This window comes from Mytilus trossulus, chromosome 1 (assembly GCF_036588685.1).
Source record: "Mytilus trossulus isolate FHL-02 chromosome 1, PNRI_Mtr1.1.1.hap1, whole genome shotgun sequence".
NCBI classification, from domain to species: domain Eukaryota; kingdom Metazoa; phylum Mollusca; class Bivalvia; order Mytilida; family Mytilidae; genus Mytilus; species Mytilus trossulus.
Genome location: NC_086373.1, coordinates 46,849,677 through 46,921,765, shown reverse-complemented (window position 1 = coordinate 46,921,765; position 72,089 = coordinate 46,849,677). Strand labels below are relative to the sequence as shown.

Below are 72,089 nucleotides of genomic sequence, written 5' to 3'. Positions count from 1 at the left end.
TTTAAACTTTAGGTGCACATGTACAGCTTAACAATAAACATGAACTTTTAAATTTATATGGGTTCCAATTGTTAGCCATTTAACACCGACTTAAAATTACTCATATCTTTGTAGTATTATATAAATTATTGTGTAAGAAATGAAACATTTCCGCATTTTCAGTAACTTTATATACCTGTGTCAATTTAAATTATTGGAACAATGAACTGTCCCATTGAACATGTTGAAAGAATACAATTCTCAACAACAGGTACCTTTTTTAGAATGATATGATAACAGTTCTTTGTACATTTTGTATTATTATATAAATTATTACATTGCTAAGAATTGAATCTTTTCCGATTTTGAGTAGTTTTACCAGGTGTCAATTTCAATTTTTCGAACAATGAACAGTCCCATTGAAGGATATGATTAGGTATTGTTCTCAGTGAAGTTTATTTACTGGGACCTTTAAATTTCTTCTAATGAGTGATGGATTTCTTGTAGAAGAAATTTAAAGGTCCCAATGAATAACTTTATATTCAATATGATTATCTTTTTTTTAGAAAAAAAACCTGATATACATGTAGAAGACTTGCATTGATCACAGGACTGCCAAAAATAACCAGTGAACATATTTTACAAAAAACATTTTACATGTCAAATATTGACCAATTGTTTTTATCACTGGTATCATGGGTGACATGAATTGAATGAACATGTACTTTTAGATTTAAACAATTATCATCTTAATATCCATGACATAAGATTGATTGATTGATTAACAACTTGATTGATTAACAACTTGATTGATTGGTGTTTATTTTCAATTTCAGCACTAGCATACATGTATGTAAGACTGTGGCTTCGTACCAGTAAACATAATAAGGCTTGCGCAACTGAACACACATGAAAATTACCACAAAATACATAAGAATAATATAGAAATAAAAAAATACTCCCAATTTATGTTATACCACAAGCAATTTTTGCATCATGATCAGGTATAATGTTTTGACCCGTCTGTCCGACAGTCCTGTTCTTGTCATCGCAACTCCTCTGAATCCAAACAACAGAATTTCATGAAACTTTGTAGATGGCTCAATATCTTTAATTGTTTTTCCTTAGGCGATAATGGTAACGTTTTTTCCTGTAGCTCAGTCCATATCGTAAACTTGGATATGTATGATAGCTCGTTTCGAAGCTGTGACATTTTCACATATGTGGTTAAATTTTCGGGGTACGAAGTGAGATTACTTTTTCCGTAAATTAGCAAACCCCGAACATCCTTTTGTGATGCGGCTCCTTGTGGTAAAATATCCCCTTTTTAACACAATAAGTTCTTTGAAAATTTAATACTTTGAACACATTCAATAGCTCCATAGTTTTTACACATTTATTCTATGTTCCTCTACTTTCCTAATCACCACAAATAATTAAGTTCAGTCATTTGTTAAAAATAGAAACATGTCCAATATCACTACACAGAGATTTTTTCTTTACACGTGACTTTTGAGTTCCTCATTTCAAGGCGCATTAGGGATGTTGTCCCAGATATTAAGGACATACTCAACATAGTCAATATGTAGACATCCATATTGACAGGAAATTATGATTCAATTTTTTTTTGTAAGTGTTATTAGATATAAGAAGATGTGGTATGAGTGCCAATTAGACAACTTTCTTATCCAAGTTATGGCCCTTTGCACTTACATTGTCCTTAATATATTACTTCAACTGTTTGTCATCACAATTTCTTCTTAATTACACAACAGAATTTCATGAAACTTGGTAGATAATAAAGGACATACTATGTACATGATGTAGGTGTGCATATTGACAGGATTTTTTTATTCATTTTTTTTTCTATGAGTTATGCACCTTTCAACTTATTGTCCTCAATAAACTAGCCAGTTAGTTCTGTTCTTGTCATTTGTACTCCTTTGAAACCACACAACTTATATACTTTCTTGAAATAGTGTAGACAGTAAGTAGATAACGAGGACATACTATGTAGATGTTCATTTCACCACTAAATCAAAAATAGACTTTTTTTTAAATAGGAGTTATGTCCCATTTAGCTTTGAATTTTGGCCTAAATATATTATTGCTACACTTTGTCATTGCAACTCCTCAGAAACCATGTAACAGAATTTCATGAAACTTTGTAGATAATGTGAAGACATGCTATTGTAGGGGTGTGAATCAGCAAGAAATATTGAATCCTTTTTTTTTTCTAGAAACAATATGCGCCAATTGCAATTAGACCATCAAATTTTGGCCTTAATATACTACTGCAACTTTAAATAATAATATTATTTACAGTTGCAGTAGTATATTTAGGCCAAAATTTATAAGGATACTTACAGATTAAAAAATGTATTTTAACGATTTTCTCACTTTTTTTGAGCCGGTACGGGGAAAGTGAGAAAAGCAATCGAGGTGAGATGACCAATGATAATCTGTTTATGGCTATTTTACCTATGACAATGTTGTTAATTTCATAGACAACAGGCACATGCTCCCTTAGTTTCTAGGGTAAATTTTTCTTTCATATCAATCACCTCCACTGATAAAGGAAATTGTCAGTCAGCAAGATCAAAGGAACATTTCGTAAAATAGCGATGATATATATTTTAAATGTTTAAGTGCATACATTTTTTACATGTATCACCCATCAATATTATCTGTTGACTTTTGTAGGTGTTATAAGTCTATGCACTTAGGAATCTATTGAGGTTTTGTTTTTCAAGGACAGAGTGCGCTCTGACACAAAGGATCTTTAATTTAGTATGAAGATTAAAGACTCTTAGCTGACAATTAATATAGAAATTATATTTTACACCACACTTCATTTCATATTTTTCAGGATGAGTTTGAAGCTTTGAAAACAAAGGAATCTAAATTACTTGTTGTTGATTTTTATGCCATTTGGTGTGGTCCATGTAAAATGATTGCTCCTAAATTACAGGTAATTATATATAAGTAACAAGAAAATAAGGTAAACAGTCAAAACAATAATATTATTGTCAAATGTTTAAACAAAATATATGTGCTTCCTTCAACTACATGTAGTAATTCTAAAAAATTTGGTCATTGACATAATGCCTATTTAATTTTACATTCAGTCAGCTGATTTTGATTTTAATACGACAGCAAAAACATTTGTGGTTGTATAATGTTATTATGGTGGCTGCAGCTTCAGCATCGCCTGAAAAACATTTGGTTTCCAGACAATAACTATAGTATAAGTAAATAAAAATCTATGAAATTTAAACACAAGATTGATAACCACAAAAGAAAGATTTGGATTGATTTTGAGGGTTATAGTCCAAACAGTTTAGGAATTAGGAGCCCTTGTAAGCATTTTTCCCGTTTCCAGACAATAACGTTAACTTGTGGAATGGTGTATGGATCTCTCTGAAATTATACCACAAAGGGATGGTTAGGATTGGCTTTGGGGTTTTATGGCTCAAACCCTTTAGGAATTGGGGGGAAAACAAGGGTTTCCTGGTTTATGGACAATTACTTCAGTAAAATGTTATGTTTGAATTACCTCCCTTACACTGCTTTTAAATTATGTACATTTATAAAGAAATGTTGTATTGTCTTGAGGTGATAAGCTGTCAATTTATTTTTAGAAGTTACTTTTAAAAATACTGATTAACATCATTAAGGTACACATATTAATTTTAGCCATTATTATTTATGTCATTTTCTATGATGTATATAAAGGGGCAATTATAGTTTCAAACTCCATTGGAAATTTGGAATTGAGATTATGACCATATCTTGAGGTAAATTTTTTTATTTTATTTTTGGAAAAGGGGGGGGGGGGGAAGGAATTATGGGGGACAATTTTTTCTCCTCAAGATTTCAGAAAATAAAAAGAAAATTTTTTCAAAAATTATTATTTTTTTTGCCAAAAGGGGGAGGGTCTATTTGCAACAGCATAGTGTATTGCACAAAAGCTAAAAATAGAATATAAATTCAGGTCATATAAACCATTCTAAGTTCTTTGACTACAGTTATTCTGTGTCAGAAACCTATTACGCGTCAAATATTTAATTACTATCCTTATTCAGACCTGTATCAAGGGCATTATAGTGTCCATTTTTGCCCGAACTGTTCAGTGTTAGACCTCTGCGGTCGTATCCAGCTGCGCTCAGCAAAGCAATTTATTGTAAGTTGCATTGTAATATCACCCATACATATTGAATTATACAAAATGTAGCAGCTTACAGAGGATTGTTCATGTATAGTTTAATTTGATGCATTACTCATTAACTGCTCACAACTGTCAATTGATAAATAGATACAAGAAGATGTGGTATGTGTGCCAACAAGACAACTCTCCATCCAAGTCACAATTTGAAAAAAGTAAACCATTATATATACATGTAGGTCAAAGTACAGTCTTCAATACAGAGCATTAGCTCATATCAAACAGCAAGCTCTACATGGACACAAAAATGTAAAACTAGTGTAAAACCATTCAAACGGGGAATGATCTTATCTGCTGTCTTCATTTTATATATATATTCTATTTTGAATCAAACTGAACCTCTTTTTGGAATACAGTCAATACATGTAAAATTAATGTCTTGTACATTTTACTTTTTAATGCAACTCCTCAATCATTTGTCAATAGTATTGCAGGACAGGCGTTACCCTTTTGTGAGTTTGCTCACAGTTCTAGTTATGTATTTTTATTTCAGGAAATGGCAAAAGAGTTTTCTGATGTAATGTTTCTAAAAGTTGATGTAGATGAAGAGGAAGTAAGTTCAGTTACTTATGTACATGATGGATGAGGGTTTTTTTAACTTTTGATAGTATTAATGTCCATTCCAGGCTGAGCATGAAAAAATTTATGCTGAACATACCTTATATTTTTCTAAAAAAAATAATTCAAACCCTTGGTTAGCATGTAAGATATTAAAATTCTTTTTATTTATTTCTAACTATATTCTTACAATTCAACTTGTATCTCACTTGTATTTCTACAACAATAAGCATTTATTCAGTGCTTAATGTTTTCATCTTTAAAAAGAAAGCTACATTTAGTTCATTTATGTTAATAAGGTATTAATTTAGGTGAAAGGAAAAAAAGACAGATATTAAAAAAGTCAAGAACAGGTTTTCAAAATTTATGTACTGTAAATTCGGAAATTATTGTTCATTTATTATTGGGATTTTGTCATTTTAGACTTGAATGTGAATTTAATTTTTACGATAGAGACAAATACTGTTTGATTCATATAAAATATTTCAAATTGCGAGTTTATATTTATTGTGTTTACTCTGTCGCATTTTTTGCAATAATAAAAAAATTGCAATAATTTCTGAATTTACCGTATTGCAATTTACTTATATAAAGTACAGTATTTTATTTTAAACACATATTTGTTAAAAGTGATTCAATAATTTTATGAGATGAAATTAAGGTGGTACCCAACACTTCCACTAAAATTAATTTGGCTCGTTTAATTTTCATAAAATTTTGTCAAAGTATTTACTTTGACACATAAACAAAAATATAAAAATTTAAAAAACTTTGAACCAACCGTTTTGTCAGAAAAATTACACTGGTTATATAGCAATTTGACAAACACCAATTTTGATCATTGAGAAGCTTAATATTTCTTTTACAACACAATGTAATTAAAACAGGTACACGACAACTCGTACTTTCGGCAAGTCGTACTCAACCAACTTGTACCCTATTTTTACCAACTCGTAACCATGTTTTATTTGTTATTATTTATCTAGTTTATATGCATAGTTTCAGCCAGGTGTGAAACAATGATCAATTAATCACCGGCACGCGAACTGCAATAAATAATTTGTTTATTTGTTTCTTCTTACTGCTTCCAAAACTGAAAGAGAAGCCGAATTGACTGCCATACTTTTATAAAAAAAAAAAAAAGAACAAAAAACAAAGTGTTAACACATCAACAAACAACGTGTTTATCGCAATATTCAGTAAAAAATCTCTTCAAATATTCTAAGGATCGAGCACACTTTGACACTTGAGGATTCTTCTTAGATATAAATCAGTGGATAAATCAGTAGGTAAATAATAAAATAAAATATGAAGCATTATGATGTTAAAAATATTTTCTACTAACCCGAAAAAACTAAGACATGTTCAACGCAATGTTCACTAAAAAATATCCTTTTCATATTCTATGGATCTACGCCAGGGTGCACTGGGATACTTCAGGGAGTTAAAATATCCATATCTACGGATATAAACGTAGAAAACTTATATTATAATGTTAAAAACATATTGGGTACGACTTAGTAGAAGTACGAGTTGGTAGAAGTACGAGTTGGTAGAAGTACAAGTTGCCGAAAGTACGAGTTGACATGTATCCAATTAAAACGTTTAGCTGACTTTACAGAGTTATCTCCCTGTAGTGTTAGGTACCACCTTAAAACAGAAGGTAAAATTGTATATTACAGATCATGATATTAATAATTTCCTGACTTTCCTGTGTCAGCAAAAATCAGGAGAATAAGGACATGTTAGGAAAAATGTAGCTAACACAACAAACATAATGTAGCAATTTTTTTTATAATGATTGAGACGTGGTAGTTTTCATGACAGACTTCCTTTAATATAATTTGTATTCAGCCTAATTACTGGTATATACTTTTTCAGGATCTAGCACAAAGCTGTGGGATAAGTGCAATGCCGACTTTTCAGCTATACAAAGGAGGTCAAAAGGTAAGTTAAAACCATATGCCATATGCAAGCTGAATATTAATGCTGGTTTGGGTTCAGGTAATGTATCCTTTAGACTTGCTACAATTCCCTTTCTATTATTTCTCTCTTATTAATTTATATGTTTACTGATAAGTGCCAGCCTACTGATTGCCCTTGGAGAAAGGCCTTCCTGCAGATGTCAGTATAATTGTAATATCCTTGTTATAGCAGTAAAATTATTAAAGGGGCAAAATTGAAAAAAAAAAGAAGAGAAAAAACATAATTAGGAAGGGACATGTAGCAAGTCTAGGTATCCTTGACTTTCAATCTATGGGTTTACTGACACCATTCTGATTACCAGTAGAATAAAACATGTTTTGATTCATGTTTGACATGTCAAATGCAGGGCTCCCAAGCATGACATGTTAGTAAGAGAAACAGGGATTTTTTTGTTGTTTCTTACACAAGTCAATATAACTAACAACAAAAAAAAGAGAACATTTTTTTTTTTCTAAAAATGTCTCCTATATGTCAGAGTCAATTGCGTAACATGAGTTGTTTGAAGTCAATTTTTTTTTTTATTAAAGGGAGAAATCTCATTGAAAATGCAATTTACTGTAAAATACCTTAAATAGCTTAATGAGTCATAAGTAAAATTAGACAGTAGTTATGTCTAATTGTTAGTTATCATACCTGCTAATATTTCAAAAGCCAATGGGGGTTTTATGTGCATGATGTGCAAGACAGATCTCATAGTTCTACAAAACCTTTAAAGGGCCTTCAAATTTATTCAAATAGTGGGGTGTTTTTTTTGCTACTGCATACTTTTACAATCCTATACCCATGGTTAAAATGTGGACAAATGGGGAAATCCCCTGTAAATAATAGTGGCAGTAAGCAGGTATGCTGTGAACAAGGTGGTAATTCCTGTTATCTTTTATTTTTATTGATCAAAAGCCTTAAACCCTACATTCATTTTCTTTTCCACTTATTGTCTGAAATTTCAGCCCAAATTTCACCCCCTAAGTCAGGTTGGCTCACTTTTATTAAATCCATTTATATGCATTTGACTTAGTTCTGATCTCTAACATGGAGTATTGACAATCCCATGCTAATTAACTTGATGAAAATCAGATCAATTTATTTCTGCTTGTTGTCATGGTTGTTCAATGCAATATTAGACCTCAAAATAAAATACTAGTGCATAACGTTTCTTTCTTAGATAAATGGGGTAGGTAGGTAGATGTTATTATTTGCTAATTTTTTTAACCTTAATTTTGTTGTTATATATACACTACCAAAAATGGCTAATAATATCTTTAGGGTATGTAGCTGAAGGGAAGAAAAAAACAAACACAAGTTATTTTATCATTGCTTCTTTAGAAATGAGGAAATGTTTGAAATTGTACAGTAGAAAGCCACAATGATCGTTGCACAAAATTCATAATTTTTAAAAAAAAAAAATCATTTTTTGGCAAACCATAAATTATTTTCATAGTATTTATATTTCAGTTGTATGTTTGTATCTCATCATTAGTTACAATCAATACATGTTCTGAAAGGAATCTATATTAACAAATCAATAGAATGCTGAAGTGTTAAGTTTGAATGCTAACATTAATAATGGGATGATTTTATGATCACAAGTGATTACAGATTTAAAATGCAAAAAAAAAACCCAACTAATACATAAAATGTTGAGAGTTTCGTATGCTTAAATTGTAAAATGGTTTTTAAAGAAAAGTTTGATCACATGAATTACAGTGAAATATGCAAATTTGAATGAATTACAACAATGCATCTCTTACTCTATTTTATTCATTTTATATAATAACATGATAATTAAAATAATGAATTACTTTTGATACATTCTTTGTATTTTCAGGTAGGGGAGATCACTGGAGCTAATGCAGACAAATTAAAAGAGTTGATTGCAGAAAAGAAATAGAACTATCTTACATAAGTCACAGTGAACAATGAGGAGCTTGCCTTCAAATCATGGAAATAATTAGTCAAAACCATGTGTCTAACAACATTTTTTATTTTCAATAATTAAAAAAATTGTTTTTTGGTATACATTTCTTACAAACTCTTTGACTCAATAAATGTTTGTGTAACTTTTTAATGCTTGTTCCAGTTATTCTATCCCTATTGTAGAAAGATGGAATGAACACCTTTGTTTCCAAAACAGTAATTTTTAACAGATTTGTCTTTTAGTTTTTCTATAAGAGTAAATTCAGTGATTCAGAATTTAAGATATAATTAGTTATCAAAGGTACCAGGATTATACTTTAATATGCCAGATGTGTGTTTCGTCTTCATTTATAATAGACTCATCAGTGACGCTAAGATGAAAGTAGTTATAAAGCCAAACAAGTACAAAGTTGAAGATCATGCAGGACCCAAGATATAAGAGTGAAGAACAGCATGGTTTTATTTTAGCAGATTAAGTACTTATTGATTGATTGATTGATTGATTGGTGTGTAATGCCACTGTCAACACTATTATGCCACGACTTGGTGGTCAGTTTTTATTGCTGAAGGAACCTGGAGTGCCCAGAGGGAATCACTGACTTTGTTAGGAATAGTTATTTGAGAATGCACATATGAGCTAGTCAGCTGGATGCATTCTTTGGTAGTTCATATGAGTAATTCAACGTATTTAACCTTCGATATGAAACCATTAAGTCTTAACTCTTACATATGAATATCTGAATCTCTGCATTTCTAGACTTATCGAAAGAAAAAACATGGTCCTATCATACCATACTACAATTATAGTTTGCTTTTTAGCTGACTTGGCCCAAAGGGGCTTTTCACATCACTTGGCGTCCGTCATGTCATTAACTTTTACAAAAATCTTCTCTTAAACTACTGGGCCAAATTCATCCAAAGGTGGCCACAATCATCATTTGAGTATCTAGTTTAAAAAAATGTCTGGTGACCCGGCCAACCAATCAAGATGGTCGCCATGGCTAAAAATAGAAGTTTGGGTTTAAATGTATATTTTGAAATTGGATAAAATGTTCTAAGATCTATCTGCCTTGAAATTTTCAGATGAATCATGCGACCTGTTGTTTGGTTGCTGCCCCTGAATCAGTAACTTTAAGGAAACGTTTGCAATCGAATATTGGTATCACGTCAGCGTCGTTGAAAGAAGGATGTTTTTTTGGATAATATCTTTAGTATAAGCAAATAGAAATAAACAATTTTAACACAATGTTTATTCCCAAAAAAAGAAGCTTGGGATTGATTTTGGGAGTAATGGTCCCTAAGGTTTAGGAAAAAGGGGCCCAAAACAAGCATTTGATGATGAAATCATAATCTTTCAGTCAGTTTAATTGAAGTCTGGATCTGGAATGTCAGTTAACTGCTAGTAGTCTGACTGTTGTTATTTATGTATTATTGTCATTTTGTTTATTTTCTTTGGTTACATCTTCTGACAACAGACTCGGACTTCTCTTGAACTGAATTTTAATGTACGTATTGTTATGTGTTTACTTTTCTAAATTGGCTAGAGGTATAGGGGGAGGTTGAGATCTCACAAACATGTTTAACCCTGCCGCATTTTTGCACCTGTCCCAAGTCAGGAGCCTCTGGCCTTTGTTAGTCTTGTATCATTTTAATTTTGGTTTCTTGTGTACAATTTGGAAATTAGTATGGGGTTCATTATCACTGAACTAGTGTATATTTTTTTAGGGGCCAGCTCAAGGACGCCTCCAGGTGCGGGAATTTCTCACTACATTGAAGACCTGTTGGTCACCTTCTGCTGGTTTTTTTTCTATTGTCAGGTTGTTGTCTCTTTGACACATTCCCCATTTCCATTCTCAATTTTATTTATCTAGTTTCAGGACAATAAATTGAATATGTTGTATATAAGTATTTCAATTGCTCAGAAATTGTACCACCATGTTTAATTTTATAAGTAGAATGTTGGGATTTTTATAAGGGTTTTGGGCAAACAGTCTAGGAACAAAGTGCCATAAGGGGCCAAAAAACAAGCATTTTTGTAGTTCCAAGACAATAACTTGTGTAAAAGTGTATGAATCCTTCTTAAATTATACCAGAAGATTCCATACTTTTTAGGGATGGTTAGGATTGACTTTGAGAGGTTATGGCTCAAACCATTAATGAATAAGGGAAAAACAAGGGGTTTTTTTCTGGTTAAAGGACAGTTCAGACAATTTGAAAGCAATGTAAGGGAAATAATCCAAAAGTTATATTTGAACTACTTCACTCTGCTATTAAATATAAATGTATTTGAAATTTGTCAATATATATAACTTCAGTATTAATAAACTCAATTGAAAATTTGCCAATAACTTCAATATAATAAACTTCATTGGAAATTTGCCAATCATTTTAGTATAATTGGAAATCCCAATAACTTAAGTCTAAGTAAATATAAATCTTTGAAATTTAAACTCAAAGTTTCAAACCACAAAAAGAAAGGTTTGGATTGATTTTGGGGGTTATGGTCCCTTTGGTTTAGGAATAAGGGGTTTAAAATAAGCATTTTTCTGGTGTCTTGACAATAAGTATAGAATTACCTGAAATTGTATCACAAGTTTTCACACCAAAAAAGGATGGTTAGGAGTTGTGGAGTTATGACTCAATCTGTTGAGGAATTAGGGGCAAAAAAGGTGGAATTTGGTTATTATCTGGAATATTAATATAGAAAGAGTTGAACTGTAAACAGCAATAATGTTCAGCAAAGTAAGATCTACAAATAAGTCAACATAAAAAAAATGGTCAGTTGACCCTTTAAAGAGTAACTGCCCTTTATAGTCATTTTTAACAATTTTTCGTAAATTTTGGTAATCTTTTACAAAAATCTTCTCTGAAACTACTGGACAAATTTAACCAAATTGTCCCACTCATTATACGGGTATCTAGTTTAAAAATGTGTCCAATAGCTCCAACATGGCTAACCAGATGCTCCACAGGGCGCAGCTTTATACGACCGCAGAGATTGAACCCTGAACGGTTGGGGCAAGTATGGATACAACATTCAAGCTGAATCCAGCTCTAAATTTGGATTGTGATTAAATAGTTGACACAGCATAGGTTTCTGACACAGAATGAATGTGTTCTAATGAACTTAAAAATTTTGTTTTCTCTTAGAGCAATTCACTATGCTGTTAAATATTAATCCTCTCAAAAAAATGTTTGAAAAAATTTTCTTTTCATTTATGAAATTTCAAATGAGAAAAATTGACCCCCCCCCCCCACCCCCCCCCCCCCCCCCCACCTAATTTTTTTTCACCCACCCCTTTCCCTTATTCCAATACTGATCTTAATTAAAATTTCTAATGGAGTTTGTAACAATAACTACTCATTTAAATACTTCATAGATTATTAAGATGTAAAAAAACTGCTCGTTATCACTGAATGGTAAAGATTGTTTTAATTTATCAGTTGGTAGTAAAAAGTGAATATACATTGTATATTGTATATAACAAAGATTTAAGTTGATTCTGGACAAAGAAAGATAACTCCAATTAAAATATTTCTTGCTATTGCACTATATTGTGCAATTAGATATTTCTTGCTTACTATTGTGGACAAAGAAAGATAACTCTAATTAAAAAAAAATTTGCTATTGCACAATATTGTGCAATTAGATATTTCTTGCTATTGCCCAATACTGTGCAATTGAAAAGACTTGCTATTGCACAATACTGTGCAATTGAAGATTTCTTGCTATTGCGCAATACCATGCAATGGTAAATTTCTTGCTATTGCACAATACTTACTTATTTTAGATCCTGATTTGGACCAACTTGAAAACTTGGCCCATAATCAAAAATCTAAGCTAGTACATGTTTGGATTCAGAATATCAAAGAACCCCAAGAATTCATTTATTGTTAAAATCAAACTAAGTTTAATGTTGGACCCTTTGGACTTTAATGTAGACCAATTTGAAAAGGACCAAAAATTAAGAATCTACATACACAGTTAGATTTTGCATATCAAAGAACCCCATTTATTCAATTTTTGATGAAATTAAACAAAGTTGGATTTTGGACCCGGATTTGGACCAACTTGAAAACGGGGCCAATAATAAAAAATCTAAGTACATTTTTAGATTCAGCATACTAAAGTACACCAAGGATTCAATTTTTGTCAAAATCAAACTAAGTTTAATTTTGGACCCTTTGGACCTTAATGTAGACCAATTTGAAAATGGGACCAAAAATTAAGAAAACACAGATAGATTCGGCATATCAAAGAACCCCAATTATTCAATTCTTGATGAAATCAAACAAAGTTTAATTTTGGACCCTTTAGGCCCCTTATTCCTAAACTGTTAGAGGACCAAAACTCCCAAAATCAATACCAACCTTCCTTTTAATGGTCATAAACCTTGTGTTTAAATTTCATAGATTTCTATTTATTATACTAAAGTTATGGTGCGAAAACCAAGAAAAATGCTTATTTGGGCCCCTTTTTGGCCCCTAATTCCTAAACTGTTAGAACCAAAACTCCCAAAATCAATCCCAACCTTCCTTTTGTGGTCATAAACCTTGTGTCAAAATTTCATAGATTTCTCTTAACTTTTACTAAAGTTACTGTGCGAAAAACAAGAAAATGCTTATTTGGGCCCTTTTGGGCCCCTAATTCCTAAAATATTGGGATAAAACTCCCAAAATCAATCCCAACCTTCCTTTTGTGGTCATAAACCTTGTGTTAAAATTTCATAGATTTATGTTCACTTTTACATAAGTTAGAGTGCGAAAACTAAAAGTATTCGGACGACGACGCCGACGCCAACGACAACGGAGCCAACGTGATAGCAATATACGACAAAAATTTTCAAATTTTGCGGTCGTATAAAAATAGAAGTTAGGGTAAAATGCAGTTTTTATACGGCCGCAAACAAATTTTTTGGATCCTATATGTTATTATGTAATCATCTGTGTTGTTGTCATCCAAATACACATTTTGTTTCTTCGTAACTTAAGTTTAAGTGAATGGATCTCTATGAATTTTTTAAAGAAGGTCCAATACCACAAAAGGAAGGTTGTGATTGATTTTTGTGATAATGGTCCAAACGGTTCAGGAATTAAGGGCCCAAAACAAGCATTTTTCTAGTTTCAGGATAATAACTTGAGTATAAGTATTTTAATTGCTCTGAAATTGTACCATAATGTTTAAAGGTTGGATTCATTTTAGAGGTAATGGGGCCAACAGTTTAGGAATTAAGGGCAAAAATGGGCCCAAACAAGCATTTTCTTTAGCTAGATTCCAGATAAAACTTGTTTGTAATTGTATGGATCTCTCTGACATTGTACCACAAAGGGGAGGTTTGGATTGAGTTTGGAGTGCCTGAATCATGTGTAATAAGGGGCCAAAAACACATTTTCCTAGTTTCCAGATAATACCTTGTGATTAAGTGTATGAATCTCTCTGAAATTATTCTACATAGGAAAGGCTTGTAATGAATGTTTGTGTAATTGCTCAAAGTATGGTTTCAAAAAGCTGGGGGGGGGGGAGATTTTCCCCCAATTTTTTTTAGTGGATTCATATTTTTTTTCAAAATTTTCGAAAATTTCGAACTTTTGAAAAGTTTCAAGAAGAAATCTTCAATTGCACAGTATTACACAATAGATTTGTAAGATCTGGGACCACATTAATTTTGTGTCAAAAACCTATATTATTTAAAAAATTTGATCACAATCCAAATTTAAACAGTATGAAACTTGAATATTGTGTCCAAATTTGTCCATACTGTTCAGGGTTTGACCTCTGGGGTCCTATCAGGCTGCACTTAGCGAAGCATTTTTATTGGCTTATAAAATTGTTCATTGGGACATCATGATCTACCTGATCTAAAATTTTCAGACCAATCAGTCAATCCATTGTTGGGTTGCTGCCCCTGAATTGTTAATTTTGTTTTTATCTGGAATATTATTATAGATAGAGATAAACTGTAAAAAAGCAATAATTTTCAGCAAAATAAGACCTACAAATAAGTCAACATGAGCAAAATGGTCAATTGACCCTTCCCTGCCCTTTATTGTAAATTTAACAATTTTTATAAATTTGGTAAATTTTTACAAAATATTTTCCACTCTTAATACTGGTCCAAGTTCACTTAAGATAGCACAATTGTTAGCAGCAAGAATGTTAAGTAAAGCAAGATCTACAAACACATCCCCATCATCAAAACACAATTTTGTCCTGAATCCATCTGTGTCCATCGTTAATAATATGCACTTAGACCAAAGTTAGCAACACAAGCTCTTTAGAGCCTCTAGTTAGTATGCCCCCTGTACTGAAAGTTTGGGGGCTAATTGTTTAACCCCTTTCATTTTTCTGTCTGTCCTTTCTTCCCATTAAGGTTTTAAAGTAGTTCCTGATAACTCCTCCAACAGTTTGAATGCTTTGGAAATTTTCACTTTGCAGGCTTTTTGAAGGTGTGCCTATTGTGTGACCTGTATAAACCAGATGCTCCGCAGGGCGTAGCTTTATACGACCGCAGAGGTTGAACCCTGAACGGTAGGGGCAAGTATGGACACAACATTCAAGCTGGATTCCGCTCTAAATTTGGATTGTGATTAAATAGTTGACACAGCATAGGTTTCTGACACAGAATGAATGTATTCAAATGAACTTAAAATTTTTGTTTTCTCTTAGAGCAATTCACTATGCTGTTGAATATTAATCCTCTCTAAAAAATGTTTGAAGAAATTTTCTTTTTATTTATGAAATTTCAAATGAGAAAAATTGAACCCAATTTTTTAATCACATCCCCCTTTCCCTTATTCCAAAACTAATTTCAATTAAAATATTCTAATGGAGTTTGCAACAATTACTACTCATTTAAATACATCATAAAATATTAAGATATAAAAAAAACTGCTTGTTATCACTGAATGGTAAAGATTATTTAAATTTATCAGTTGGTAGTAAAAAGTGAATATACATTGTATATTGTATATAACAAAGATTTAAGTTAATTCTGGACAAAGAAAGATAACTCCAATTAAAAAAAATTCTTGCAGATATTTTTTGCTTACTATACTGGACAAAGAAAGATAACTCTTAATTAAAAAAAATTGGCTATTTCACAATATTGTGAAATTAGATATTTCTTGCCATTGCACAATACTGTGCAATTGAAAAGACTTGCTATTGCATAATACTTAATATAATAATTTTAGATCCTGATTTGGACCAACTTGAAAACTGGGCCCATAATCAAAAATCTAAGTACATGTTTAGATTCAGCATATCAAAGAGTCCCAAGTATTTAATTTTTTGTTAAAATCAAACTTAGTTTAATTTTGGACCCTTTGCACTTTAATTTAGACCAATTTTAAAACTGGACCAAAAATTAAGAATCTACATACACAGTTAGATTTGGCATATCAAAGAACCCCAATTATTCAATTTTTGATGAAATCAAACAATGTTTAATTTTGGACCTCGATTTGGGCCAACTTGAAAACTGGGCCATAATCAAAAATCTAAGTACATTTTTAGATTCAGCATATCAAAGAACCCCAAGGTTTCAATTTTTGTTAAAATCAAACTAAGTTTAATTTTGGACATTTTGGACCTTAATGTAGACCAATTTGAAAACGGGACCAAAAATTAAGAATCTACATACACATCTAGATTCGGCATATTAAAGAACCCCAATTATTCAATTTTGATGAAATCAAACAAAGTTTAATTTTGGACCCTTTGGGCCCCTTTTTCCTTAACTGTTGGGACCAAAACTCCAAAAATTAATACCAACCTTCCTTTTATAGTCATAAACCTTGTGTTTAAATTTCATAGATTTCTATTTACTTATACTAACGTTATGGTGCAAAAACCAAGAAAAATGCTTATTTGGGTCCCTTTTTGGCCCCTTTTTCCTAAACTGTTGGGACCTAAACTCCCAAAATCAATACCAACCTTCCGTTTGTGGTCATAAACATTGTGTTTAAATTTCATTGATTTCTATTTACTTAAACTAAAGTTATTGTGCGAAAACCAAGAATAATGCTTATTTGGGCCCTTTTTTGACCCCTAATTCCTAAACTGTTGAAACCAACACTCCCAAAATCAATCCCAACCTTTCTTTTGTGGTCATAAACCTTGTGTCAAAATTTCATAGATTTCTATTAACTTAAACTAAAGTTATAGTGCGAAAACCAAAAAAATGCTAATTTGGGCCCTTTTTGGCCCCTAATTCCTAAAATGTTGGGACCAAAACTCCCAAAATCAATACCAGCCTTCCTTTTATGGTCATAAACGTTGTGTTAAAATTTCATAGATTTCTATTCACTTTTACTAAAGTTAGAGTGCGAAAACTAAAAGTATTCGGACGACGACGACGACGACGACGACGACGAAAACGTGATAGCAATATGCGACGAAAATTTTTTCAAAATTTGCGGTCGTATAAAAATTGTCAACACATTTTGTCCATTTAAATTGTACAATTGGTATATTATTTTGGGAGCTCATCAACAGGTGGTCATTTAACTACCAAGTAAAAAAATCTTCACTAAAATGAAAAGGTAAAATTTAAATGATAGCTAGCTTGCTTCTCATGTATCATGACCAATGTCCTGAATAGTCTATTCTATTTAGATATGAGACATTTTAAGCCATTTCTTTTTGTGTCTCTAAACAGTTTAGTTGGACATGAGAAAAGCAAGCTATCAGCCATTTATTAGCTCTGTCAAAAACAACTTTGGTTCCAATTCTATGTTAGGTTTTAGATTTTCTAACAAAGATCAATTATATTTGGTATGCAGTTGTATATGAATTCACTCATCTAATTTCTTGCCCAGCATCTTGTTCATTACTTTGGGTTTAAATTCACTTTCAGTACTAACGTGCTATTTCATGGTGGTCTGTTGTTATTCGTTGAGAAAGCCTGAATGCCTTGAGAGAATCAACTTCATCAGAATAGAAACTGAAAGTCCTAAGAATGGAGTCTAGCACACAATCTCAGTGATTTTCTATTCAAACTGTCATTTCAAGTCTAATAGCAGTGTATTAATATAATCTGGATACTAGGTGTGGTGATTTTTGTGTTTATTGCTCCCTTTTCCTTAATAGATTTCAATAAAACTTTCACCATGCCATTGTACCCCTAGTAGCAGGGAGGTAAGCTATCCCTTGTATTTCTGTACATCCCAAATTTTGGTTTCTACTCTATAACTTTAGTTTGCCTTGCCAAAATATTATGAATCTTACAATGCTTATTACCATCAGATCATTTTGGGATTTAGGTGTCGTCATTTATGTTCTTGAGTTGTGTCTCTTTATAAATGAAAAATCGTTGAAATAGTGCTTTTTCCACACTCAAATATTACTAAGCCTTAAACAACTGCTGTGAAACTTGTACACAATCCTCATTACCACCAACAATAGATCAAGTTCCAATTTGAGTGGTGTCAGGTTTCAACATTTTCAAGTTAGGTCCCTTTATAACTTCTAAGTTTACTTGGACTAGTTCAAATGTGATGAAACTTTAACACAATGCAGATTAATTTGGAGGTGTCTCTTTCACTGTTCTAGTGTTATGTCTGTTCTAATCAAGGAACCTGATTTACAGTGATTGCTGTCTGTTTAAGGCTCTTATTTGTTGTATATTATAAAGCAGGTCTTTATCTTATTCAGTAGAACTGTTTTATTTTTACAAACATGAACTAGCGTTGAAGGCTGTATGGTGACATAAAAGTGTTAGCATCTTTATCCTATGGTCTGTATTGATAGTTGTTTCATCAGCAATAATACCACATCTAATTAGAATATTACTGTGAACTGATTATAGGTGTTTGTCCTTTGGGCACAACAAAATAGTCTCTTCAAATTTGAAATCAAATAATGATGCTATACAGATGAAAGCAAATTAAGTAAGGCAGATAGGTAAATTGCAATAAAAACACAATAATCAATTTATTTAAACAGAAATTATTTTTAAACAACAACAAAAATTCAAATAGATATTTATTATCAAAAAGCAATAATTATAAACACTAAGTTCCTGACATTGGAACAATCACACAATATTTATTTCATCATTAATTCATATCAATATTTAATAACCATAATTAATTAGATTTAACTTTAATATAAATCAAGACCATTCTACCATTTTTGCATTTCCATTATGATAAACCTAGAGCCATTGCAAAAATCCTACCCTCAATCAAAAAATATCTTATACCTTTTGCCATAACCCTGTAATCTTTACAATTTTCCTTAGTATACTAGCCCCATACCTTCAATTAATAAGTGGACCAACACTTTCTACAAATTAATTCCCTCGAGGTGGGGGAGGGGTGTGCACTTCAATTACTAATTGATAGGGTGTGCCACTGGGGTTCTGTTACTCTACCCTTTCATATGATTTAGATATTAAAAATGTTTACCTTTTAATATAATGCATAGGCAAAACATGTAACCTTTTCCAATATTGGTTGGGTTTAGTGTGTGGTGTGTTGGAGAAGTGGAATACCAAAGTGTCAAAAGAGGGGAAATTTGTGTATAAAAACACAGCCATAACATCAAAAAAGGTTACAGTACTTTTCATATAAAATGTTTGTAATGAAAACTCTATTGAAATTTTCATTTCAAGCTGAACCAGATACTCCGCAGGGCGTAGCTTTATACGACCGCAGAGGTTGAACCCTGAACGGTTGGGGCAAGTATGGACACAACATTCAAGCTGGATTCAGCTCTAAATTTGGATTGTGATTAAATAGTTGACACAGCATAGGTTTCTGACATAGAATGAATGTGTTCTAATGAACTTAAAATTTTTGTTTTCTCTTAGAGCATTTTTTTCACTATGCTGTTGAATATTAATCCTCTCAAAAAAATGTTTGAAGAAATTTTCTTTTTATTTATGAAATTTCAAATGAAAAAAATTTAACCCAATTTTTTAATCACATCCCCCTTTCCCTTATTCCAAAACTAATCTCAATTAAAATATTCTAATTGAGTTTGCAACAATAACTACTCATTTAAATACATCATAAAATATTAAGATGTAAAAAAACTGCTTGTTATCACTGAATGGTAAAGATTATTTAAATTTATCAGTTGGTAGTAAAAAGTGAATATACATTGTATATTGTATATAACAAAGATTTAAGTTGATTCTGGACAAAGAAAGATAACTCCAATTAAAAAAAAATCTTGCAATAAGATATTTCTTGCTTACTATTCTGGACAAAGAAAGATAACTCTAATTAAAAAAAAAATTTTGCTATTTCACAATATTGTGAAATTAGATATTTCTTGCCATTGCACAATACTGTGCAATTGAAAAGACTTGCTATTGTACAATACATAATATAATAATTTTAGATTCTGATTTGGACCAACTTGAAAACTGGGCCCATAATCAAAAATCTAAGTACATGTTTAGATTCAGCATATCAAAGAGGCCCAAGAATTTAATTTTTGTTAAAATCAAACTTAGTTTCATTTTGGACCCTTTGGACCTTCATGTAGGCCAATTTGAAAACGGGACCAAAAATGAAGAATCTACATACACAGTTAGATTTGGCATATCAAAGAACCCCATTTATTCAATTTTTGATGAAATCAAATAAAGTTTAATTTTGGACCCAGATTTGGACCAACTTGAAAACTGGGCCAATAATCAAGAATCTAAGTACATTTTTAGATTCAACATATCAAAAATTCATTTTTTGTCAAAATCAAACTAAGTTTAATTTTGGACCCTTTGGACCTTAATGTAGACCAATTTGAAAACATGACCAAAAGTTAAGAATCTACATACACAGTTAGATTCAGCATATCAAAGAACCCCAATTATTCAATTTTGATGAAATCAAACAAAGTTTAATTTTGGACCCTTTGGGCCCCTTTTTCCTAAACTGTTGGGACCAAAACTCCCAAAATCAATACCAACCTTCCTTTAATGGTCATAAACCTTGTGTTTAAATTTCATAGATTTCTATTTACTTATACTAACGTTATGGTGCGAAAACCAAGAAAAATGCTTATTTGGGTCCCTTTTTGGCCCCTAATTCCTAAACTGTTGGGACCTAAACTCCCAAAATCAATACCAATCTTCCTTTTGTGGTCATAAGCATTGTGTTTAAATTTCATTGATTTCTATTTACTTAAACTAAAGTTATTGTGCGAAAACCAAGAATAATGCTTATTTGGGCCCTTTTTTGGCCCCTTATTCCTAAACTGTTGAAACCAAAACTCCCAAAATCAATCCCAACCTTTCTTTTGTGGTCACAAACCTTGTGTCAAAATTTCATAGATTTCTATTAACTTTAACTAAAGTTATAGTGCAAAAACCAAGAAAATGCTTATTTGGGCCCTTTTTGGCCCCTAATTCCTAAAATGTGGGGACCAAAACTCCCAAAATCAATACCAACCTTCCTTTTATGGTCATAAACCTTGTGTTAAAATTTCATAGATTTCTATTCACTTTTACTAAAGTTAGAGTGCGAAAACTAAAAGTATTGGGACGACAACGACGCCAACGTGATAGCAATATACGACGAAATTTTTTTCAAAATTTGCGGTCGTATAAAAATTCTTACAATTAGATATTTCTTGCTAACTATTCTGGACAAAGAAAGATAACTCTAATTAAAAACAAAATTGCTATTTCACAATATTTTGCAATAAGATATTTCTTGCCATTGCGCAATACTGTGCAATTGAAAAGACTTGCTATTGCACAAAACTTAATATAATTTTAGATCCTGTTTTGGACCAACTTGAAAACTGGACCCATAATCAAAAATCTAAGTACATGTTTGGATTCAGCATATCAAAGAACCCCAAGATTTCAATTTTTGTTAAAATCAAACTAAGTTTAATTTTGGACCCTTTGGACTTTAATGTAGACCAATTTGAAAATAAGACCAACCAGATGCTCCGCAGGGCGTAGCTTTATACGACCGCAGAGGTTGAACCCTGAACGGTTGGGGCAAGTATTGACACAACATTCAAGCTGGATTCCGCTCTAAATTTGGATTGTGATTAAATAGTTGACACAGCATAGGTTTCTGACACAGAATGAATGTATTCAAATGAACTTAAAATTTTTGTTTTCTCTAAGAGCAATTCACTATGCTGTTGAATATTAATCCTCTCAAAAAAATGTTTGAAGAAATTTTCTTTTTATTTATGAAATTTCAAATGAGAAAAATTGAACCCAATTTTTTAATCACATCCCCCTTTCCCTTATTCCAAAACTAACTTCAATTAAAATATTCTAATGGAGTTTGCAACAATTACTACTCATTTAAATACATCATAAAATATTAAGATGTAAAAAAACTGCTTGTTATCACTGAATGGTAAAGATTATTTAAATTTATCAGTTGGTAGTAAAAAGTGAATATACATTGTATATTGTATATAACAAAGATTTAAGTTGATTCTGGACAAAGAAAGATAACTCCAATTAAAAAAAATTCTTGCAGATATTTCTTGCTTACTATACTGGACAAAGAAAGATAACTCTTAATTAAAAAAAAATTAGCAATTTCACAATATTGTGAAATTAGATATTTCTTGCCATTGCACAATACTGTGCGCAATTGAAAAGACTTGCTATTGCACAATACTTAATATAATAATTTTAGATCCTGATTTGGACCAACTTGAAAACTGGGCCCATAATCAAAAATCTAAGTACATGTTTAGATTCAGCATATCAAAGAGGCCCAAGAATTTAATTTTTGTTAAAATCAAACTTAGTTTAATTTTGGACCCTTTGCACTTTAATTTAGACCAATTTTAAAACTGGACCAAAAATTAAGAATCTACATTCACAGTTAGATTTGGCATATCAAAGAACCCCAATTATTCAATTTTTGATGAAATCAAACTATGTTTAATTTTGGACCTCGATTTGGGCCAACTTGAAAACTGGGCCAATAATCAAAAATCTAAGTACATTTTTAGATTCAGCATATCAAAGAACCCCAAGGTTTCAATTTTTGTTAAAATCAAACTAAGTTTAATTTTGGACCCTTTGGACCTTAATGTAGACCAATTTGAAAACGGGACCAAAAATTAAGAACCTACATACACAGTTAGATTCGGCATATTAAAGAACCCCAATTATTCAATTTTGATGAAATCAAACAAAGTTTAATTTTGGACCCTTTGGGCCCATTTTTCCTTAACTGTTGGGACCAAAACTCCCAAAATCAATACCAACCTTCCTTATGTGGCCATAAACATTGTGTTTAAATTTCATTGATTTCTATTTACTTTAACTAAAGTTATTGTGCGAAAACTAAGAATAATGCTTATTTGGGCCCTTTTTTGGCCCCTAATTCCTAAACTGTTGAAACCAAAACTCCCAAAATCAATCCCAACCTTTCTTTTGTGGTCATCAACCTTGTGTCAAAATTTCATAGATTTCTATTAACTTAAACTAAAGTTATAGTGCGAAAACCAAGAAATTGCTTATTTGGGCCCTTTTTGGCCCCTAATTCCTAAAATGTTGGGACCAAAACTCCCAAAATCAATACCAGGCTTCCTTTTATGGTCATAAACCTTGTGTTAAAATTTCATAGATTTCTATTCACTTTTACTAAAGTTAGAGTGCGAAAACTAAAAGTATTCGGACGACGACGACGACGACGACGACGACGACGACGCCAACGTGATAGCAATATACGACGAAATTTTTTTCAAAATTTGCGGTCGTATAAAAATGAGGAATCTACATACACAGTTAGATTTGGCATATCAAAGAACCCCATTTATTCAATTTTTGATGAAATCAAACAAAGTTTAATTTTGGACCCCGATTTGGACCAACTTGAAAACTGGGCCGATAATCAAGAATCTAAGTACATTTTTAGATTCAGCATATCAAAGAACCCAACCGATTAATTTTTTGTCAAAATCAAACGAAGTTTAATTTTGGACCCTTCGGACCTTAATGTAGACCAATTTGAAAACGGGACCAAAAGTTAAAAAACCTACATACACAGTTAGATTCGGCATATCAAAGAACCCCAATTATTCAATTTTGATGAAATCAAACAAAGTTTAATTTTGGACCCTTTGGGCCCCTTATTCCTAAACTGTTAGTAGCAAAACTCCCAAAATCATTACCAACCTTCCTTTTATGGTCATAAACCTTGTGTTTAAATTTCATAGATTTCTATTTACTTATACTAAAGTTATGGTGCGAAAACCAAGAAAAATGCTTATTTGGGTCCCTTTTTGGCCCCTAATTCCTAAACTGTTGGGACCTTAACTCCCAAAATCAATACCAACCTTCCTTTTGTGGTCATAAACATTGTGTTTAAATTTCATTATTTTCTATTTACTTAAACTAAAGTTATTGTGCGAAAACCAAGAATAATGCTTATTTGGGCCCTTTTTTGGCCCCTTATTCCTACACTGTTGAAACCAAAACTCCCAAAATCAATCCCAACCTTTCTTTTGTGGTCATAAACCTTGTGTCAAAATTTCATAGATTTCTATAAACTTAAACATAAGTTATAGTGCGAAAACCAAGAAAATGCTTATTTGGGCCCTTTTTGGCCCCTAATTCCTAAAATGTTTGGACCAAAACTCCCAAAATCAATACCAACCTTCCTTTTGTGGTCATAAACCTTGTGATAAAATTTTATAGATTTATATTCACTTTTACTAAAGTTAGAGTGCGAAAACTAAAAGTATTCGGACGACGACGACGACGACGACGCCAACGTGATAGCAATATACGACGAAAATTTTTTCAAAATTTGTGGTCGTATAAAAAGTTGACCTATCCTAGTGGCACGTCCTATCACCTCGTATATATTGAACACTCCAAACTAAGGAAATATAAATACAAACAATCATTGATTAGTCAGCTGGACTCCTTGCACGAAGAGAATCCAAAACTGTATTGGAACTTAATTAATGAACTACAGGAAAAAAATGAAACTAAAAAAAAATGTGGAGTACAACCATCAACTTTGATATCACATTTCCAAAAGTTGTCACAACTGAAAGGTGAATTTCAAAGTAGATATACAGAGCTATGTGAAAAACTGAAACAGTTAGAAAACTCAAAATGTTTCAACGAGTTGGACTCCGTTATCACTGAGTCCGAAATATCCAAAGCCATTTCACACTTAAAATGCAATAAATCATCAGGCTTGGATAACATTAGTAATAATATGATAAAGAATGGACAGACTTTCCTTTTAAAAAGTTTTCAACAGATGTTTAATACTTGTCTGTCTTCAGGTATATACCCAACATCTTGGGCTGAAGGTTATATTACACCAATTTTAAAAAGCAACGATACAAGTGACCCTAACAATTATAGAGGAATAACAATAACAAGTGCAATTGGAAAGCTTTTTAATAGAATATTAAGTCTAAGACTGGACAAATTTCTTCAGGAACATAATATTATACATGATAGTCAAATTGGATTCACAAGGAAAGCCAGAACTGCAGATCATATGTTTATTTTAAACTGTCTTATTAACAAATACTGTAATTCAAAAGAAGGTAGACTGTTTGCCTGTTTTGTTGATTTTCAGAAGGCTTTTGATACTGTTATACATACAGGGATCAAGATTAAATTACTAGATATTGGGGCTGGGTCTTATTTTTATAACATTAGGCCTTTTTTTTTTAATTAGTTGGTTTATGGACAACTAGTGTCAAAGGTTAGGGTCGGAGGAGGTAAAAAAAATAAAAATAAAATAGCAATCTTAGATTTTTTTTTTCATGTATAACTGTTCTGAAAAATTTGAGTCGGAGGAAAAAAAAAAAAAAAAATGCTGTTCATTCATGACATTACAGGGGTTGAGGAGGAGAAATAGTTTAGCTCTTATCTTGATATGCTTTGCATTTGATGGATGGATGGTCAATTGTTGTTTAATGTCTAGTGGCTAATCAGATGCATAATTTTGTTTGTACCTTGACAATGGCAACATTTTCATCAGCCATATTGTCGAATATGGCATCGCCGATTGTTTGCTTAGGTTTGCATTTGATAAAAGTGCTCTCAGTACGTTGACCATCAAAGTTAATATTCAACTGAAAGTAGATGAAGCCGTCAGACTCCATGGTCCTCCCTCGTTGGGTTTTTGAATTCGTCTGCGTCATTTCGAAGCTTTTCAAAATACGCCGTTCACTACAAACGCTTTATTGACACAGACAAAACGTTTTGGAACGCCTCAGATTTTTTTATTCACAGCACTCGAAAAATCGGGTCGGCGGAATAAAAAACAACACGAAATCAAAATTTTAATTTTATTTCACTTTTAAACAAAATCGGGTCGGCGGATCCGTAAACCAACTAATTAAAAAAAAAAGGCCTTATTAAAAGTATGTATGAAATTAGCAAATCATGTGTCAAAATTCAAAATCAAGTAAGTGATTTTTTCCCATTAGATATTGGAGTCAAACAAGGTGACAACCTCAGTCCGAATTTATTCAAGATATTCATAAATGATTTGCCCAGATATTTGTCAGATACTAGAGACCCAGTTAATGTCAATGACAAAGATCTACATTGTTTAATGTATGCTGATGATATTGTTTTATTATCTACATCAGCTGAAGGACTACGAGAAAAGCTGGGAATGCTTGATAAATTTTGCAAAGATTGGTGTCTCAATGTGAATACTAATAAGACAAAGGTGCTGATTTTCAACAAGGCAGGCAGACATGTAAAACAGATATTCACATTTCAGAATATAAATCTGGAATGTGTTTCAAAATACAAATACCTAGGTTTATATTTAAGCTCATCTGGTTCATTCAGTTATGCTCAAAATGAACTATACAAAAAATCCCTGAAAGCTCATTTCAAATTAAGGAAAGATCTTTTATCACTTAATCCTGATGTAAAAACAAGTATTCATGTTTTTGACCACACTGTAAAACCTATTTTATTATATGGTAGCGAAATATGGGGGATGTTTAATTCTCTTTCCTCTAAATGTAAGAAGGAAGATATATCTTTTGAAAAATTATATTCAGGTTTACCCTGTGAGAAACTTCATATAAAATTTTGTAAATTTATACTTGGGGTACACAAGAAAACAACAAATGCTGCAGTGTTATCTGAACTTGGAAGATTTCCAATATATTTTAATATTATAAAAGGAATGTTATTGTACTGGTATAGATTAGAGAATTTAGGTGATAATTTTCCTCTATTAAAAGAGGCATATACACAATCAAAGACACTACATCACATGAATATAACATCATGGTATGGTTCAATAAATGTTGTTTTTAAAATACTTGGTATTGACTATACAAATGCCATAAATGCTCCATTTTGTGAATCCTTATACAAATTTAAGAAATATATACAAACCAAGCTATCAATATTGTTTATTAGCTGTTGGAAAAAACAAATAGATAAATTTTCAGACAGTAAACTGAAAACCTACCTTTTATATAAAACAAATTTTGGTTTTGAAAAATATCTAACATTGATCAAGAATTTTGAATTTAGAAGAAGTTTTACTAAATTACGTGTATCTTCTCATAGATTACAAATAGAATTAGGTAGATATCAGGGTATTCCCCGAATTAACAGAATATGTAATAAATGTTCTTCCAATACTGTCGAAGATGAGGCTCATTTTCTATTTGATTGTAACAAATTTGAGGATGATAGAAATTGTATGTTAGCTAGTATTGCACAATATAATTCTTGTTTTAATCATATGAACAGTCAAAGCAAAATTATCTGGTTATTTAGTGTAGAAAATGTTGAGTTACTTAAAATAATATGTAATTTTATATACAAACATCTTCCTTAGTGAAGATTAGTTAAAGGAGATCTATGTGTGTATATACATTTGATTGGACATAGAAAATTATATTCATCTGAATATCACAAACATACTAGCCGATTAAAAAAAATAAAATTGTTAAGATATATTATTTATTCAAATGTTCTCTTATATCCTTGAGGCATCGTCCCCTGGTATCAACTGCATTCAAGTTACCTATGATGCTTCCTTGTTTGCTTTTGATACAGGTAGGAAAGAGACATTTACACACATTTTACATGCCTATGGCCCATAAGGTATCGCCCCCTGGTGTCAGCTGCCTTTAGGAAACCATAATGCTTTCCTATTTGCTGCTGACACAGGATGAGTCATGGACATGTTTAATTTCTACTTTCTTTTTGGCTAATTATTATATATTTAATTGATCCAACTTTTTGTGTACTATACATATGTGGATATCTATTTTTCCTTTTTTTTCTTTTTGGGCTACTTGTTTGTTATCTATATCAACCACACTTGCAATAAAATGCATTAGTATTAAAAAAAAACATACTATAGATTCTTTATCTACGTATTCTTTAAGAACTTAAATAGTTCTTGTTTAACTTTTTTTTTTTTTATCTCATTGTTTGTATTGTATTATGAAAAAAATTATTGATGTTGTAATGTTTATGCCCTTTGGGGCCCATAATTGGAAAATAAAATATCTTATCTTATCTTATCTTATCTTATAGCAAGTGTTCCTCCTACCGCACAGTTAATTCCATAAGCCTGACCGTAAAACTTATCACACCACAACCGCCCCACCACAACCATATTGGTTCTCTAATACAGAGATTGTAAAATGATAAAATCACTTATCTCTAAACCATCAATACATATATCTGCAGTGTTAAAAAAAGTATATATATAATTTATTTTCTTCCTATCTACGACAAAAATAATCATTCAGAATGCAACAAGAATAATATCAATGGACAAGCTTAAAATATTCGTACTTCAACTAACCTATTTTACATACACAATTACAAACATACATGTACATTCAGGAAATATAGTAAGTTTTATAACATATTACAACTTGTATTGCAACACTAATTATGAATGACATAGCAAATGGTGATAATGTATGAATGTGATGAATCGATGAAGCAACATCATTGGAAGTTGCTACATTTTTACAGGAATGGTACTCATATTAAAACTTAAGATTTCTTTCAAGAAAAAAATTAAGATGTTAAAGAAAAATGGCAAATGGAAGTTATATAATCAAAATGTTATAAAATTTCTTCACAAATATCTGCATAGATAGAAAAATAAAATAACCTAGCCCCCCCATAAAAATCAAATGGTAGCTCCCTTATGTAAAAAAATAAATATTATAAAATTAGCAAATTTGAAAAAATCTTGCCTTTTGAATAATAGTAGATTAAATTAGCTTTTCCCTCATATCTATGCAGCAAGCCGAAATGGAAAACTGAAATTTATATTGATTGATTGTTGGTTGCTTTACGCTGCATTAGCACAAAAAGGCTATATCATGGCGAAATTTAGAAGGTAATTGTATATTATTTTATGATGTGAATTATTTACGTTTCTTAATAAACTTTTAGTGATCTTGTAAAAATCATTTCTACTAAAATTATCTTTCAGGCTCATAAAATTTTGCTGAGTCATTTCCTTTTTTTTAAGAACCTTATTCAACCATATCATAAAAACACTTAAAACTACCTTGCATGTACAATGGATTTTTATGTTTAAATTCCATGTCCTTGATAATTATAGAGAATATAAACATGATAAAGACATTAATACATTCTAGAAAGTGATCAATACAAATATTATAATTCAAGAGTTATTATAACTTATTATTATATCTAGAGTTGTACAGTTAGCTCGTAAATATAGTTTGATTATAAATGTAGAAAATGAAATTAATATGAGTAATGTATGGGACTCTATACAAACTTTTGAAAAAGATATTGGCACCATGAAGTATGGAATGATAAAAATAATGTCAATGGTAACAAATTAAGATTTTATAGATTGTTTAAAACTTGTATTGGTACGGAGCCTTATGTAAAGGTAGTTAATAATAGATGCCACCGACGTATTTTGTCACTATTCAGAGCTGGTTCGTTACAACTTAAAGTTGAAACAGGTCGATATGCTAGACCACCAGAACCTCTACAAGACCGTTTATGTATTTTTTGTGATAGTAGCCAAATTGAAGATGAAAAACACTTTCTTTTTAATTGTTGTTTTTACTCTGATATCAGACATGAATTATATGCCAAAGCCTGTCTTTTAAATGTTGATTTTGAGAATTTATGTGATGTTGAAAAACTTCTTTATCTTATGTGTAATGAGAATATGGTTCCTCTTTTAGCTAGTTCCCTTTATCATATGTCTTATCGACGAAAACATGTCATCTAGAAATTATATATGTTTTGTTATTTTTTATTTATTTTTTTAATTTACGAAATACATTTTAAATGTATCAAAGCTGTCCTTTTATGTATGTATTAGATGTTTGTTTTAATGATAGTGTCTCATAAGTCGTTTTCGACTGGCATCCTTTTACATAAATGTTGGGTTCTTATGATTTTATGTGTATATATATATATTAATATTGTAATGGATGGTGACACTTTAATAAAATAAATCTTATCTTATCTTATCTTATCTTTAGTATACCATATTCATTGTAGTGTTTCGCCAAACAACCTATAAGTAAATTGTAATAATTAATTATATATAAATATTTAATTGAATATATAAAATTAACAATAGAAAACAAATTAGGCTTATTAATTGTGGAATGACGATTTACTTACCTGCTTTTTTTAAGCTTAAATCATGGTTAGCTGGACTGCAGTTTATTTTGATTTTAATGTAGTTAACCTTTCTAAGGGACATAACTCAAAAATAATAATATAAGCAACTTATTTTTCTGATGTAAATCTTCAAGATAAATTTCATTGAAAGTCGATCTTCTTGAGAGAAAAATAGAAAATAGAAAAACAGAAGATATGGTAATGACAATAAAATACATAAGATATTTAAAAACAAACGTCATCCTATTTTTGGATCTATAATCAACTGAAATCCTAACAGGTAACCAGAATACTTTCTGATGACAAAACTTTTTACACTGACCCCTGGGGAAAGTTGAAAAATCTAAAGATATGAATAATCATAGACATGGACATATCTGTCATGGCCTATAATATATAAAGGTTGAGAAACATGTGTAGCAACATATGATGGCTTGTTGATAGTAGGACAAGTATCCCATTGCTGGATAAACTGTGCAGTGACTGATAGATATAAGAGACGATTTCCTCCACCATCTGTAACAAAGACCAAACCCTTCTTGTCAAAACAGGCAGAAGTTGGATTCCAACCAGGACTGTCTTCCTTGTAAGTCCCTAAAAATGATAAAATTCTAATTTAAATGGAAAGTACAGTAAAAAAAAAAAAAATTTCATACAAATTGAGGGACAAAGTAATTAATATACAGTCGACTCCACCTTATTGGATATCTGTCAAACGAAAATATCAGCTATTGTAATATTATTTTAAATCACCAAACCATTCTCTATATACATGATATATCGAAGCAAAATTTCTAACATCCAATTCTGAAAGGAATATTTATGGAAAATGTGTGAAAATTTAGTACATTTTGTACGATGGAATATTTTGAAATAATTAAAAAAAATAAACGTATTCACACTTTTGGTTTTTAGCTGAATCTTGCCTCCGAATGACCTTAGATCTACTCCGAATCACCTTTTGACGTCAAGCAACAATTACTTTTAAATTGTGACGTCAAATATTTTTAAATTATGATGTCAAAGTTTACGGGAACCTGTGTAATTTTACGTAATGGCGGACAAATTTGCATACAAGTGTAATTACGTCTATTCTTGACAGGAAATGAACCTGGAAGTAACACCATTACCAAGTCGAAGAAATTGCAGTACAGAAATGTTTCATTTTTAGTTGTTTTAAATAAAGCTGATCTTTTAGTGTCAAATAAAATGTTGTGGGTTTTTTTTTTTTATAAATTGGGTTAAATTGTTAAAAGAGTCCTTGTAGTCTATAGGAGAAGATCTAAATTTAAAATAACAGACACTGACAGAAAATAAAAGATAGTCAATGGATGCACAGTAATAGCTCTTTGATCCAAGTATTAAGCTGAAAAAACTTCTGGTATAAAGCATGGCAAATATCTTTAATTTATATGTTTAAAATTTATAGGTTAAAAGAGGGTGGTAAAGGGTTATTTTTGCGCAAACGGGTTTTGCCATTTTTATTTCACTTGTAGTTGTGAAAAAGGTTCGTTATTCACTGTGTTTCATGAAATTGGTAAATAGATCAACGTGCAAGATTTTTTTTTATAATATTCATCGTGAAATGGCAATTTTTTTTCTCCATGATGGCAATTTTATTTCGTGTTCTTCCATGCAGATACCCCCCTTTACGCCCCTCTTAAAACTTACCCATCAGGTTTCCTTCAATATCCAAAACACTCACAGACTTTGAAATTCCATCAACAATCACAAGCTTCTTGCCTTGATGATCACATCTCAAATCAACTATCTGCTGAATCTGACTGCAGCCTATTCCAATATCTAAAGTCTTTACAAAATTTCCCCTGTTTTCATCTACCCTACATGCATACTGCCGTATTTTTACTCCGGTTGATACAAGAATAGTATTTTTGGGAGACCAAGTTACCAAACAATTAAAAGGGGTGTTGTTGAAAATTAGTGGATTCATTTCTGTTCCATCCTCTTTTTTGGCACAAATTTGATTTTTTACACTATAAATCAATAAGTTTGCAGTAAAAATTGCTTGGTTGACATTTTTCAGATCAAAACATTTGATAAATTCTCCTTTTGTTGTAAATAACTTGACTTTAGAATTTTTGACATCAGAAACAATAACACTGGTACTTTGGAGACAATACACACTTCTAAGCTTTGGTTCATGGATATCAGAACTAAGCTTTGTATCCAGTCGCCATTTTGGCTGCAAAGAAATAACTTTACTTGGTTTTACAATGGCAGCTGCAACAGCACTGGTTGATGATACTGATTTATCTTCTGATGAACCAGAACTACTTCTGCTTTCTTTCTGTTGTTTGGGACTTTTTTGCATCATTGAAGAAGGCTTCTGTGACTGGATACAACCTTGTCCTGGAGTATACAAATTAGGCACGGACCCATACACTTGTGGCACATTCAATGGAATTGGAACTGTGGTAGGATACCTATAGGTAGGCTGGGAGATTGGCATGTTCTGAGCAGGATTATTCATGAGCCCATACATATTTGAAGGGTTGCCAAAATTGATAGGCATTTCAGGATTCATTTTGAGACCTTTTAAGGGTTCATTGACAATTCCTTTATTCTTTGGGAAAGAAGTTGGAACCTTATTCTGTAAAACATCCACTTTCTGTCTTTCTCCTTGAGCTTTCTTGCCTCCCCTTTTTCCTCTGCTCTTCTTTTTCTTACCCACTGATGGATTTTGGTTATCTGATGTCATTGAGGATGTATCAACCCACAAAGAGTCTGATGATTCACTGTCACTTTTTGAATCATGATCTTCTTTTCCAACACTGTTTCCTGAAAGTAGCGACCATACTGTTGCATCCACAAAATTCTTTTTTTTCAAAGTACTATCTTTAGGTTGTATTTTAGATGAAGCTGGACTTGAAATCTCTTCGACATTTAAAGGCTGAGAAGTTAATCTCCTAATCTTTCTCATTTCAACTAACTCATCATAGGAACTTTCAATTGGTATAGATTCAGCGGGTTCAAATTTTTGCTTTGGTCCAGTTACTTTGAACAATGACAGGTCTATATTTTGGTCCTGTCCACATGAAATTTTCAAAGAACTGACTACATCAGCCACTGGCAGAGAATACCAACTAACTGGATAAGGTTTGATATCTTTGTTGATCATCTGTACCAGTCGGTTGTGTAACATTGGTTCTATCTGCAAAAGTTCCTCATCACTGGCTTGACTTGTTAGTATATGTAATGCAGGATGTAGACTTGTCATGTTTTTTTCTATATTTTCACTACATGAAATTCTGTTTTTACTTTGTGTTTTTAGCCTAGTAAATTCAGCCTTAGTATTTGAAATGACGGATTTTCTTTCTTTCTCAACAGCATCCACTAATTTCTGAAAAAATGAATTGATCTTTTCAATTTCAGTATTCTCAGCAACTGCTACCCTATCATTCTGACTTTCGTATTCCTCATGTTCATCTTTCCTCAAACTTTCAAGCCGCCCATGAAACCCATAAATTAAGCTTTCCATTTCTTTCTTCTTTGGATCTACTGCAACTGATGGCAAAATACATGAATGCCCTTGATGATGCAGCAAAATACATTCACGGCATACAAGACATTTGCAATCTGAACAAAAGTATTTCAGCAGTTCATCTTCATGTAAAGAACACATTGGTTTTGACTTGTTTCTTATGGCATCATCCAAGGCTTTGTCTTTCATTTCTTCTAATGGAACTACCTTGTGGTTTAAAGTAAAGCGAGTAAAAGAATGACTCTGCCAGCAGCTTTTGCACAACATGTCACTGCAATCTTTACAGAAGGCAGTGGCTTCTTCAACAACATTTCTAAGTTTACAAATTTCACACTGTTTTGTTTGATTTAACTTCTCCCTGATCTTAATCATGTTTGAAAAGACTGTATTGGAAATTAATTCCTCTAAGCCCTTTGCAGGAATTTCAAAGATTTCCTTGCATGTTGGACAATGGGTTGTTTTTGGAGCTAAAACTGAAGTAGTTTTGTTTTTATCTTTTTTATTGTTTTTAATATCCAACAACTTCTTCTGCTCAGAGTTATCTACCTTTTCGGTCAAGGATTGATCACATGACAAGACCTCTTTAATATCATCTGTATTCCCATTCACCCCGTCTGCAGCAGACACTTCAACTGCATCTTTATTAGTTTCATTTTCTTCTTCTGGAAAACACATTTTATCTAAGCAGTTCAAACAAAATGTGTGCAAACATGGCAGTAATTTTGGATCCTGAAGATATTGCTGACAAAGTCCACAAACTAAACTTTCTTTAATCATTTCATCATTTGGTTCTTTGATCTCATGACATTGAAATTTTGAATAAGTTTCATTACCTTGGTACTCTTTGGCATTACCAGTTGAGTCTAAATTACTCTTAGTATCATAAAATAATTCATTTTCATTTTTTACTTCTTCCAAATTAGTGATATTCTTTTGGATTTGTGTTTCCAATGTTTGAGCATCATCCCCAGTAATTTTGTTAGTTGGGAGACCAGTAAAATCTGTTTCTCCTTTACTCATATTTGGAATATCCTTGCAGTTGTCAGCTTCTGGGTCTGACATTTTTGTTCTTCTGCTGATTCAGATCCTACTTTTAATAAAGTCAATGTTTTGTGGGCTCAATCTTCTATAGTTGTCTACAGTGCAAAATTCCTGAAAGTATCAATAAAATTAATTTTAATAAGTTTATAAATTGCTTCAATATTGTTCAATGAATACTTGTATTTATATTGAATATTAACTAACTATGATTCCAACATGTCCAAGTACAAAATGTACTCTTGAAAACTTCAGTTTTGATTGATTAACCATGAGGCAGCAGAGAATGTACCAATCATCTATGTAAAATGTTGACTTAATTTTTTTGTCAGATTAAAAAAACTAGAGGCTCTAAAGAGCCTGTGTTGCTCACCTTGGTATATGTGAATTAAACAAAGGAAGCAGACAGTTCATGACAAAATTGTGTTTAGGTGATTGTGATGTGTTTGTACATCTTACTTTACTGAACATTCTTGCTGCTTACAATTATCTCTATCTATAATGAACTTGTCCGTGAAGATTCAGTGGAAAATGTTAGTAAAAATTTACAAATTGTTAAAAATTGATTTATAGGACAATAACTTCTTAGGGGGTCAATTGACCATTTTGGTCATTTTGACTTATTTTTGAGTCTTAAATTGCTGTACATTATTGCTGTTTACAATTTATCTCTATCTATAATAATATTCAAGATAATAACCCAAAACAGCAAAATTTCCTTAAAATTACCAATTTAGGGGCAGCAACCTAACAACAAGTTGTCCAATTCATCTAAAAATTTCAGGGCAGAAGGTCTTGACCTGATAAAAAATTTAACCCCCTTGTCAGATTTGCTCTAAATGCTTTGGTTTTTGAGTTATAAGCCAAAAACTGCATTTTACCCCTATGTTCTATTTTTAGCCGTAGTGGCCATCTTGGTTGGTTTGCCAGGTCACATAACACAATTTTTAAACTAAATAGCCTAATAATGATTCTGGCTATATTTGGTAATATTTGGCCAAGTAGTTTCAGAGGAGAAGATTTTTGTAAAAGTTAACAAAGATTTACGAAAAATGGTTAAAAATTTACTATAAAGGGCAATAACTCCTAAAGGGGTCAACTGACCATTTTGGTCATGTTGACTTATTTGTAAATCTTACTTTGCTGAACATTATTGCTGTTTACAGTTTATCTCCATCTATAATAATATTCAAGATAATAACCAAAAACAGTAAAATTTCTTTAAAATTACCAATTTAGGGGCAGCAACCCAACAATGGGTTGTCTGATTCATCTGAAAATTTCAGGGCAGATAGATCTTGACCTGATAAACAATTGTATCCCTGTCAGATTTGCTCTAAATGCTTTGGTTTTTGAGTTATAAGCCAAAAACTGCATTTTACCCCTATGTTCTATTTTTAGCCATGGCGGCCATCTTGGTTGGTTGGCCGGGTCAAAAAACACAAATTTTAAACTAGATACATCAATGATGATTGTGGCCAAGTTTGGTTTAATTTGGCCCAGTAGTTTCAGAGGAGAAGATTTTTGTAAATGTTAACGTCGGACGACAGACGACGGACGCCGGACGCCAAGTGAGGAGAAAAGCTCACTTGGCCCTTCGGGCCCATTGAGCTAAAAAGTTGAACAATTTGAAAAATGGGATAAAATCTCCTCAAACTTCAGCCACAAAAACATTTGGATGAAGTTCCCAAAACCAAGTCTAAGACAATTGATCTTGTGGTGTCCGCCAAAATTAATGATCTTTGTTTTCGTTAATTTTTTTGTTCATTTATTAGGTCATTAGTTTTCTAGTTTGAATTGTTTTACATTTTTCATTTCAAGGCCTTTTATAGCTGACTATGTGATATGGGCTTTGCTCATTGTTGAATGCCATACAGGGACTTATAGTTGTTAATTTCTGTGTTATTTGGTCTCTTGTGAAGAGTTATCTCATTGGCAATTATACCACATCTTATATCTTATATCTTTTAAAATTAGATGTTTTGGGGCAACACAAATGGGCCCTGCATGCAGCTTCTTCACAAAATGATTTAACTAAATTGAAACAGAAACTGGATTTGTAAGTCATTATTTAAATGTAATTATTTATTAATGATGTCATTATAAATACCTAAATTTGAAAAATGATAATAAGACTGAAATGGGTGTATGATATTTTCCTTCTTTGTACTTAAATTGGTTGCAGTATTGAAACTGTGGTTGAATTGAGGATTCGGAAAATAAAATCAACCAGTAATCACAAACTTCAATTAACTAAACACTTGAGGCAAAAAATAAAGTGCTGTAAATTAAGAAATTATTGTGAGGTTTTTATTAATTTGAATAATGCGACTGAGTGAGTATTGTAATAATAAGAACTCACATTCTGATATCTGATACATATATCTGTATGCAGATTTTCCTAACATCGAAATATTTAATCTAGCATTTTTGTCCATTCTTAAAAAATCGTAATTATTAATTGCACACAATAATTTCTGAATTTACAGTACCTATTCAAGAGTACTTGCAGTTATTGAAAGCCACTAATCTTTCAACAGGTATTTTTGATGTTTGGATTATTTCCCTTTGTTATTGGTTGGGGAAAAAATGGCAGCAAAGTGATTATTTCATCACAAGAGTTGTGAGTTTCTTATTTTGAGCAGATGTCATATTCACCATTGTGAACATTTAAAAGATGTATCTGAGTTCAGTTAATTTTTTACTTTACTATGAGAATAAATTGACTAAGGGTCAGTGCTAAAAACAAGTGTTTTCGGGTAACCCTGTACAACATATAATTATATTTTTGCATAACAGTGCAATCAATTAAAGATGGAAGATATTTTAATTGCATAATGATCATCAATCCTTCATGCCTAAAATAGCTGTTTCTTATTTTTATTCTAGAGGTGTGCAGATATATATAAATACATGTACATTAGCTTTATCATGTTTATATATATAACAGTGACTACAACGAGGTAACTAAGCACTTGAACGGTTAATGACCAATAATTTGAATCTACTCTTAATTTCTGGAAAAATGCCTTCATCTGCAATTTTACAGCATTTACAGGTTTGTGAAGCACATTTTACAAAATACATTGCGTCAAATATGCAGTAAAAAAAAAGAAAGTAGTAGAACTCTGTAGTAAAATATCCAATATTTAATAGGTAGTCCGTAGATATCCTCTATCTATCTATCTATCTTCATATTTCAACACTCAGTCAAAACTTTGACTTTTACGTGCCGTTGCATTCGTGGCTGATTTAATAATAAAAAAAATTTGTGGATTGGTATCCTATGTATATTTCTTGGTAAAACTTATGTCCCAATTGATACGATATTCCCGTGCTTGCATTTCCTATCATGATTTTCTTGGTAGAGGGTTACTGCTCACAAGGAAGCTATTGAACCAAGAGTTCCAAATGGTGAAGTTGAAATCATCCCTTCGTAAATTTTACGGACGCCATCACGAGTTGGTTGACCGTTATGGAATAACTGTTTCACAAATGATATCGGATATGTTCCTTACGTCGTAACAACAATCCCCTTCCCTTTCATGAATTTGACCTACCGAATTAGACTATTTACCGGATTTGTAATCACATAAGCAACACGACGGTTGCCGCATGTGGAGCAGGATCTGCTTACCCTTCCGGAGCACCTGAGATCACCCCTAGTTTTTGGTGGGGTTCATGTTGTTTATTCTTTAGTTTTCTATGTTGTGTCATGTGTACTATTGTTTTTCTGTTTGTCTTTTTCATTTTTAGCCATGGCGTTGTCAGTTTGTTTTAGATATATGAGTTAGACTGTCCCTTTGGTATCTTTTGTCCCTCTTTTATGCAGTTTTTAAGAATATTTGTGAAAGAACAGATATAGAAATCTGCTCTTGGAAGCCGTCGACTGTTATACAACATTTGTACAAAGGATTGCTGATGTAGGAAGTAGGTTCCATTGTACTATTGTATGTGGATAAAATGAGAATTTGTAAGCATCTTTATTTGTTTGAATTGGTTTAAAGTGGTTTATATGCTTACGTCTTGTTCTACTGTCTGATTTAACGAGAAGATCTGTGACCAAGGAAAAAGCAGCTGCATTTAATATTTAGGACTTTAATCATGTTAATATCAAATTCTCAATTTTGATATTGTAGACATTAATTCTCTGTGTTTTATTATTCAACATATTTTATAATTTTGTTTCTATTTACATTTCGTATCCAGGACTTAAAATCAATTAGCTTTGATATGCATTTAATTCTCAGTTTGAACATTGAGTGACATGGTATACTCTGTTAGTGTTAGCTAATTAGTGACATTTTACCTTATTCATAATGTACGTTCTTAATTGTCATAATCAGATTATCATTTAATATTTATTCTTCAAGTTCTAAAAATAGTTTAATCTTTTTGTCAGTGAACAATATTACTCAAATTAATTGTTATTTGTTATGTCTATACTTGTAAATTCAATTGTGTATAAATACTTGTTTATAATTTTTATAAGCAAGATTTGAACTCAGGACTTTACACTGAATACAGTCCATCTGTAATAAAAGTATTCGTATTCCATGCTGAATTATTCGTTTATTCATCGCTAGTTCTAGAGTCTCAGTAGTTAGTTTTCACCAGAGTTTCAGTGTCATAGTTCATATTGTTATTCAGAGCAATCTTTCGTTGTGTGATCAGGTGCATCACACAGTTTCAGTAACAAGAGGCCATTCAGTCAGGCTCTTGTTACACACCGGACAAGTCACCCTCGTTTCCCCGGTGACAGATCTTTAGGGTAGATTGCTATGTGTTGATGTATGATCTTATAGAATACCACTAGTCTTGTTTGTATACATCTCAATTCTAATGTAGGCCACTGTAAGTGATCAAGCATATTTGAGACCGAGCTGGTATTGTGATATCTTTTACATGTAAAGGGAGCATCTCTTCATTGGACCATCTCAATTTGGTTGATTTGATTTTTGTTGTGAGGGTCCCAGATGCAAGAGCTGTACTCATGGTACTCAAGCTTAGGTCTAACTAATGAAAATATGTTCTCATATATATATAAGCACTTCTCAAGCGGATTGTAAGAATTTAAGAAAAGATGAAATGCTTCTAACTATGCCTTCATGATGCCCTTAGTACATGTAGTAACCCCTAACCTGCCAGTGCCATACATAAATTTGTATGTCTCATTTTACTGGTATACATATCATAACAGAACAGCCGTGTGATATTTTAAAGCATGTATAAGAAATCAGCAGTTTATGCTTTAAATAAACAAAACAATCGTGTATCCAAGACAAAATATCTTCCTTGACTTGAGGCTTGAGCAACATATTTAACAGTTTAACTTCGTCTTCAAGCCGTTTACATTTAATGGCGTACACTTTGTTTCTCCCTCCTTTCTTGATTAAATTGACTCTTGACATCCTTACCTACATACATGGGTGCAATTAAGTTTTAGCTTTGCATAACACAGTATTATTCGCACGATGCTTTTGCGAAAGTGAAAGTTGGTATTCGGATAGAGTAAATATTCTCGTTTACGGACACAATTTGAACTTCCGGATTTACGATAAGATAGATAGGAAAAATTACTCGTTTTAAAATTTTATAAATGTAATTTCAACTGTTTGAAGGAACTGAATTAGATTGAAATTAATTTCTTCTAGTTGTCTGCCCATAGACCGTTATTTGTATTCCCGCGCTTCATGTGATATATAACCATTCAGCACGACAGCTGTCAGGGGCCGACTCGATTAGACGTGTTTCACAGTTATTTTTTTTTTATCTTGCTTATAAATGTGAATTTATTTGATGTCATATTTAATGCTTTGATTTCAGTATTATTTATAAACTACTGAATATATTTTGCCGACATGATATTACAGCCCGTAACAGAGTAGTGATCGAATTCGCGTTTCTTTACCGTCAGACTAACGGTTACGTTATCGACAAACTTATTTCAGAAGTGACATAATTTAATTTTCTTCATCGACAAAATATTTCATGTCCAACGTGTAAGTTTTCATTGTTTAAGTCGAAGTTTTTTTAACACAGTAAAGCATTTTTTTTATAATCAACCTCTGTCATTGGCATTTTCATGTTAACGGTAAAGGATCAGGCATTTTCATTTTAAGTTCGGTAAAGGATCAGGTAGCAAGAAAAATTCATGCATCGTTCAATTCTTAATATCGACTCCTAGGAGTCGTTAATGAATTTATTGGAGTCACATCCACTGTTTCTACTGTAAACATAAACTCGTCGGTTAGTGCAATGAAGACACTTTTAAACATTGAGATTGTTGATTTATTCTTTACACCTTCGTGGTATTAAAATTATTTCAGTGTTTATTTAAAGTTAAATTTATTTTCAAATCTCTTCTGTTTAAAATTATCGAAACTTCCGTTTAATATTTCTGTGGTAAACTATATATTCTATAGTAAGGACCATTTTATAATAAATACCCTTTTGTACAAGAATACTTCCTTTATAGAAGTATAGATCTGCTGGTTATAGATTTTTTTTTATAACTTTCATTATTGTGACGACGCGCTATGAAATTCAGATTAATTTATAAACAAAGTTGTATATAAATTTTTGGTCATAAACACAAATCTTTTAAACAGTTCGACGAGTGCATCAATGTTACAGTAGTCTGTTGACTGTAAGTTACTAAGCTTGGCCCGATTCATCTGTCATTTATGGAAACTAATTCAACACTTTCTGAGACATTCATTTTTATTTCACCATCAGACATGGAGCTACATTTGTAACTAAAGGAAAACTCTCAAATTAAAGAAATTTGACATGATATACTGAAACTTTCTTATAATCAATTAAACGACTGCTTTTCTTAGATTTTCATGGTCAAACTTTTTCATTGTTAACGGACATTTTTGAGATTTTTTATTGTAAAACAATGGTGTTTTTTAAAGAAATCAACATTCAAAATTTAGAACTTCATGAACATGTACAGGAAGCTGAATTATTGCACATTTATGTACTACTTAAAATTGTACTTCGATCTGTTGCGTCCTTAAATGTTCTGACCGTCCTAAGATTTAATGTACGGAAATGGTTCGGTAAATTAAATTCAAATCCGAATTGAATGTTTATGACACACAAAAAGAGAAACCAGAATCTCTTGATGACCAAACGTATGTACACGTTGGGGCGATTTAGAGCTTTTCAGAAGGAGTGAGATTCCACCCTTGTTGAAAGCCTTGTGGAGACCTCTAGATTTTTAAATTCCCTCCGTTTTTCTCATGGATGGAGTGTGGTCTCTCTGTAAATTTCCCCATATCTTTTCATTTTCCTATTTACCGAAGGTTCCATGTGAAAATTTCCATTGGATCATATCTGTTAAACTGTATGTACAAAACAGGCTCAAGAAAAGGCGAAATTTCTTTTTCAAACCCGAATTAGAAATTCATTTTTTTCTAATAGAGCACTATACATTATCGTCAATGAGTTCAGGCATGTGAAAAATTATATAATCATACACAAGAAAGAAACCCTGAACGGAACTAAACACATTTATTAAAAAAACAGTTGTTGGCATGACACGGGTTATGTTCTTCTCATATATGTTATGATGGTATGATATTAAACCCCTAACGGGAAGGATTGTGCCTGATGTACATATGATGAAATCATAATCTTTCAGTCAGTTTAATTGAAGTCTGGAGCTGGCATGTCAGTTAACTGATAGTAGTCTGTTGTTACTTATGTATTATTGTCATTTTGTTTATTTTCTTTGGTTACATCTTCTGACATCAGACTCGGACTTCTCTTGAACTGAATTTTAATGTATGTATTGTTATTCGTTTACTTTTCTTCATTGGCTAGAGGTATAGGGGGAGGGTTGAGATCTCACAAACATGTTTAACCCGCCGCATTTTTGCGCCTGTCCCAAGTCAGGAGCCTCTGGCCTTTGTTAGTCTTGTATTATTTTAATTTTAGTTTCTTGTGTACAATTTGGAGTTTAGTATGGCGTTCATTATCACTGAACTAGTATATATTTGTTTAGGGGCCAGCTGAAGGACGCCTCCGGGTGCGGGAATTTCTCGCTACATTGAAGACCTGTTGGTGACCTTCTGCTGTTGTTTTTTTCTATGGTCGGGTTGTTGTCTCTTTGACACATTCCCCATTTCCATTCTCAATTTTATTTCAGCAATAATTTTTACCTATTTAATATTAAGTAAATATTAACATGTACATGTATTTGATAAAGTACAGATATAACAAAGAAACTGCCCGGTATCCGACGTAAGAGTACACTTTTTACTGCATGCGTAGTCGGGTGCGTTCACTACGAGGACACTTGTACCCAACTACGCGTGAAGTATGAGTACAGAATCGTCCCATACAGGACATTTTCTATGTTATCCCAGTATATTATCCGACAGTTCAGAATAGAATCTGGTCAAATTTTGAAGTTGAACATGTGGGAATTTTTGATTTTTGCCACGGACCATTTAATTTTCATGGAGGAAGAGGCCTGGTAGTTTTTAGAAAACAATATTCTGACCCTGATTTTGACTTATCAAGACGTCCTTCCATAAATCTTTTTTTTCCGGTTCTGACTTTGAAGAAATGACTACTTTTCGCCCGATCGAAATGGTGCATGGACATATTTTGTTTCATATTATTAAAATTATTTTCAATATTATCGGTATTAAACTTGATTTTCGACACATGAAAGTTTTTCAGCATTGTCATTTAACGTTAAAGTACCAATAGTTCGGTCACTACTCAATTAAGTTTGTCGATAACGTAGCTAATTTTGACGGTAAAGAAACATCAATTCGATCACTTCTCTGTTACGGGCTGTATGTATCATAATGAGCAATTAAAATCATCACATGGCACTGTCGTGTGGGTATTTATTTTGAACTTTAGTTTCGTTTTTATTAGTCTTATGTGTATAGAGTTGGGTAGTCTATGGGCGTTAGTAATTGTAGAAGAAACTATCAAAAGACAAGTTTCTAAAACAGAAAACAGTCTGGTCTTGCGTCAGAGTTGAGGTAACTTGGTCATTTACTCAGTCTCTTGTGGGATTATTGTGCCTTGAAGGAAATTTTGCTCTTACAAGTTACTTAAAAAAAGGAATATACAAAGATCTACAAACTTGAAGGTTCAGTACACCTTAACAAATGTGAGGAAACTATTGTGGAAGTAATGACAAAAAAATAGCTACGGCTAAATTTGAAATTGCTATGAATTGATAATATTTCAGAATCATTGGTATCACTAAGTTAATTTTAACAATTTGAGTGGTAAATCTCAGAGCACTATCTTCATTCTTTTTTATTTATTTATTTACATGTTTAATTCAATACAGATCGAAATACCATGAAAATGGCAAAAGTTCTAATTTGAACAATGTGGATGTTAAGATCTAATTTAATAACGAATTGTACCTTTTGGTCAAGATCGAAAGGTCACTGGTGTTTAATATAGATTTGGATCAGGGTTCAATTGAAGTTTTGTTTAATTTAATTATTAAAATGTGTAAAGTCGACCCATTTCCCAGGTAAAACGTTATCATAATTTGAATACTATAATTACTATAGATGCATGTTGTAATCAGAAAATAAAACTGACGAACATTAAACAAGTCAGTATGTATTTTATATGGGTTACAAAAACAACTTGAATGATATAGAAATTTTCGTTAAACTTAAACTGAAAGTGTTATTGAGGAAAATGAGTGATTTATATATATCAGCAAATTATCTGTAAAAAGCACATATATCATGATATAATTAGTTACACCCAAATAACCAGATAACAGGGTACAATCAGTTTAAAAATTAGAAATAAAATTACACTCCATCCAAGGCCGTAACTACCATTGAGGCAAGTGAGGTAAAATTTTGACACTGATTTTTTTTTATGGTAATTAAATAAGAAATATAATAGTCATTTGCTGTTCTGTCTCAACTTTATTTTCTATAACTTGTCATCATTCCTTTTAATCTATTTTTCCTGAATATAGCTCAGCATCTGAATTGGTGATGTTTCTCGATTACATTAACATAGTAACGATAATCATCATGGATCTCTGGTTAAAAACAAGCTTTTGCAGAAAAGGAAAAGCTATACAAGATTATGGAGTGTTTGTCCAAGTGAGAACTTCTCTATGTTCATTGCTAATGGAGCTCTATGGTCGGGTTGTTGTCCTTTTGACCCATTTCCCATTTCAATTCTCAATTTTATATTTTACAGAGTTTGTCTTTAGGTGCCGTGTGGAGACAGTAGCGTGCCTCCAATTGCTTTATGTTTATATATATACTCTTATGATATACTAGCTTATGGAGTGTCTGTCCGAGCGAGAACTTCTCTATGTTCGTTACTAATGGAGCTCTATGGTTGGGTTGTTGTCTGTCTCTTTGACACATTCCCCATTTCCATTCTCAATTTTATGGCATAATTCATTAATTTCTAGTAAAACAAATGTTATTTGTGATCACAACAGTGGTTAAGAGTCTGAGTATTGAATATAACTTCATTGGAACTAATCCAAAAACTATAAATAGACAATTTCTCGCTACATTGAAGACCTGTTGGTGACCTTCTGCTGTTGTATTTTTCTATGGTCGGGTTGTTGTCTCTTTGACACATTCCCCATTTCCATTCTCAATTTTATGACATATCAGTACTGGGAATCGCAAGGAGCATAGTCTCCATTTCACCAACTTTACTCGTTCTCTTTACGTATAAACAGAATATTAATAATATGAAACATGCATGAATTCGTTTTTATCCCTGTTTCTTTAACCTTAAAAATTAAAAGAACATCCCGTATTCCAATTTGACATTATTGAGATACGGTACGACCTTTTAAACAGGATTTTGTCTTTTCTATTTCGGGACTATGGAATTTCGTGTTTTAATATTCGGGATTTCGGGATCGGACACCCCAAAACCCTAACTTTATCGATTCTGAAACTAAAATAGCCTACCACTGACTATTAAAATAATTTGAAAACACAGACCTACATATAAACAGCGAAAACTCCAATCCAATTTCCCTGTACCCACATCATACAAGTAAACTGACTTGGATGGATAGTTGTCTCATTGGCACTCATACGACATCTTCCTATATCTAACTTTAGATAGAATCATACACTTGTTGTATCTTATCTCATTATATCCAGTTTGTTTACCCTCTGTATAGGCGGATCCAGGGGGGGGGGGGATATTTGGATGTTTATCTGACATATAAATTTAAATAAAGTTGAAAAACATTTGTAAGTAAATGTCTTTAAATAAGAAAAGTTTATATAAAAATTGTCCAAATTTAGAACATTGTCAAACTCTCTGGAAATGCTTAGATTGCAGTTTTTTGCACCATTCATTCCATACCCTCCCAAAAAAAAATTCGCCTCCCTTCGCTCGGCTTAATTACTGTGCCTCACTAAAATAGTATGTCTAGTTACGGCCTTACCATCCCATTCCGGTTTGTAACTATATAAAGGTTCCGGTTTCTTTCCTATCATAAATATTGTAATATAAAACTGGTGTCATTTCCAGCTTACAATGCTTCGGACTATTTTCGGAATTTTGATGATTGTACAACTCTTCTGTACATACGAATGAACATATTTCTGTAATATAGCAATATATAACAGTTTTATCTTATTGAGCATGCAGTTTTGCTGTCTGCATGTCATAATTGGTTGTCTGTCCCTTATTACTTTTATGAAGTTGGGGTTTTCTTTCTTTTGACACGTTTTTCTGTTAAGGTTACAGTGAAATTGGGATAAAAACTCTAATTTGGCATAAAAATTAGAAAGATCATATCATATGGAACATGCATACTAAGTTTGAATTTGATTGGATTTCAACTTCCATCACAAACTACCTTGACTAAAAACTTTAAACTGAAGCGGGACAGACGGATGGACGAACGAACAGACCATAAAACATAATGCCCCTCTACTATCTTAGGTGGGACATAAAAAAATTAAACAAAGGTGTCTTTCTTCATTAGTTCTCAAGAAAAAGGTCAGAATGAGTGAAAAAAATATTGACAGACGGAAGCAGATTGAAATGAAACTGTGACGTACTATAAGCCTTTTAGAGAGTCTTCCATTCAACATTTCTTTAAATTTTGACTGAAAAATTTGATCTGTGGATCTGTGTCTTTATGAATACGTTGTCAACACCAAACTGGCTTTAAAAAAACAGAGTAGGGCCGGCAATGTATTTCACGGTTTTGCACATGGCCGCGCACTCGAAGGTATCAGCACTTGATACGCGCACAAAAGTGTCTTCTAATGCACTCCTGAGATGGATTAACTTCAGTGATACTTCGACTAGGATACTGCACTCCAAAATATTTCAAAATCCAAAACCTAATACAAACTTCGAAGAGATGATGAACATAAACTTTAAAAGTACCTACAATACATGAATAGCCAAAACCGAAAAGGAATCAGAAGCGCGTTTCAACAATTAATGTCTCTTCAGTGATGCTCGAGGCCAAAATATTTGAAAATCAAAACTTAATACAAACGTTTCAATCAAGATTTGATAAACCAAAATGATCTGTAAGGGACATAGCAAAAAAAAAAGACAAGGAATCAGAGCTTTGCATGTGATAGATATATGATATATTCCTTAATTTAAAGCGATTCATGAAATTTTATAACAGTAAATTTCAATCAAAACAATATCCATATTTATTAATACAAGTAATTTTACATCGTTTAATTCTGTCGAAACCGAACTCAGTCTATTAAAAAGGTTACAATGACTAACTTTAATTAAAAAATAAAACGGTAATCGTATAATTGCAAAAAAAATCTTTGACAACACATTCAATGTGCCTTCGTAAATAGCCGAAAACTATGTCCAGTGAGTAAGACCGTAAACTTATTCTAAATACATGTAGTCAGTATTGTTTGCAAAATAATCAATAGCATTTAACGACCTATATAAGATTAAACTACTAGTATATTTAGCCAACAAAGAAACCTGATACAGAATAATTATGGTGTTGCTTCTCAACAAATCCACGGCAATGTGTTTGTAACAAGATGGAAAAGTACATTTGTAAATTTGTACATTTGAATAATTTCACCTGTCAGATATCCAATGACACATCAAAGTCAAGATAATAATGGACGATAAGAATTGTTCAAAACGGAAGGTCATAGATGAACACAATGGCCCGAGAAGCCAACCACGTGAGAAAGTATCGTTTTTTGACAGACTAAAGAAGGACGTAGTGTTTCGGCACAAAGTTTCTCTATCGGTAGCTTTGTTCAGTTTGTTTGCATGCCTGGTATGTATATTTCTTTTCTATTATTTAGTGGAAGTTTTCATAAGCCGAACTTGACCATGTCTTACACCACTTCCTGTGTATGTGTTCCCTAGGATCACAAGAAAACCTTGTTAAATTTAAGAAAAAAACATAAGGACAGAATTTTATGTAACTTGAAAAATGTACATGTTTCCGTGGATTTTCCTAACGCATTTTGAAATTGTACTTATCTCCCTTGCATATCAAATGTCTCTCGTCACAGCGTAAAAAAAGACGTCTTAGTTCTTTAGGACTAAGAAAAATATATTATTTTGCCTTTGATATAACGCAGAGCATGGGATAATAATAAAAAAAAATATCGGTTTCACACAACGACCAATATATCTCTCTAAAAAGAGGGGCGAAAGATGCCATAGGGACATTCAAACTCATAGATCGAAAATAAACTAAACGCGATGGCTAAAATAGAAAAATACAAGCAGACAAAATAAGTATGAATTTAACTTGTTGTGCAAGAAAGGCCATATGGTGACCTATAGTTGCTTACACCCGACATCTTTTTACCTTGTTGGATAGTTTGAATTGTTAAGTTTAATATCAAATAACAAATAAAGATGATTTGTATTTGCTGACATAATTCCTAACAAATGCGCTTACATCCACTGGCGGATCCAGAAATTTTCACAAGGGAGCCGCTCCAGTCATGCTTCAGTGATTTGTGTTTAACTTTAGAAACTTTTACAACTTATCACATTATTGTCATAACGCTCTTTTCTATAAAATGGGACATTGACATATGCAATGTACTTCGTCTTCAACTTTATTGAAATGTAATACTTGATGAGGAAGAAACGGTGAGAGAAATGTGTTACGGGTAGACGGTTTAATAAAGGGCGGTAAACGGTAAATCAGTATGAGTGTGAGAGGATGTATAAAAACGTTTCTGGACTTAATAGCTCTCAATAGGTACGCGAGAACAAACACATTTGAAAGCTTAAAACAAAAGGACATTCACACAACAAATGACAATTTTTTCTTCTTCTTCAAATAAATATAATAATTGTTTTAGTTATATGCGATCACTGGACTGTTACTTTTACAGGGATGGAATGTTAGTCAACTTGGACCTGCCCTACTGGACCTGCAAATCATAACAAAAACTAGGTTAGACGAGGCTTCTTATTTCCTTACAGCATTTTCGCTTGGATTTCTTGTTGCAGTGGCTGTAGCAGGATGGATATTCAAGAAGATCAATCGAATCATCGTATTATTCGTCTCCACAATTTTAATCGCCATAGTAACGGTTGTTACACCTTGGTGTCGTCACTTTGGGCTCATGATTGTTGTATTTGTTGTGCGCGGACTTACACACGGAGTTGCAGATGCAGGTTTGTGAAATCACTCTGCTTTTATCAATAACGTGTAAATATTTTATCTTTAATCAGGGGCAGTTATTTCGAAAAGATGTCATAAAACATTCATGAATAGTTCAATTTAGGCTCGTTAACTTACATGCAACAGTATATATAGGAATTACGAGCTATGCTCGTCCATGGTCAACTTTGCATAAAGGAGTTGCAAAAAGACATTCAAACTCACAAGTCAAAAATAAACTTACAACGCCATGCCAAAAAAAAGAAAAAGACAAACAGACAAACAACACGGATGACTAAACTCTCCAAAAACAACTGTAGCTTTGATTGCAAGTAGTATGGTTGTCAAAATTAGCAAACCTATAGGGACAATGAGTAACGAATACTTAGCATTGTATCATTAGTCAAACTTAGATGCATGTATATTATATTATTTATATATTGCAGGAGGTAATATCAATATTCTGAAGATATGGGGTACAGAAAGTGGACCATACATGCAGACTATGCACTTTTCATTTGCAATTGGTGCAGTTATTTCCCCACTTGCCATGGCACCTTTCCTCAATGCACAGATTCCTCAAGATGATTCAAAGACAACACAAAAGGAATGTTTACGAAATTTAACAATGAATTCAACCAATAATTTCAACTCATCGGCAGACATATTTATGAATGTTGATTGTTATCACAAAGACACTATTTACAAAGATTCAATTATTCATGGAGCATTTGTCATATCTGCAGGCATAACATTGCTGTCGGGCTTATCATTCTCATATTTCCTGTTTCATAAAGCGGACAGTAATGTAGAGCAGACACAAACTAGTCGTTTAAGCTCGAATTTGCCAAAATCTATTAGATTGACAACCATTGGTATTATATGCATTACATTTTTCTGTGTTCAGGTTTTAGAAAAGTCCATTGTATTTTACCTAACAGCATTTACGGTTGAACATTTCGCCTGGCCAAAAGCACTAGGATCGTATGCAACGTCAGCATTCTGGGCTTCCCATGCGTTTGGGAGGTTTACCGCAATAGGTATTACAAAAAGATTTAGAATAAGATATATCTTCGGACTGTATATCTTAATGAATTGTGTGTGTTCCGTTTGTCTGTTAATTACGAATTTGTTGAAATTGGAAATTGGCATTTGGATTTTTATTCCAATATCAGGACTTTGTCAATCTATTCTTTTCCCTTCACTCATGTGTTGGACTGAACAAGATTTCTTTAAAGTTTCTGGTAAAATTGTATCTTTATTCATGCTAACAGGATCGGGCGGATCAATGCTTACACCAATTTTTCTTGGATATTTGATAGATTTGTATTCACCAATGTGGTTTTCATATGGAGTGCTTATTTTCAGTATATGTCTGATTATAATATATATTGTTCTCTTTATTCTAGCCCGTAGGATTGAGTCACATGGTAAAGAAAATGAACTTTTTATCAATGTTTCATGAAATAAAATGAAGTAAAATGAATAATATTTGATATTGTCGACAGCCAGGCGTTTTATTTATACGCCCGTCAAAATTTTGACGGGCATATTATGGTATACAAATGTCCGGCGGCCGTCTGTCCGTCTGACTGTCTGTCCGGCGTCCACATGTCGCACCGTAACTCGAGAACCGCTTATCCAAATAACATGAAACTTAAAATAGTTGTTTCTTATGATGGTCAAATGGTCTGTATACTTTTTAGTGAACATAGGATTTAAACTTTTTGAGTTTCGTGACTTTATAACTAAAACAGGGCTTTGTATTTTTCACATGTCGCGCTATATCTCAAAAACGATTTCTGATTATTGCTTTAAACTTCACACACTTCTTAATTATATTAATCCAAATACCTGTATTCTTTTAAGTGATGATTCAAAATTTAATTTTAGAGTTATTGAGTTTTCTGTAAAAAAAAATAGGGGTGGGTTTTCACTGGTCGCGCCATATCTCATAAACGATTTCTGATTATTGCTTAAAACTATTCACACTTCTTAGTTATATTAATCTTAAGATCTGTATACTTTTTGGTGATGATTCAAAATTCTATTTTGGAGTTATTGAGTTTTTTGTAAAAAGAAGAGGGGGTTTTCACATGTTGCATTGTGTCTTAAAAACCATTAATGACTATTGCTTAAAACTTAACACACTTCTTAGTTATATAAATCTAAAGATTTGAATATTTTTTGGTGATGATTCAAAATTCTATTTTAGAGTTAGAGTTTTTTGTAAAAAAAATAATTTTCACATGTCGCGCCGTATCTCAGAAACTATTTATGGTTATTGCATAAAACTTCTCACACAAGACGAAGGGCGTCTCATGCGGTCATGGCGCAGCTGTTTATTAAATATTGTATTTAGCACATGTATAACTCATATTTATAAATGTTTTTTTTTACTGCAGTCAAGGGAAATAACCTTCAACTCACACTATCTGTATGTCAGTAGAACATTTTCTTCGATAAGACTTCCTGAAACAACTGGGGAGATAACTCTCCACCAAAGTCACAACTTGTAAAAAACAAACATGATGGGTCAAAGTACATTCATCAACACGGAGCCTTGGCTCACACCGAACAGCCACAGGCACTTGTCTCAGAAAAAATTTCCTATACACAATAATATATTAAGGTATATAGGGGAAAAAAATTCTGACACAAGTGCCTGTGCGAACAGCATGCTTTAAAGGGCCCCGAAATGACTAGCGTAAAACCATTCAAACGGGAAAACCAACGGTCTAATCTATATAAAAAAGCGAAACACTTATGAACCACATCAACAAACGAAAACTACTGAACTTAAGATTCTTGCCTTAGGACCGGTGAAAACAAATGCAGCGGGTTTAAACGTTTTGATAGGTACCATTCTTACCCTTATCTGAAACAGTAGTGTAACATCACAACATAGAAAGACACACTATAAAATATCATTTGACAAGTCTCAACTCAAGACAACTGTATACATATATGGCAGTGGCAACGCATCGGTGTAGCATTGTATACATGATTTGTCTTAAGAATTATTTTATAAAACTTGTTTTCGATAAGAATTTTACTATAATGGTTAAGCTTCCCTCTTCCCGGACTTCCTGCTTTCATTTTATTTTCCAGTGGCTTGAATAGATATGTCTGCTTTTGTGCAGTGATAACTGCAAATAAAACCTAGGCTTTAGAATTGTTATAAAGTGCCTAGAATCAAGTAAAATAACAACTAGACACAGTGCACTCCAATCTTAAATAACTATTTTATAAGGAATTCGATCAATGTATGATTTTCGTTGAGATATTATTCACTGTGTATCATCGCCACCGGAAATTGGGTACTAACGAAGCGGAGAGAAATAGAAAAAAAAGTAAACAAGTTAGGAATTCGTTCAATTTAAAGCATTTCCACTCATTTGATGAGGGTGCCGCTTAAGAAATGATTTTCTAATATATAATTCTTTTAATTATTAGGCCGATAAGTACAAAATAAATACAAGATTTTGTGTAATACTCAAAAACTTGCCACTTAGTACCGGAAAATTTCGAGGTCTATCGTCCTCTGTAGCCCCATTCTCAAGATATTGAACTGTTTTTCATTATTTTTCCAGACACGATTTTAAAATATTATAGTGTGGCATCATATTTACTGAAATTTGTTGTCAAAAAGATGCATTTTAAAGAATATGGACAAAAACACTGTTTGTTTGTTGTACGGCGAATTGCAGGACGTTGTACGGCGAATTGCAAAATAACAACTTTTGTCTGTACGGCGTCTTGCAATATATTATAATTTTAAGAGGAAATTAATCACTGTTTAGATAATATCAAGTGACGATATTTTGTTGATATCAAAGCTTTACAGGCTTTCAAACATACAAAATGTCTTACTTATCAAATATTATAAATATATGCCGTTAATTCAGTTCACGGGTGGCCTCGTTGCCTTCCTCTTTTCGATTTTGTAAAAAAGTGTTTTTTTTCTCAACCATATTATCCTAAATACATTAATATATATATATCGTTATACTACTATAACGACTGTAAATGTTGCCTTATTTGTTGTTAGGGTGAAATTTTGTAAGTTCAATAAAATAAACCGTCCATTCATCTTTTGTTGGTACTAGTTAGTTTTTTTTAGATAAAAACAGTTAAGATGTGGTATGATAGCAAATAAGATAACTATCCATCAGGATCAGATAAACTGTATGTAAGCAATTATATGCTATTGTACGGCCTTCAAAAACGAAAACTCGTCCCTTAATTATAGTCGGCTATACAAAGCACCGAACGAAAAATGTGGAAGGACTCAACAAGAAAGCGAACGGCCTAACTCGTAACAAAACAATTTATGAAAAAAAAGAGATGAAGCAACGACAACCACCGAACCACAGGATCGAGAATTCGGACACACACAAAAAATTGTTTAGTTATTTAATTTCTGAAATGACTCATTTGTAAAAATAAACTTTGAATTAAGAAAATACTTTGTTTTCATCGAAAGTATGGAGAAACAAATCGTGAATTGCATTTCGAATTAATTGTTTTGTCTGATTCTATCTAATGCATTTTATCTAATGCATAATTAGATGGGGGGCGGGGGGGGGGGGGGGTAGTGGGTCTGTTAACATGTTAACAACACCTCGATTTTGGCAAACACAGATAACAACAAATTTTAAATGCTGATAAGAGTTAACAGCAACTTTAATGACACATGGACAGACAATTGAACTGATGGAAAAGCAGACGGAGTGATTGACTCCAAGAAAAAAGACTATGTCATGAATAATCGAAAATGCTTCAAACACCAAAAAGGGAGGCTTCTTCTGGTTATGTATATTGTTGAGTAAATGTTTTGTGTCAATCAATCGTAGAAAACTTGGGTTAACGTCATGACGTAGGAAAGTGTAGCAAACAGATAGAATGAGTGAATACTATAGGGCGCGAACATTTTTTTAATGGTGGGGGCTTTTATAAATTATATAGTTACATCGCAGTCAGGGTATTCATACGGCTCATTGCTTACATGATTTTATTGAAAGGAATTACGAAGGTTTACGGATTTTTATTTTAAATCATCAAAACCAGTGTAAAATCAGAAAGTAACATGTAAGGTGTCACAAGTTGAAGCACTCTTTCATCTCCATCTGAGCTGATATAAAGAAGCCTTGGTCTATCTTTAGATCCATTCTGAATTTCTTAGACTAGCAAATTTGATTTCAATTTGAGAACCAATTCCTATTTTTTTCGACCTCTTCTACCAGGCCACACTGTTCAGTTAATTTACGAATTGCAAATTGAAAAGGTACTTTATTTTTCACAATTCCGTCCAGGTACTCTGGGTCGATATAACTTATCAAACATTCCATATACATGTGAATTATTTTCTTCATAGGACTGACCAGGGTTTAAGCTGGATAAGAAGTGGCCTTTCCCTTTAACGTTTTGGATACATTTCAAATAGAAGCCAGAAATAACTACATTGGTTAGACGTATAAAGAGGGGCATGAAATATCTTTAAACATGTTTAACACTGCCGCATTTGTTGCACCTGCATGACCCAACTTGAGTCCGTAACCTTTGCTTAAAGTCTTGTATTTATTTAATTTTTTAAATATGGGTTCATTTATATGTTTCAAGAAACAAACATTGAACTTCGACCCCCTTTTGTAGTTAATTGATTGCTCACTTAGGAGACAGCTTCAGGTATACCATACAAGTTTAGTTTCGAGCCATGGTGAATTTTCTAAATATGAACGTTTTTGTACAATTGAATTGATTTTTAGATAGTTGAATAATAATATAGCCTTCCTAGTGGGTTTATATGAACATTTAGATTATTTAAAGCATGTTTTATAAGCCATTGTTCAGTTTGACCGTCCAAGCGTTCCTATCCGTACCGCCATACATTTTGAAAATTTTGTATTTTTTTTCAACCAAGAATTCGACGCTCGATCTTTTCAATTCAATTTCATGGAAAAAACAAGCAGAAATGCATATGATTTTTTTTACCTCTTGGTAGATATATGTCTATGGTAATAGGAAAGGTATCACTCTTATTGATTGAAATTTTCCTTTGGACCAAATTTTTCAGATCTTTGTGACATGTTCAACCCCCTATTTTGCAATATTTGGTATCAAATAATTGCTCATTGTTGCCATAGTTACACAAAAAAAGAGATTATATTTCACCATTATTACTATTGGAAATCAAATCTATGGACGATTCTCTTTCCATAAATATACACATGCATAGCTTAAATATTAAGCCTTATTTATTACGGGAAGGAAGGGAAAGAGGAAAGAGGGTGTTTAAAAATTATGAGTGTCAATTCTTAGTGTTTTTCCTATCTGTGACTTGACACCCACCCTAGTGCATAATTTTCTCGATGCGTTGGGTTGTTTCTTCTATTTGGTCGAGCTTCTGTTTCTTTGACACTTCCATTCTCAATTTAATCAAGGATTTACTATACTCACTGAAGATTTTTTTAAAGACATGTACAGTTACATATAATTATGCTGTTAATGTCACTCCTTTGCGGAAGCAACGTTAAGTAAGAGATGGACAGCAAATTTTAATGTGATTCTTGTAAATAACAGTTAAGATCAGTTAACAGAGAAAATAATGTCAAAAACAAATAACAGATAACAAGAATCACAATTTCAAATAAACAGTTAACATCATTGCAAATTTTAACAAAACAGATTACAGACAGTGGGTCGAAAACAGTTAAGTTTTTAAAATTTATCAGTCAAATAACAGTTTTAAAAAATTTCAACCTTGAAAAGGACAAAAACAGTTTAATATAAAAAGGACCCCCACCTGAGATATTTGAACTTAATACTTCATTTTCTTTGAAAGGACGCGGTAAATAACTATTCTAAAATTAGCAAGTTGCCATACAGTTGAAAACAAGTTGCCATACAGTAAATTTTTCAACACGAGCAAGTTGCCGTACCCTCGACTTTATCTTTTGTGGTCTATATTCTTTAAAATGCATCTTTTTGACAACAAATTTCAGTAAATATGATGCCACACTATAATAATCTAAAATCGTGTCTGGAAATATAATGAAAAACAGTTCAATATCTTGAAAATGGGGCTACAGAGGACGATAGACCTCGAAATTTTCCGGTACTAAGTGGCAAGTTTTTGAGTATTACACAAAATCTTGTATTTATTTTGTACTTATCGGCCTAATAATTAAAAGAATTATATATCAGAAAATCATTTCTTAAGTGACACCCTCATCAAATGAGTGGAAATGCTTTAAATTGAATGAATTCTTAACTTGTTTATTTTTTTTTCTGCTTCTCTCCGCTTCGTTAGTACCCAATTTCCGGTGGCGATGATACACAGTGTTATTGTGTCTGGGAGACACAAATGATGCCCCGGAAATGCAAAGTGTTGTTTAAAATACACAAAGTTGAGCATGGGAGCAGATAGGTCTATGGTTCACTATAGGAGGAGTTATCTGATAACCATATACACCTCAATGCCAGTATATACTCCAAAAATGACAAAAGTTCAACTATCTCACAAAAGAGAAAATATTAATAAAAATAAAAACCCCGACCACATGCACATCTTCAATATATGTACAAACAGCATGAAAAGTGGAAACTTCCTAGCATTCAAACTGTAGGAGTTATTTGGAATAACTAAATACCCATAATGGGATGGATGGAAGGGTAGATAGAAGGATGGACAGGGGTAAAACCATATGGCATAAACTTTCAGTTGCGGGGGCATAAAAATAGCCTCCCGAACTTCAAGGGAATATCAAAATGGAATTACCCTTATCAGAAAATCATCTTTACAATATAAGAGTTGATTTGATTCTATACTGCCTTCCAAACGTATTCCACCTCTTATCACAGCTCTTAGGTCGGTCGTTTTCTTATTTTTCGACAATTTGCGGACTCATCTATAATACTAAAATAACGAGGTCCAATTTGTCAGCAGTCATCACGTAAAAACAATGAATCAAAGAATTCACCTTTATATAAAGTTAATATAGGACAATGGTGTTGATTAAAAATTACACCACTCCAGACCCTTTTGTTTTCCACATATTTAATATTGCCAATAATTAACAAGTTCCGGGGCGAATCCGATACCGATACCAATAGTATATTCACCTGTTACCTATTACCTTATCTGTACGTTCCGCACCTGACAGGCGCACCACCAAGATTTTGCTATATACACGGGTCATAGTCACAGGGTTGACACTACTAAATTCAAGCATTGTCACATTGTTCCATATTGCAGTATTTCAATCAGTATGACTTTCTAAGATGGCGATACGAATCCAAAAAATCTGGACTTAAAATAAGGCGTATAGTTAGTTTTCAATAGGCCATTCCAGGCCCTTTTGTTTTCCAAATAATTAATATTACCAATAATTGATAAGTTCCAGGTCGACGGGTTCAAACAGAAAAATTTTGAAAGCAGAGAAAACTGTGCATCTTATGATCGCCATGACTTTATCAGATGACAATACCAATACTAAAATAAGGCTTACGCATAGTTATATACTTTAATTCAGTCACGGACCCGTGATATCACGGGTGTGTTCTAGGTTTATATAAAGTGCGAATCCAGTTTGTTCATTTTCACTGTTATGTGCGAGTATGTCTATTGTAGAATAAAGGATGACGGGAAAAATTGCGTTTGTTTACTTTTTGAAAGTACGAAATAATTGATTTAAATGTATGTTTTAACACAATTAAATAAGGATGTAACTTTCAAATGTATAATCACAAGATTAAAATAAAAACAAGAGGCTGTCAGAGCGACAGCAAACCGGATTTATTAATATTTATCCGTGTCCTGGCATTTTTCAATATTACAAGAACCATAACTGATGCACGGTTAAAGTGAAAATCATCAATATCAAACTTGACCTCCATTTTGTCATCAGTAACAACATATTAAAATTTGAAAAGCTTTGGTTGAATGGTTCATGAGTAAATGCAACAACATGACTGGTAACACAATTTTTCAATCTTTCAAGAACCGTAAAAGTCAAAATGGTCATTATTGAACTTGACCTCCATTTTGTTGTCAGTAACAACATATTAAAATTTGAAAAGCTTTGGTTGAACGGTTCATGAGTTGACACGGACAGGACTGGAAACGCCATTTTTCAATCTTTCAAAAACCATAACTCCAGAATCGTAAAAGTCAAAATCGTCATTATTGAACTTGACCTCCATTTTGTTGTCAGTAACAACATATTAAAATTTTAAAAGCTTTGGTTGAACGGTTCATGAGTTAATGCACGGACAACATTTGGTTGCGCCCGCCCGACTGCCCAGCCGCCCGCCGTACATCCCCAAATCAATAACCGACATTTTTGTCACAAAAATCTGGTTAAAAATTGTAAATTAAAGCAGCTGAATCAATAGTTATTTGAAATGGCACATTAGTTTATATAACAACAGATTTCTTTTTGGAAAAAGAACTATATTAATGTGTTATTGAAGACAATTAGTATATATAGTCTAATTTTCAAAATTTTCCTAGGGGCGGGGGGAGGACCCAAACCCTCCTAGCACGTTCGGATCATTACGTGAAAAAAAATGTTTTTGATTGGCCCTGGTAAAAATCACAAGTTACTTTGCCTGGAAAAAATTACAGGTTATTTTGCATGGAAAAAAATTACAAGAAAAACCCAAAGCCCCCCCCCCCCCCCCCCCCCCCAAATCAGAAAATCAAACGGTTGATACTTTAGCTGTCCAAGATATATGTATACAATGATGGCGTGTCATAGGAAAGGTTAATTTAATCTTACATATAGATCTGGGTCTGAACAAATTATCAGAGAATATAGAATTGACATTCACAATATAAAAAAGAAGATGTGGTATGATTGCCAATACGACAACTCTCGACAAGAAACCAAAATGACACAGAAATTAACAACTATATGTAACCGTACGGCCTTCAATAATGAGAAATAAATGCCATTTTTACGGCATTTATTGATATATTACCTCAGACTTTCACTCACAAAGTATGCATATATAATCAATCCTTCTGACTTCATAAATTATGTTAGAGGGTCGGCTAAATTACGACTTTATATGATGAAAATTAATCAAAATCCTTCAGTGTAAAATGGCATTTCAGGATTCGCACATTACATACACTGGGACTAGCTACAGTGCCATAGCTTCATATGTAGCTATACTGATTATTTTGTGTCTTTTGTGTCACTAAACGTTTGTCTGATGGCTGTATCCATTTATTCTGCTTTTGTTGGAAGAACCGATGATTTTAAAAATACGCGCCAATAAAACATAATAACCTTAGGACTATGATTACGTTCGGCGAAAATTTACAGATCAGATTCACTCTTGTTTAAATTCGACAACATATGTAAGTAAACCGACTATAGTTATATATTTTTTTTTATTTAAAAGACATGTTTTGTTATTGTCTTTATTTTACTGAGTAGATTTAATAGATTATGTTTTAAAATAACATAATGCATTCACACAAAGGGAGGAAACTCAATTATTATGATACATGTGAGATGTATATATATGGGATATATGTAGAAGACCTGCATGACATGATACTTGGGTATCGATTTTTGACAAGAAAACGCATTAATTAAAACCCACTTTACTATTTTCTTTCAAGATTTACTTTTGGTTCAAAGAAGAAACATACACAAGTCATAGATAATCGCATATCAAACATGTTCTTGTTTGTTTCCATAGTTTATATAATGCGTCCATTGTATCCGTTCATACACATATTTAAATGTTATTTATATAAGTGTATCGTTTAATTAAAAAAAAAAAAAACAGGTACGTCACTATATATAGGTATATATCAATGAGAATTTGACAGACTATTAACAAAACACTGCATGCTGACAATAGATCCAGTTAACAAAAAGGATCTTAATGCATAACAAGTTTTGTTTGCTTCTGTCGCTATATATATCATCATTTGGCGTCCGTCGTCTGTCGTCGTCTGTTAAATTTTACAAAACTCTTCTCTGAAACTAATGGCCAATTTGGAAATTTAACCATACTTTGCCACAATTATCATTGGAGTATCTAGTTTTAAAATGTGTTTAATAACCCCCTGCCAACCAAGATGGCCAACATGCCGCTAAACTAGTAGCTAGAGGGGTAAAATGCAAATGTTGTCTGTTATTTTGAAAACCGTTTTAGATAGAGAAAATCTGACAGCGAATAATCTGTTAAGAATGTTGAGCTTCTTCCAATTGTCTATATACGTCAAAACTGTCAGACGAGTCCTACATGAGTTATTGTCCTGAAATTACAAATTTATTTTACCACTTTTTTTTCATTTTTGGCTTCTATCTTAAAAATTATAATAGACACTGAGAAACTTTGAATTTCAAAAATGGTCAGCAAGACAAGATCTTCTATCAAACCAACATTTGCTAATACAGTTAGTAGACTGTCACTCTCTATGGGAGTGATTACCAAGAAACGAGTAATTTTATTCGCACTCTTTTGTGTTTTGAGAAAACCCTTAAGAAGATAGATGGAAACTAAACAGAACAAATGATCAGCAATACAAGGTCAGCAAAATGGATATTTTGTCATGAATTCTATTATTATCCACAATGTTGGAAAGTGTCCTTTGTTGAATATGCACATGGAAAAATGTGAGCGACACGAGCTCTTTAGAGCCTCTAGTTTCTTTTTATTACTTTCAGGCAATTACAGTCATTTCATATAATCGTTCATATGACTGTCTATTGTCAAACATATTTGGATTATATAGTAGCATCATTACAGGATAAACTCGTGAACACAGACTTGACATGACGAAGATTTTGGTAACAGGAGGTAGTGGATGTGTGGGGCAGCACATAATCAAACACTTCCAGGAATATGTAAATGACATTAAAGAAATCAGAGTTCTAGATCTTCAGAAATTTGAACAGAAGCTGGGTTTGTGTACTTAAAATCTAACTTGTTTGCAGCATACCACCTTTGCAATACTTTAGAGACATATACAAAGAGCGCAACTGCATTTTCTCTTCACGGGTTTTCGCCGATATACATGTAATTCCCCTATTCGAACCTGCAGATTGGCATGATGTCTGCGTATTTATAAATCCCACACAGCTACACACGAACGATATACACTTTATATACTCGGCGGTATATTACCCAAGTTTAAACTCGACAAAATGCGCGACAAGAGACTATCAGCCGTAATAAAATATGACGTAGTTTTACCATATATACAATTTGCATATACTAGTAAAATTAAACAGCCATGAGACGGCTACCTTTTTAGGAAAAAAATCAAGTTCACTAGAATTCATTACACTTGCAACTTTATACTAAATTAGTTTTATATTTGCACATTCTTCAGCTAAATAAATTCATTGGAGGATGGTAGTATAAATTGGCAGTAAGCACCAATTAATACATCGAAAGCACGACAGATGCCTAAAACAAGGAAATAACGCGAAAATAAGTATAAAAAGGTTTAATTTCTTTCTTCTTCAGAATATGAGAACAAGATACCAGTCGTATGCTTCACTGGTAATATAACAGATGTTGATTTATTGGACAAGGTTACCAGAGACGTTCAATGCGTTATACATACGGCTGCTTACGTTGATGTAAGATTATTCCCAGATAAAGAAAAACTTGACATAGTCAATAGACAAGGTATGTACAGTAAATATAGCTTCTTTTAATTTGCCTTAGGTTTTGTTGTTTAACCTAGAGGTGAATTCATTGGGACAGAGAACATACGTCATGTTCGTTCTGTCCTGTAAAATGGTTATCTAAATAATTTGCTGTTTGCTTAATTAAACATTGGGAACTGCGACACCATATGCCGGTTGCAATGACAAAATTGATGGTATAGGTATTCTACCTAGTCCTTTGTGTAGCTCGGTGAATGTGATGAATATTTTCAACTCTACTCCTCGACGAAGACGCAGTCAGTCATGGTCATCGTCATTTACATCAACTACTCTGCATGATGTCTCTATTTAATTTAATGACTTGCTGTCATTTATACAAGATGATTTCAGCTTTCCAATTGTGAACTTTCCATTTCTAAGTAGCAACATTCCAGCAGCACCTGCATACGGGGTATATATCTCCCAATTGATACGATATTCCCGTGCTTGCATTTCCTATCCTGATTTTCTTGATAGAGGGTTACTGCTCACAAGGAAGCTATTAAACCAAGAGTTCCAAATGGTGAAGTTGAAATCATCCCTTCGTAAATTTTACGGACGCCATCACGAGTTGGTTGACCGTTATGGAATAACCGTTTCACAAATGATATCGGATATGTTCCTTACGTCGTAACTACAATCCCCTTCCCTTTCATGAATTTGACCTACCGAATTAGACTATTTACCGGATTTGTAATCACATAAGCAACACGACGGGTGCCGCATGTGGAGCAGGATCTGCTTACCCTTCCGGAGCACCTGAGATCACCCCTAGTTTTTGGTGGGGTTCGTGTTGTTTATTCTTTAGTTTTCTATGTTGTGTCTTGTGTACTATTGTTTTTCTGTTTGTCTTTTTCATTTTTAGCCATGGCGTTGTCAGTTTGTTTTAGATTTACGAGTTTGACTGTCCCTTTGGTGTCTTTCGTCCCTCTTTTATACAAAAGTCGTTAGGTATTCATCACATTCGCATGAAACTTTATTCATTACCCCTTTCTAAACTTCATTCTCTGTTCAATTTGTGTTTGAAAACCACTGTTACAAACCCTCATTCAAACCAATACAAACGTACAGCTATAATTTCGGATATTGCAAGTCACAGACTTTTCAAGCAAGTCCGCATTGGAAAAGATGAAAAGAGAAAAGATCTTTCCTTAATCTTTCCTTTGCCAACAAAGGTCTCGATGGCGTCAACTTAGACGTCACAATATCCTTCATCATAAATTAGTTCAATCGAAAATATCTCCTTATTTCAAAGATCAGTCTGTACTAATCATTTCTTATACCTATACCAAACCTATTGCAACTAATATTTTCAATTACAAACACGTTTTGCATGATCTCAATATTGACGACTTCAAGTCTAAACCTCCTGATTGCACTTGTGCTATTTCCTAATTCACATATAATCCGGCTGGCCACGTTATTACCGGCGACCTCAACATTGTTAATAACGCTTCCCTACGAAATGTGTTATCGAAAGGTCTGAAATATCGTGAGCCTAAATCCATCAATTGGAAATACAACTTTAAAATTTTGATGGATTCAGTCAAGGATTATGCCAGGCAACGGGCTAAGCGCGAGAAGGAAGACGTAGACACTCTTTCCGAATGGATTAAGGCAGTGAGGTCGTTGATACATGTCAGAATTAAGAAATTGAATGGGTCTTTCAATGCCCATGCTACGTCAATCTTTAAAGACCCAAATGTTGCAAAACACTTATCCTACCTCCATGACAAATATGTTGTTGTCCCCGCAGATAAAGCCCCAAACAACATAGTTTTTGTGTGTAAAACTCATTACATTAACTTCTTGATAAACGAATTAGGTATTGACAATTCACTTGGAAACTCAACATATACCCTCACGGCACTTACCAAAGAGGAAATCATGGATAATCATAGGTCTGTTCTATGTTCCTTTGGAATTTCAACCAAAGATGAATAACTGGATGTTCCATCACTGTATTGGATACAAAAATGTATCTAAACTACACAAGTGTCCTTACAAACAACGGTATATTGCTGGGTCTTGCAAGTGCTCCACGAAACCTCTTTCTTAATTATTAAAATCTATTTTATCAGCAATCAAAGACGGGCTTCAAAGTTATTGTGAAACTGCCTATTCTAGAGGTGGCGTGAATCAGATGTGGATACTTAAAAATTCCAAAGATCTTTTAGAGTACATACAATCTAACTCTCTTTCGTCTTGTAGTAGTATTAAAACATTTAACTTTTCTACACTTTACACAAGTATTCCACATTCCAAACTAAAAGACATATTGAAAGAGTTGGTATTGCTTTGTTTAAAAAAAAAAGAATGGCCAACGTAGATACAAATAACTTGTCTTAGGGAGGAATAAATCCTACTTAATCACTCTGATTCAAACAAAAAATTATCTGAAACTGACATCAAGATGCTTGATTTCTTGATTGACAACATATTTGTTACGTTCGGAGAACGTGTTTTTCAACACTGTCGGCATTCCAATGGGAACAAATTGTGCCCCTCTTCTTGCCGACTTGTTTCTTTATTATTATGAGGCTGACTTCATACAGGAACTTTTTAGGAAAAAAGATAAGAAGTTAGCAATATCCTTTGACTCTTCTTTCCGCTATATAGATGGTGTTCTATCACTAAATAATTCAAAATTTGGTGACTATGTTGAACGCATCTATCCCATCGAACTAGATATAAAGAATACTACAGATACAGTTAAGTCGGCCTCATATCTTGACTTACATCTAGAAATTGACAATGAGGGTCGATTGAAAACAAAACTTAACGACAAAAGAGATGATTTCAGCTTTCCAATTGTGAACTTTCCATTTCTAAGAAGCAACATTCCAGCAGCATCTGCATACGGGGTAGATATCTCCCAATTGATACGATATTCCCGTGCTTGCATTTCCTATCATGACTTTCTTGATAGAGGGTTGCTGCTCACAAGGAAGCTATTAAACCAAGAGTTCCAAATAGTGAAGTTGAAAGCATCCCTTCGCAAATTTTACGGACGCCATCACGAGTTGGTTGACCGTTATGGAATAACCGTTTCACAAATGATATCGGATATGTTCCTTACGTCGTAACTACAATCCCCTTCCCTTTCATGAATGTGACCTACCGAATTGGACTATTTACCGGATTTGTTATAACATGAGCAACACGACGGGTGCCACATGTGGAGCAGGATCTGCTTACCCTTTCGGAGCACCTGAGATAACCCCTAGTTTTTGGTGATACTCGTGTTGCTTATTCTTTAGTTTTCTATGTTGTGTCATTTGTACTATTGTTTTTCTGTTTGTCTTTTTCATTTTTAGCCATGGCGTTGTCAGTTTATTTTCGATTTATGAGTTTGACTGTCCCTCTGGTATCTTTCGTCCCTCTTTTAAAGTCATGGTCAAACCAGTGTTTGGCATTTGTAATGTTAAGGACTCGAAGTTTTTGAACCAATTAATGCATATACAATAGAAAACATACCCAATTAATGATCGAAAACTTCGGCTGATAATTAACTTTCATGCCTTGGTGTCGAAGTTACCTTTTGAAAATCATTTAACACAGAATCATGGAGTACGACTCAGTACGTGAACAAATAAGTGAAATGATGAAGGGATTTAAATTTGGGTTTATTTTGTCATACCAATTTCAGAATCGATTAATACTATCTTGCTTTCACGTTTGTTTCATCGCGGTTTTTCCCATGCACGCACTTGCGATATGCGATTGGTTTCTTTTTTCAAGAATCAACGCTTATCCATTGTATCTATATCACATAAATAACGAAAGGGGTCATGGTTAAGGTATCTGCATTCAGAAAACCTGTCAACGAATTTCGTATATATACGGAGTTACAATGATTGAATAGCAGTTCATTTCAGAAGATTCGGATAAAATCTAGGATTTTCTTTTTAAAGAAATGCACAAGTGTTTGCTAGCAAAATTTAACTTTTCAAGTATAAATAATATATTCATCTTTTTCTGAAATTTGAAGTATTACATGACTTTGATATCGACAAAACTTGTAAAAAAGCATTTAATTATAATGACATATCTTCAATTAAATGAAAACCTAATTGTCCTTGAACCGACTTCCCTTGAGCAAGGACATTTTTTTTTTATTTTACCTACTTTAGACAAACCCCTGCACGGAATCCTAAAATCTTAATTACAGAGATGACCCTTATAATTATTTTAAGTACAAATATATGGTTTCTCTTTATAAAGGGACGAAACTTTTATTGGAGGCGTGCTATCAGAACAAAGTCGAGATGTTTATCCATTGTAGTACTATTGATGTAATGCAAGGATACCATGATATAGTCAATGGTAACGAAGCAAATACAAAGCCAGATAGATTACTTTTTGGGGAATATGCCAGGACTAAACAAGCAGGAGAAAGAGCCGTTCTAAGTATGAACAACAAACTTCTTCCAAACGGTATGTGGATTAAACTGTAAAAAGTGTTATGACTGTTATGTTGCCATTGTACGGTTTAGTGCTTAGAAACATTGTGTTTAGTTTTGTTATGTTTAGTTTAAACATATTTATTTATAGTGGATTGGGAAACAAGTTTTGCAACTTATATAAATCCCTTTCCACTTTGCGGGTGCGAGTGCTGCCTTGTAGAGGCATTAGCCTACTCTTTTTCGAAATCTACAAGGGTGTCTTTAACGTGCAAGAGATATGGCTCTCTCTTAACACGGGTCAGCCATTTATCGTCCCCTTCCGACGGACTATCATCGTTTCCTCAAGACCATACTCGCGAATGGTGTCAAGGGAGAGCCGAAAATTGAGTTCCTGAAATTTTCATCCCGAACGGGAATCGAACCAGGAACCTTTGTGTTAGTAGTCCGATGCACTAACCACTACACCACGGCTCTCTAGGTCACTGAAAGGCCTTTAACAATGAGCAAAACCTATACCGCTTATCAAGCTATATTTAAAAAAAAAAAAGGATCCAAAATAAAACAATTCAACCGAGACAACCAACTGCCTGGTTTATGTAAACAAAGAAAGGAAAAACTAATATGATTAACAGATTATAAATTGTTTCAGATAACATATATGCATGATATGCATTTTGAATTGACGTACGTTTGACCGAATTACATACCTTGATAGGATAATTTCTTTTAAACTACCGGTTTTTTATCCGTTTTCAGAGGTGTTTACTGAGTGATATTTAGCTGAAATTAATAAGTACTGGTAAAAGTACTGGTTACTATTAAATGTCATAAACAATATTCGTTGTTGATGACATAGTTTTGACATTTTACCGTTTAATGCTCAAAAAAAGCATTTGTTCTATTGTGGAGAGTTGTCTCTCTGGCAATCATACCACATCTTCTTTTTTTTTTATATTAGCCGTTTTTACGCTGTCACTTTTGGACAGAATAACAATTTGAATCCGAAGTCTCTGTACATCAGCGAACCCTTGCAAACACTTTTATGGGGTCCGCAAGCAGCATTTTGCGAGACTAAATTTCTGCCCTTAACTAAATACTTTCAATTTGTATTTAGGGGCATCCCACATTTCCTGTATGTTCACCCAGCCTGTCCATCTACTTTGAAGAACTAACCTTTACTTAATGCATAATTAAATTGTTGTCTCCATGCATATTAATATTTGCCATTGCACATTAAACCATTAATCATCAATTTAAAGTGAGCAATACGGAGTCAATGCTACGGTTAAGCTTCATTCTGTAATACATGCACTTTTATTTGAAGATTCTTGCTTAAATTTTGTTAATAGCATTGTACATATATGTATGTAGATTTCTTTACAGGTATTGCATTTCGAACCATTTCTTTGCGACCAATGGTAATTTATGGAGAGCTTGATCAACATTTTATACCTCAGGCTATAGAAGCTGGACTGCAAAACAAAAAGATCATGATTGATTTTTGTGGCAATGGAGCATGTTGTCTTGTTTACGTTGGAAATATAGCTTGGGCTTTTGTATGTGCTTATAAAGCAATGAGGTCAGATAAAACACTTGGAGGCGAGGCCTTTCTTATTAAAGATAACAGTCCTAATAAATCATTGATGCAGTTTTGTAAACCATACTTTGATTCATTCAATATATCATTGTATCGGTCGTTTGTTCCTTATTGGATTCTGTATGTACTTGTAAGTTTTATTCACATTTTACTGTTTTTAATTTCACCATTGAAGAAAGTGCAATTTCCAGTAACAACAGCAACACTAATATATTCAAATTTAGCGCTGTCGTTCGACGATTCAAAAGCTAGAAAAATGTTACAGTACAAACCTTTGTACACTCCCGTAGAGAGTTACAAATGTTCACTTAAGTATTATAATTTACTTAGCTTTGATAATAAAAAGAAACACTAGTTATTTTGTTCCTATAATTTATTTTTATTTTTTAGTAATGGCCACACATAAAAGTGTCAATAAATAAACTGCACCATACAAATGAAAACAAGGAAAAAAGATAGAACGTAATGTCGCGTAAAACCCCAGTCGCTTGCATAGTAAACTATATGCCAAATACGTATCACAACCAAAGAAAACATTCCTAAAAATTGGCGATACTCAATTACACAAATTGAACAACTAATATGTGCCTTGAAAAAAGCAGCTTGACAAGCAATCAAATTGAGAATGGAAATGGTAAATGTGTCGAAGAGACAACAACCCGTCCGAAGAGCACAAAAAAACAGCCGAAAGGTTTTAAACACAACGAGAAAATCCCGAACCTGGAGTGGAGGCGTGCTTCAGCTGGCCCCTAGACAAAAATGTGTACTGATAATGGACATCATACTAGACACCGAATATATTAATGAACTAGAATAAAAATAAAAATAAAAATTATACAAGACTAAAAAAGGCCTGAAGCTCCAGACTTGGGACAGGCGCAAAAATGCAGCGAGGTAAAACATGTTTTGTGAGATCTCAACCCTCCCCTATACCTGTAACCAATATAGAAAAAACAAACACACAACAATATGCACAATAAAACTCAGTTTAAAAGAAGTTTGAGTCCGATGTCAGAAAAGGTAACAAAAGAAACTAAACAAAATGACAATGATGCATAAATGAACAACTACTGGCAGTTTCTGACATGCCAGGATCGTATGAAATAAACATAATTATACTTAAACGGTAACTGTAGTTGTTTACCTTCTACGTTATATTAGTCTCTTATGGAGAGTTATCTCATTTGCAATCATACCTTCATACTTTTGTATAAATCCTTATTGTGACAGTTTGTTATAGTGTGGAATCGTATCCGGTCTCAATCTGTGAAGAGATAATGCGAATATTACGGGTTTTGTTCGTTATGACCCATTTATGGGCATTATGTTTTCTGATCTGTGCGTCCGTTCGTTCGTCTGTCCCGCTTCAGGTTAAAGTTTTGGTTAAAGTTTTTGGTCGAGGTAGTTTTTGATGGAGTTGAAGTCCAATCAACTTGAAACTTAGTCCACATGTTCCCTATGATATGATCTTTCTAATTTTAATGCCAAATTAGAGATTTTCCCCCATTTTCACAGTCCATTGAACATAGACAATGATAGTGTGGATGGAGCATCCGTGTACTGGGGACACATTCTTGTTTCTTATTCATTTGTATCTCCTAAATGAATTTTTGAGATTAAGAAGAGTAAATTACTGTTGCTTCTTAGTTAAATAAAACAGACATGGCCATGACTTTTGGCATTTTCAACTGAGCATTGACTTTGGTAAATACGAGAGGAAGGCTATGCTATTGCATGAGAAAAAAGTTACATTTGCCTAACAATTAAGACATTAATGTTTATCAAGTTAAAATCTCAACCCAACTTATAAAGGTCTGCGTGAGGAGCGCAATATCGGATTGTATTTCCTTTTCACGACCAATCTTGTTACCGCATTTCTTGCAAGAGACTATTTGAATCATCATCGTTTTATGGTCAAACCCATGGTTATAATGTTGAATCTCAATATCATATTCACTCATCATCTCTAAGCACCAGGGTTATAAACCCTCTGAAATTGCAATCGCGGTAGTTATGTTAAGGAATTCATTGTTGATTATTCGAACAATACAGGTTACTCAAAGCTAATTACATCTGAAGTGCCTAAGTAAGATATCGACTGGAAGTACTAGTAGCTTTTTTTGTGACACACTATTTCATTTTGAATATGAAAACAAGCCGATACAACTTTTTATAAATTGTGCATATTTTATTATCTGTTTGTGATAACACATGCAGCCCCTAAATATATTTTTTCTTCTTGCATCACTGTTATAAATGAATGGTTTTAATCACGGTTTGCCAAAATTAGAGATTTGGTCAATTTTGATTTTAGATTTTCAAAAATTTTAAATTGATATATCTTTTAATATTGTTCTCTGTTGTTTATTGTGTGTCATAATGTAAATATGTTCGTGTTGCTATAGCATGTAACTACTCATACTTTGCAAATAAAGAATCCATTCATTTATTCAAATTTGTGGAAGAGGAAAAACATCTTTTAAAGTGATGCCATTAACTGTCCTATAGTCTACACATAATAGCTGACTAAAACACAACTACAAACAAAACAAAACTAAACAAATCCGTATAGAAGAATGCTCGTACTTCATGAAATATAAACTTCTACTGTACACGCAGATATGATCTTTCATACATGGCAAAATACAAACCAGTATGAAATTTTGATACCAAAATCCTAAAGAAACATTGTAGTTTTGATTTCAATTGTTAAAGATCTATTTGATGTTTATATTACCAAAAAACAAATTACCAGCATGTAGCAAAAATTTAACACAAGTCAACATTAAAATTTAGTAAGCCCAAATGGCGTTGTCGTTAAGTGTTGGATATGAAATGCCACTATTTATTAATTTCCTACAATTCAGTGAATACTGCCATAAACTTTATCTCTATATTTATTAAAAACGAAGTAGTAATGTACGGTCAAAGTTGTGTGAAGACAATTTCAGCGTTCCAAAAATTTCATTTCTAAATGAGTAACATTATATGCATGCCTAGTTTATATTTATAAATGTGTTTTTTTATTGAAGTGTGTGTGTTTCAGGCCTGTCCACAGTGAATGGCTGGTAAGTTTTGGATATTTGACTTGAAGCAAAACGAAGTTAAAGTAGATACCATCAAAATTGTTATCATGCTAGAATACTTGTTTCCGTTAGAATTGTTTTACATTTGTTGTGCCGGTGCCTTTTATAGCTTTTATGCGGTATGGATTTCAAGTACTTATTGTTGAATGTCTGCTTACGTTAGCCTATGAATGCTAACATCTAAGATCATCTAAGTCATTGGGTCAAACAACATGTTTTTATTTTATATGAAAAGAAGTATAAATTATAGCTCAACTTTATAACTGAAAAATTAATGACCACTGTATATTCCTTGAAAGTTCTTAAAAATCGAGAGTTTCTTTTTAACAGTCAATCATATGAACAGTATCCGTTGACTTTAATTTTATGACAAACCAAGACAAAATTTTGATATTTCCATTTCTTTGTTATAGTTATTGTCTTTTTTAATTTTCCTTACTTCGGGAGATAAAATTCATCGTTCATGTACGTTTGCAGTCTTGTAAACTAGTACAAAGAGATGTGGAGCAGCAAACAAAGAAAATAAACAAAAGATACCTCAAACTTCAACCGAAAGGGGGACAATTGATCCTGCTAGGAGCAGTATAAAGACACAAGCTTAATTTCATATAGTAAGTTATTCTGCCTATAAATTTCAGCCATACTATTTGCCCTTTAACAGAGAGGCATCAGTCAGCGTACAGGCATCAGCATACCCGTCCACTAGTATACCGGAAAGACACCACTGTACCGGAAATCATTATCTATAAAGTGAAACCAGAAATATTTTTAGATAACAGTGATCTCATCTATATTTAACTTGTAAACAAATAAATAACAAACCGTTACGGCTTTCATTGTAATATTAATGAGTTATTCAATTTATAGTTTACGTTAGTCTCGAT

General features: G+C 32.7%; 4 protein-coding genes across 7 annotated transcripts in view; 3 read left to right on the top strand and 1 right to left on the bottom strand.

Moving 5' to 3' along the window:
- LOC134725753 (thioredoxin-like) overlaps nt 1-8,813 on the top strand; it is a 13,940-nt gene extending 5,127 nt beyond the window's left edge. Inside the window, exons 2-5 of the mRNA XM_063589872.1 lie at nt 2,849-2,950; nt 4,698-4,757; nt 6,644-6,709; nt 8,574-8,813. Coding sequence (XP_063445942.1) covers nt 2,849-2,950; nt 4,698-4,757; nt 6,644-6,709; nt 8,574-8,636 — 291 coding nt within the window. The 3' untranslated portion in view covers nt 8,637-8,813. The remainder of the gene's footprint in view (nt 1-2,848; nt 2,951-4,697; nt 4,758-6,643; nt 6,710-8,573) is intronic.
- Nucleotides 8,814-25,002: 16,189 nt separating this feature from the next.
- LOC134725750 (uncharacterized) lies at nt 25,003-40,322 on the bottom strand. 2 transcript variants are annotated; one of them, XM_063589846.1, is made up of 3 exons: nt 40,216-40,322; nt 31,930-34,912; nt 25,003-30,852 (listed from the first exon to the last, which is right to left on the bottom strand). In XM_063589846.1, the coding sequence occupies exons 2-3, from the start codon at nt 34,820-34,822 to the stop codon at nt 30,602-30,604; spliced, it is 3,144 nt and encodes a 1,047-aa protein (XP_063445916.1). In that variant the 5' UTR covers nt 34,823-34,912; nt 40,216-40,322; the 3' UTR covers nt 25,003-30,601. The 2 variants fall into 2 exon arrangements, with proteins under 2 accessions (XP_063445916.1, XP_063445927.1); XM_063589857.1 differs by having other exon boundaries at nt 40,224-40,297.
- A 7,432-nt stretch (nt 40,323-47,754) lies between these two features.
- Nucleotides 47,755-50,898, top strand: LOC134721953 (sodium-dependent glucose transporter 1A-like). The gene is made up of 3 exons (XM_063585333.1): nt 47,755-48,080; nt 49,162-49,447; nt 49,880-50,898. The coding sequence occupies exons 1-3, from the start codon at nt 47,916-47,918 to the stop codon at nt 50,896-50,898; spliced, it is 1,470 nt and encodes a 489-aa protein (XP_063441403.1). The 5' UTR covers nt 47,755-47,915.
- Nucleotides 50,899-59,738: 8,840 nt separating this feature from the next.
- LOC134725748 (3 beta-hydroxysteroid dehydrogenase/Delta 5-->4-isomerase type 1-like) lies at nt 59,739-68,477 on the top strand. Of its 3 annotated transcripts, none has more exons than XM_063589819.1 (5): nt 59,739-59,802; nt 61,209-61,364; nt 61,932-62,096; nt 66,341-66,553; nt 67,906-68,477. In XM_063589819.1, exons 2-5 carry the CDS (start codon nt 61,235-61,237, stop codon nt 68,472-68,474), a joined length of 1,077 nt encoding a protein of 358 aa, XP_063445889.1. In that variant the 5' UTR covers nt 59,739-59,802; nt 61,209-61,234; the 3' UTR covers nt 68,475-68,477. The 3 variants fall into 3 exon arrangements, with proteins under 3 accessions (XP_063445889.1, XP_063445880.1, XP_063445900.1); XM_063589810.1 differs by having other exon boundaries at nt 61,127-61,364; XM_063589830.1 differs by lacking the exon at nt 59,739-59,802 and adding an exon at nt 59,947-60,009.
- The last annotated feature ends 3,612 nt before the right edge of the window (nt 68,478-72,089 follow it).

Bases quoted from the DNA above. Each gene is read 5' to 3' on its own strand.
- LOC134725748 (XM_063589819.1), top strand. From the start codon at position 61,235: ATGACGAAGATTTTGGTAACAGGAGGTAGTGGATGTGTGGGGCAGCAC. The intron at 61,365-61,931 runs GTTTGTGTACTT...TTTCTTCTTCAG, and splicing joins GAAATTTGAACAGAAGCTGG to AATATGAGAACAAGATACCA. The intron at 66,554-67,905 runs GTATGTGGATTA...ATTTCTTTACAG, and splicing joins CAACAAACTTCTTCCAAACG to GTATTGCATTTCGAACCATT.
- LOC134725750 (XM_063589846.1), bottom strand. From the start codon at position 34,822: ATGTCAGACCCAGAAGCTGACAACTGCAAGGATATTCCAAATATGAGT. The intron at 30,853-31,929 runs GTAAGTTTTAAG...TATCATTTTTAG, and splicing joins TATTGAAGGAAACCTGATGG to GGACTTACAAGGAAGACAGT.
- LOC134721953 (XM_063585333.1), top strand. From the start codon at position 47,916: ATGGACGATAAGAATTGTTCAAAACGGAAGGTCATAGATGAACACAAT. The intron at 48,081-49,161 runs GTATGTATATTT...TTACTTTTACAG, and splicing joins TCAGTTTGTTTGCATGCCTG to GGATGGAATGTTAGTCAACT. The intron at 49,448-49,879 runs GTTTGTGAAATC...TATATATTGCAG, and splicing joins ACACGGAGTTGCAGATGCAG to GAGGTAATATCAATATTCTG.